At 38.5% G+C, this 64,259-nt stretch overlaps 1 protein-coding gene across 1 annotated transcript; it reads left to right on the top strand.

Annotated features, from left to right (window-relative positions):
* Positions 1 to 15,865: 15,865 nt before the first annotated feature.
* On the top strand, positions 15,866 to 56,838 carry LOC108594974 (serine/threonine-protein kinase Genghis Khan; the record flags this gene model as incomplete). Its single annotated transcript, XM_033294779.1, has 6 exons — positions 15,866 to 16,000; positions 16,063 to 16,339; positions 24,010 to 24,438; positions 38,414 to 38,620; positions 45,399 to 45,584; positions 56,745 to 56,838. Coding segments are annotated over exons 2-6 (1,148 nt in total), but the record flags the coding sequence as incomplete, so codon positions are not given.
* Between the last annotated feature and the right edge of the window lie 7,421 nt (positions 56,839 to 64,259).

Raw genomic sequence — 64,259 nt, 5'->3', positions numbered from 1 at the left:
CACTCCCTTCCAGATTGCTTCAATCCATATATCGCCTTCTTGAGCAGCAACACCTCGTCCGCTTGATTGGCATGCTCATACCCTTGCGGTTGCCTCATATACACAGTATCCTTTAGATCACTTTTAAGGTACGCAGTACATTCATCCATTTGTTATAGTTATAGACCCACTTGCAGCCAATTGCTCGTTGATTTCTTGGTAAATCTACAAGCTCCCAGGTTTGATTCGTAATCAAAGCCTCGTACTCCTTCTGCATCGCATCCTGCCACTGTGCAGCCTGTGACCCATGCGTTGCCTCTGCAAAAGTTGTTGGAATGGTTACATCGCTAGTAACCATGGCACTGAGTACATTGTACTGCTTCCTCGGGCGACCGGGTCTGCCCGTTCTCATCAATTTGGGTCTGCCAGGCCCAATCCGTGTTGATTGCTCTGCCTCTGTCCCGACCTCTTCTGCACTTGCATAAGAATCATTTCCACTACTTTTGCCTGTAGGACTGGACTCAGATGATGCACTGTCGTCACTGAAATCATCATCGCTTCCTCCGTCATTAACACTCTCAGGTGTGTGAACTTCATTTGCCAGTTCAAATGAAACCGCATCGCCACTTGCCTGCTCCAAACAGCTTGACTCGTCAAACAAGACATCTCGTCTGTCTATGATCTGCTTGGATACAACATCGTAGAGGCGATAGCCTTTTGCCTGTATCGAATATCCGACCATACGATACTCTTTGCCTTTGGGCTGGAACTTGCCCTTGCGGTGACCTTTGTCCAATGCAACTGCAACTGAACCAAAAACTTTTAAATGGCTTATCGATGGCTTTTTACCAGTCCAGGCTTCCATGGGAGTCATCTTGATCATCGCCTTCGTATGTGCACGGTTTCGCAAATACACTGCTGTATTTACCGCCTCTGCCCATAGTGACTGGCCTAATTTTGACTGCGGCAACAAACATCGTGCCATCTCCACCAACGTACGATTAGAACGTTCCGCCACTCCATTTTGTTGCGGAGTGTATGCCATTGTTAACTGCCGCGCAATTCCATTTGCCTTCAGAAAGCCATCAAATGTCTTATTTACATATTCGCGCCCGTTGTCGCTGCGAATAGATTTGATCTTTCTTGCTGTTTGACGCTCCACCAGATTTTTAAATTCCACGAACTTGCGAAAGACCTCGTCCTTGCCCTTCAGGAAATACACAAAAATTCGCCTGGACTTGTCATCAATAAATGTCAAGAAATATCTGGAACCACCAAGCGACTTTGTATCAAACGGCCCGCATACATCAGTGTGAACTAGCTCCAGCAGTTCATGCGCACGATTTTCTGATGAGCTTGGGAATGTATGTACGTGAACCTTGCTTATCATGCACGTCTTGTATGATACTTTCTGTAACATGTCCAAGTCGTCCATACCACGTACCATTCCTCTCCTTGCCATTTCCTGCAGATTGTCATAATTCAGATGCCCGTACCTGCTATGCCACAGTGCACCATCTGATTTAACAGCCGCATAACACCTGTTGTTACGCCCTTCAAACTTATACAAGCTGCCCACTCTATTCGCTTCCAGTATGCACTCGCCACTTTGCACAATTCTAGCGATCTTTGGGCCAAAGTGTACCACACACTTGTTTGCAGTTGCTCGACTCACTGACATAAAGTTGCCTGCCAACTTTGGTACATACAACACATCGTGCAATACCACTGTGCACAAATCTGATTCTAGCATTACCTCGCCAATTGCTTCTGCTTGCAAGTTACCGGCGTCCGCTAGTCCAATCATTTCTTTATGTGGCCTAAGTTTCGTAAACATTTCCTTGTTGCAACACATATGACTTGTTGCTCCACTGTCCAAACACCAGCTTGTTCGCTTAAAACTGCCATCCAATGCGTTCAGTAAGCTGTAATGTTTCTGGCCACTCTGCAATGTGCCTTTATTAATTTCACACCCTAGTGAAATTCCGCCGCGGCAATTCGCTCTTATATGCCCTTCTTCGCCGCACTTAAAGCAGATGATACTAGTTTGCTTTTTCTTTCCAGCGAACTTTGCTTTGCTATTTTGCTTTTGCTTAACTGTAAAAGCCTGTTCAAGACCGACCGCACTTTTTGCGTTCTCTTTCCTCTCGCCTTCTTCTTTCAGTTTTATGCATAGAATTTCGAACGGCGGCAGACTGTCGCGCGTCTCAATGGCGACAACGAAATTCTCATATTCTTCTGGAAGGCTCGATAGCAAAATAATGACCTTGAGTTCGTCAACTACTGCTATACCAACTAATGCTAGCTGATCCATGATTTCGCTAAGCATATTTAAATGTATTGCCATACTCTGCCCTTCCGTCATACGTAAATTGAGCAGCTTCTTAAACAGCGAGACTTTCCGCATCGGCCCGCTTGGCTTATGCACTTCTCGCAATTTATTCCAGGCCTCCTGAGCCGTTGTGCAATTCTTTATATATGCCAACTGCGTTGTTTTAACACTCAATGTGATCGTTGCCAATGCCTTACGATCCAACGCATTCCAGTTGACACCCTCGCTGACGTTTTCCTGCAGTAAAACTCCGGACGCAACATCCCAAAGATCCGCATGCACCAACACGCTTCGCATCTGTATGCTCCAAGAATCATAATTCTTGTCCTCAAGCTTGTCTATTTGGTACAGTGCACTCATCTTTATGTTCGACACTTTTAACTGCCCTCAGCCCTTACAAGTTCGTAACTTGTAAGTAATGCACACAATAAACTTTAACCGACCAGACCACGCGCTGGGCCCATAACCTGTTGGCTGAGTAGATACCCCCGCGTCAGAGGAATGTCTGCTCAAGCTTTGTATAGAAAAAGGAAAACGCACCGATCTATACTAAACGACAGTTTATTCACGACTGACTGTGACTGTTAATCTACAGTGTACACTTAACAACAGATGCCGAAAATATGAGAACGCTCGGATAAATAACTTCGGGGCTATTCACATTTTAATCTCCTATATTGTTGGCGGTTGCGCTTGCTAACGCGCCGCGTGAGTTACCTGTTTTGTGGGCCTGCTGCACCAAACCTTAAAGCACTCTTGTGTGTTGTAAAAAGTTGTATAAGCTACTTCCAGTTTCATTTGTGAGTACGGAAGTGTGATACTCTCTTATTCTAATCGTAACTGATCTGTATTTGTTTGAGCACTGGTATGTATAACCTATTAGTATTATACATATTTATGTTTTTTAATGCTATCTTATCTATTGTTGAGGTTTTTGTCGGCAGCGTATCTTTAATTTACTATTCCTAACGCCGAATTTTTAAGGCTGACCATTATCTTAAATCTACCTGCAGGGTGCAGCTTATTAAATAGGCATATTGCCTAGCAGCATATGAGAATGTTTTACAATCCTTACATTTCCCAAGTTCTATACAATATTCTGTAAAACTTTAAATAGTATGTAATAGAATAGTAAGCTTTATTGAAAGCTTTCTATTACTGTAAATGTTATTGTTATTGCTTCGCATTGAGGATGAGACTTCATGTGCTAAGTAATTATTGTGTAACTATTTGAAATATAAAAAAGTGGACGCATTAAAGTTGGGCACAACCAACTTTTAAATACACTTTGACTAGAGCTTCGAAGCAAACACACGATGCACTCACAAACAGCCAACGCGTCACAGCTCGATTTCGTTGTAGCGTCGGTAGCTCCGCCGCCGCCTGCGTCTGCAGCAACGTGGGTATGGCGCGCAGCACGTCACCCCCTGTGTATATTTGAAAATCAAAATGTAAATAATCGAATCGTTATAAAAATTTTTGAAAAATTTTCAACAAGTCGGTCGAAAACATGACTAGACAATTTTGTGATTTATTTCAGATTTTAAATATTTTTTTACAACCTTATATATCTTTTTTCGATTTGCGGGGAAGGCGGGATAATAAATAAAAAATAAATAAAAAGCGAGTGCCTGGTTATAGGAGCACATACATACCAAATTTGTTGTTCATAGGCCTTAATTGCTGACAACACGCACTCATACAACGACTAGACGACGGACGACAACGGACATGCTATATCACTCAAGCTCGTCGAGCTGATCAAAATAATATATACTTAATTGGTCGCTCACGCCTCCTCCCCGTACAATACATGCACAACTTCACAAATTAATCCCTTTTTCCCATTTTTTACAAAAATGTCAAAGTGTATAAAAATACAATATTTAAGTTTTATGTCAGTATATCATGTTTAAGCTTGAACTATGTGACTAACTTAAAATGTGCTCATTGTAATTTCTACACTTTCATATAACTTTGTTGATACATAACATTTTATACGCTCTGTAAATATAATATTTCGCACTTTATCTTTTATTTTTAGTACCTGGTTATGGATTATTACTGCGGTGGAGATCTACTAACATTATTGAGCAAATTTGAAGATAAGCTTCCAGAAGATATGGCTAAGTTTTATATTACTGAAATGATTTTGGCTATAAACAGTGTTCATCAATTGAAATATGTGCATAGAGATATAAAGCCTGATAATATTTTACTGGATAAAAGAGGACACGTTCGACTTGCAGATTTTGGTTCGTGTTTGCGTTTAGATAAAGACGGCACTGTTCAATCAAATGTTGCTGTTGGCACCCCAGATTACATATCACCGGAAATTTTGAGGGCAATGGAGGATGGAAAAGGGCGTTATGGAACTGAATGTGATTGGTGGTCTCTTGGTGTCTGTATGTATGAGATGCTATACGGAGAGACACCATTTTATGCTGAAAGCTTAGTCGAAACATACGGAAAAATAATGAATCATCAAAATTGCTTTAATTTGCCTTCGCAAGATACGCAACACTGCAAGCTATCGGATCCGTCAAGAGACTTACTACGTAAACTTATTTGTATACCGGAAAACCGACTTGGTCAAAAAGGGCTGTCAGATTTTATGGAACACCCGTGGTTTAATGGAATTGACTGGAAAAATATAAGATCTGGTCTTGCACCCTATATTCCAGAGGTATCAAGTCCAACAGATACATCCAATTTTGATGTTGATGATAACGATGTTCGACTAACAGACTCAATGCCTCCATCATCAAATCCAGCGTTTTCTGGATTCCATTTACCCTTTATCGGTTTTACATTTTCCCAAAACAGTTTTTCTGCGTATTCCAAAAAGAGAATATTTGAAACAACTGAAACTTCTGATTTAAATAAAGGTGGCAATAAATTTTTATTTGACTTGTCTAAAAATACAGATAATAGTAGTGAGCAGCTAAACAAGCAATTAAAATTGTTAAATGATCAATTGATTGCATCTCAAAATGAACATACTGAGTTGTTGCTGAAATATTCGGAGGTTATCGAACGCTTGAAAAGTAACGAATCTGAACTTAAAGATACCGTATCTCAACGCAATACAGCAATGATGGAATATTCAGAAGTAACAGAAAAACTAACTGAGCTACGAAACCAAAAACAGAAGCTTTCAAGGCAAGTCAGAGATAAAGAAGAGGAGCTTGAGGCAGCAATGCAAAAAAATGATAACTTAAGAAATGAATTGCGGAAGTCTGATAAAAACAGGCGAGAACTTGAACTTCACATTGAAGATGCTGTTAACGAAGCCACTAAAGAGAAAAAAATACGAGAATACTCTGAAGAATGCTACAAAAAATTGCAAATAGACATCAGAAAATCTGCCACAGTTGTCGAGTCATCATCTTCAATAAATATTCCTTGTGTAAATGCTTACGACATAGAACGGCTGGAGCTTCAATACGCGGAAAAGTTGAGCCATCAACAGGCACATCTTAACTTGGAATTGGAAGCCTTGAGGGATCAACTTGCTATTTTGGAAAATTCTAACACAATACTTTCCAAAGATCTGCAGAAAGCAAATGAAAAATTAAGGTGTACCGAAATAGATTCTGTTTCCGGTTGCTCTGAAACTTTTTTTGAATTACAAAAACGATTTGAAATTGAAAAATCAGCTTGGGTTGATGAAAAGCAAAAGCTTATTTCAGAAATAGGCAATTTGTCCACAAATTTAAAAGCCTTAAAAGCGGAAGAGATAGAATCTATAAACGAACTACAAACAAAGCGAGAAGCTATAAATCATTGGGAGCTTCAAATGGCAGAAATAATTCAATGGGTATCCGACGAAAGAGATGCTCGGAGTTATTTGCAAGCCTTAGCTACTAAAATGACTGAAGAAATCGAATATCTTAAACATGTTGGTACCTACAATAACAATGCTGTAGATCATAAAAATTGGAGAAATAGACGTTCACAAAAGCTTGATAAAATGGAGTTGCTTAATTTGCAAAGTGCCTTGCAGAGAGAAATTCAAGCCAAAGCGTTAATTGCTGAAGAGCTCAGCCAAACAAGATCTGAACTTATATCAACTCAAAAAGAAGCAAGTGAATATAAAAAGCGATGTGATTCTGTTTTATATGACATAAAGCAAAAAGAAAACGAACTTCGGGACTTACAAAAGGGTGCCCTGAATTATTCTGACTCATTTTTAAATAAATCTGCCAATTCTAACGATTTTTTCAAAGATATTCCTATTAATACAGATATGATTGTCTCTACCGAGTCATCAGTATCAAATTTATTTCAATCATCTAATACGGGAATACTGTTTAACTATGACTCTAAATATGCAAATAAATCTGAAAAAGATTTTGTAAACACACAGGAATCATCAGCTAACGAAGAAGTAATATCTGATTTATGCTTTGATGAATCAAAAAATATAGTCAGTGGAAATACATCCATCCATCAGTTCTTGGTGCGAACTTTTAGTAGTCCAACAAAATGCAATCATTGTACTTCTTTAATGGTTGGCCTAACAAGACAAGGTGTGGTTTGCGAAATTTGTGGATTTGCATGCCATACCATTTGCTGTCAGAGGGTGCCTACAATTTGCCCTGTTCCTATGGATCAAACAAAAAGACCTTTGGGTATTGACCCGACAAGAGGAATTGGAACCGCTTATGAAGGCTACGTCAAGGTTCCGAAGTTTGGTATTATAAAACGTGGTTGGATTCGACAATTTGTTGTTGTTTGCGACTTTAAATTATTTTTGTACGATATATCTCCTGATCGGAGTGCACTACCCAGCGTAAGCGTTTCACAGGTTTTGGATATGAGGGATCCCGAATTTTCTGTCGGATGTGTTCGAGAGAGTGATGTAATTCATGCTGCCAAGAAAGATGTTCCCTGCATATTTAAGGTTAGAGATTTGCATATAAATTATTTTTTCCCTCTGTTGATGTCTTGCGAATTTGATGCGTCTTGCTATAGAGTGTTTCCGTCCTCCAATCCAATAAGCTCCAGTGATACCTCAAGTTGTCGGCACCTGCTAGCTTCAGAGCTTCAGAGCTCAAACAATAAATAAATTATTAGTGCCGGAATATAAATATTTATTAGGCGACTTATTGATCGATTGCTTTATGGAGAACTGATTTGACAAAGTACAAATATTTTACTTAAGCTAATCCAAAACTCGCATCACGCCCCAATGTCATGGTCGGCAAGCCGACTCAGCATAATTATAGGCGATAACGGAAAGCTTTTGAAACATAACAATTACCACCGCTGACTATTGCAACTATAGAGCTCTGAAACAAAGCATTCAGTTTACCATTGGAGAACACTAGATTTTTGATTAGCTTCTTTATTAATTTATTATGCTAAAAGTTGATTTTGCTAATATATAAACAATTCGGTAACTCCAAAATTCTGGAAACGCCAAGCCGTTCATCAAAAACTTTGTAAGCTGATTTAAATATGGCAGCGCAAAATAGAATTTTGGTCAAATCGCGAAGTGATTTCTGTGGCATTATATTATTATATTATTTATTATTATATTTAGTCTGTAAGATATTATTTGAGTTAATCCGTTTTCGTTTATTCATAAAATCAAATAAACCTAAGTACAATGAATTCTTATATGTACCGTTGACACGGCAAACGGATCATGTTGCGAATGGGATGTCTCTGTAACAATGTTTCGCAACGGCATGTGCACTATGGCCGTGAGATCACCGTGGGCCACTGATGCACTTGGCCGGATACGATAACTCTTCCTTTGTTAAGTTAGAGGTCGTCCCCGGACTTCATAAGCTTATCAATAGCGGTCCAGAGGGAAGTTGATTTTGCTTTTACCCAGCCGTATTGTAGTCTTTAAAGGGTTAATCCGATGATTGCTATTAGGATTGTAGTTGCTCTGAATATCGCGGTGTTTTGTTGAGCTTTAATTTTCCTGTTGTTAATGTATTTTTTTTTTTTTTTTAAACTTTGCTGTTTTTATTGAATCTTCTCTTAAATAGAGACTTACAATAAGTATACAAATCTTATAACTAAACATTATCTAACAGTTTCTTTAAACTGTTTTAGGGTTGCACGTTCCTAGATTCTATCGCTGGTTGGTAGGTCGTTACGACGCAGACGGGAGCGCCTGCCTTGTTAGCCCTCGCGCGAGGGGATTAGGATGCGAAGAAAGCTTGCTGTAGTATTTTACCTTGTGTTCAGCTATTACATCTCTGACTGGTTGAATATTTAGGTCTTTCTGTACGTTTTCGTTTCGAGCGTACCACGGTGCCCCGGTGATAGTTCTAAGGATTTTTGACTGGACTCTCTGGACAATATCAATATTGCTACTGCTGGCGTTCCCCCATAGTTGGGAGCCATAGGTCCAGATGGGTTTAAGTACGGAATTTAGAGCAGACCGTTATATTCAAGGGCTGAGAGAGGACCGAACGTTGATAAGCCAGTGGAGGCTATTGGCTACGCCATGTGAGTCTTCTGTCGAGGTGTACTCCAGGATACGTCACTTCCATTGCTTGTCTGAGTGCGGCATTGATTAGTATGTTCAGGCAATTTTGTTTAGGGTAAACTTAACATGCTTGCATTTTGGTTCGTTTACTTTTTTTCGCCAGTCCGAAAGCCATTTCTCCACTTCGACCATATGAAGAGCTAATTGAGGTGATGCATGCATAGGGCATCTGGAGCGGTTGAGAATATCTTTATCGTCAGCAATGGTGGATGTTATTAGACGTCAACTTTTTGGAATATCTGCTGTGTAAAGGAAATATAACGTTGGTCTAAGTACGCTGTCATGCGGATCGACAGGTCCAATCGTGTTGTCGTCACATATAGCAGAATTACATCTCACTGTAAATTTCGTGTCGTCTTGATAAAACTTGTGTTTATTATTAGGAACTCTATTTAATGGTTGGGATACATCTAAAAATTTTGCAGTGCAATATTCTCGATTTTCGAATGCGCTTCTTATATCAGATGTTATGCAATTGATCTGATCCATAGTGCCGTTTTTTTCACGAAACCCAAATTGATGTAATTTGATTTTGTTATGGATTCTTAGATATGGATTTACCCTAGTCAGCAAGCATTTTTCAAAGAGTTTTGACAGGCATGATAGTAGGCTTATGGGTCTGTATCACGATATATTTGTGACTTTATTGCAGACAGATCTTGACCACTTTGTCAATTGGTGTAAATACAACTTATTAAAACTTAACTGTTCTAAATGTAGAGTAATGTCCTTCCATAGACACTCGCCTCACATTTATTTTTATTTATTTATTTATTTAATGTCAACTAAGAGCAGTCGACAGCAAAAGAAAAAATTACATTATAGTATTTATATACAAAATATGTAAAATTAAATTTAAAGGTAATTTATAATTATATCTTTATTTTTAAATATTTGGAGTGTTAAACAGACCCAACATTTGTTGCAAGGATTGGGGAAAACCCAGAAAAACCCAATCAGATCTGGATTAAAGTTAATTGTTAATATTTAAGTAAGTTAAGATGCACCGCTTAGTAATAAACTCTGAGGTCTCTGTGTTGATAACAGAATAAAGTTTATTATAATAATCAGCACAGAGAACTCGAAGAGGCTCATGCAGTAAATAGTTAGTTGTGCAAAAGTTAAGAGTTAAGGGAACAAAATTTCGAGTATACCTAACAGGAACCGAGAAATTAAGTTGACCCAACAAATATGAAGAATCAATTTCCCCTTTAATTAATTTAATCATGAACATGACACCGAGCATGATTCGTCGATTAGTTAAAGATGGAAGATTAATTAAAAGTAGTCTACTAGAGTAAGATGGTAGATCAACACCTGGAACCCAGTTAAAGGCCACGTAAAGCAAATAATACAATTTTTTTTGAACAGATTCAATACTAATCTGGTGGTTCGAGTATTGTGGAGACCAAATACAAGATCCATATTCCAGAATCGGTCGAACAAGAGATATATAAAGTAGTTTAGTTGTGTATAGGGTCTTAAATTCTTTAAAAGCTCATCGTTTGATAAAGCCGAGAACTTGAATTGGCTTACTGACAGTTAAGGAAATAACACTGTTTGTCACTTCAGCTTACTATCCCAGGAGAAATACCAAGTCATTAACCTCTGATAATCTGTTGAGAGGCAATTGATCCATGTAGTAGTTGACGATGTGAGGCGAGTGTCTATGGAATGACATAACTTTACATTTAGAGCAATTAAGTTTTAATAAATTATTTTTGCACCAATTAAAAAAGCAATCAAGATCAGTCTGCAATAAAGTACTGCATGACATGTCTCTAAATGATAGACACAGCTTCACATCATTAGCATACATCAAAATATTGGAATGCAAAATGACTGAGGGAAGATCGTTAATAAATAGGTTAAAGAGCAAAGGATCAAGATGACTACCTTGAGGGACACCAGACGTTACGAATACTGGCTTGGAAACAGCCAACTTGAAAATCACTCTCTGAGTTCTGTTAGTTAAGTAATTGGAAATCCATTTCAAAAAATTGTTTGGAAGTCCAATCAAGCTTAATTTATTAACTAGAAGACAGTGATTAACAGAGTCAAATGCTTTACTAAATTCAGTATAAATAACATCAGTCTGCATTTTGTTGTGAAAACCTTTGATTACCATTGACGAAAACTCAAGTAGATTGGTGTAGACTTATGTTTCACAAAACCATGTTGGTAAGGTGAAACAATTGAGCTACTGAAATGCATTAATTGAGAAGTAAGAATTTTTTCAAAAAGTTTAGGCGTAGCAGTCAATTTTGATATACCCCTATAGTTATTTAAATAACTTCTAGGGCCATTTTTATGTAACGGAATAATAAAAGATTCCTTCCAGATTGGAGGCAAATAGGAACATTTAACGGACAAGGCAAATAATCTATGTAAAAGTAAATATAGTGAACCAGCGCAATATTTAAGTAACGCAACCTGGTACACCATCTGGTCCTGGAGAGAACGTAGGTTTCATTACATTTAGTTCAAGCAATATTGAGTCTTCGTTAATCACAGGCTCCGCAACAAAATTAGATTTGTTGATGTTATAAGGGTAGTGTGTCTGAAAAGTTGTTAGTGACTGAATAGGTTGTTTGAAAAAAGTCTGCAAATAGATCGGGTTGATGCCTGATCATTATTTGCAGTAGTATTTTCATAAGAAACATAGTTAGGTATGAAGACGATTTACGTTTAGAATTTACAATAAGAAAACTGGTTTAAATCCGAGAAGACTGAAGCGACAACGAATAAATCATTGTGTAAAGTGAGAATTACAAGTTAAAATTAGATTTTAGCAGTAAATAGCGCAGAAAAATCAATACTATTCCTGTACGTTTGTATCTTTTAAAATAACGCGATTATATATTTTTTAAGCCCGCTAACTCTCTAGTAAACCATAAGCTTTTAGAACCTACCAGTTTGTCTACTGAGGAACGGATAGTTCAATAAAAGCCTATTAAGGCGTTATAATAAAAGAGACATAAGCAATTTCTAAGTTATTGCTGGCAAAAAAGTTAGACCAGTCATGATTTATAATAAGATTATTTAATTTATTAAAGTCGGCCTTTCTAAAACACGAGGCTTAGGCGCTGCTGTAGGCTGCACGGTTTGCTCAAGAGCCGGTAGCTCTATAAGTAATTCTAAAGTGGGGTGAAATACATCTTCGGGAAGCACAATCGGATCTATTCTGCTAACTGCGCTAGCTGAATGATCCGATACAAATATAAGATCAAGAAATCGGTTGTTACAATTAGGAACATTATTTATTTCATAAAGTGAAAGATCCAGTAAATTATTTATAAACTGTTGAGCTTAGTAGGAACTACCAATTCATCCATAGTGAATCCAACGAGATTCTTAAATTAAGTCTCCTAATACAGCATAAATATCCTTTCAGATAGCTTAGGAGGATATTAATTGTATTTAGATAGGTGTTCATTATAAATTGTAACATCCGATTTGATATATGCAAATTTGTTTGGGCGGAATTCCATTGACCCTCAGCTTCGGGTAATTTGGTAGTGTAAATGCATTTGTGGAAGGATTTCGCTGAAACAAATCTTCAAGGTATTCTGCAAAGCTTCGGGATCTGTTTTCATCACTGCGGGCCCAGCCGCCTACTGGGTTTCACTTCAACTCTATAGTTGGATGAGCTCTCCACCGTGAGTGCTTCGTAGAAGAAAATGACAGTGGCTGTATGTAGCGACGTTGGTTCTGGTCTGCTTCTTGTTTGGTAAGTTGGTGGGAGGCGTCTTTTATGGCGTATGGCGACCTGTGAGATTGCCATTCTCGTTGTAGGCGTTACTTTTCGTGAACAGATTGCTCGATTTTCAGAAATATCTTCTTTTATGCATAAGGCGAGCTGTGGTGACAAAAGCGGACTCCATGTGTGACAAGACTTTCAATGTCATATTCAGCGTTGAGTACAGGATTTAGCTCAATGTGTGAGCTTAAATTTTCCCTGCAGCAGATCTCGGCAACACCGCACCCGCATTTCAAATGACAATGTTACTAACATGTTGGCATCCACACACACACAACCAAAATTGAAGCTGATGCCAGCCTACGCTTATTGCGTGGGTAGCCGATGGACAGCCTACAATTTTTGTGTGGATGTTTATGAGATAACCCAAAAAAAAAGGCGGGGGAAACGGGTCTAATGCTGGCTGCGCTTCATTTTTCTTAAGAGAGTTGTTTTCTGGTTCGAGTTCAACCTTGAAGATCGGTTGAGGCTTCATATCTTTGTTGAAGAATTTGAAGACTGTTTCAGCATTAATTCCTTTGACTAGTAACGCCTTTGTTATTTCTGCAGATGTTACATCTGATTCGTAAGCCCATTTTTCCTTTCCTTTTCTTTCGTATAAGTTCTATAATATTGTTCACAAAGGAACGGAGTTTTACTCGTATATATCTCGGAGGGGGCTTTGGCTTTCCTTTAACGTCTTCTTTAGGCGGTATATCAGCACAGTTGTTTGCTAGAATCTTAAACCAATTTGTGTTCTTCAGCTTTTCGCTTGAAGCTGTGCTGGAATTGCTACGGGTCATTTTTTGCTTTAGGCATTAAAGGGCTTAATTTGAATGTAACGATCCATTCCAGTCTGCACGAGCGGCCAGCACTTACGTTGCTTGCTTTTTGTTGCGAGTGCTGCTAACAATGGGCTGAAGCGGGCAACCGATCCCGTTGCGGTCGTTGTTGTAGTTACGTTGCGTGGTTAGAGAGACTTTTGTGCTGGTCAACGTAGCTGAGAGCATGTCTCTCAGGCCATTCCACGCTTGCTTATGCTTGTTTGATTTTTGCTCGTTGCACCCGCGTTCTGCGACGGTACCGCTGGAGAGCAATAACAAGCTTGCTCACTTGTTATATTTTCGATATTCGGGTTTGCATACTGCATCAGCAGTATTTCGGTTGGCTCGGTTACAAAAGCGAAGTGCGTCTTGTTTCATTTTAAAGAGAGCCAGCGCTCGTCTTGCACACGCTGTCTTTGCTTACGAATGTCGCATTAACTCAACTTCGTAAGTCCGGTTTAGTTTATTTATTTATTTTTTGTATATGTAAATTTTAATTATTCAATTAGTTAATATTGAATTAGTTAAATTCTTGTGCGATTTCATCGCATTAAGTGTCTTTTCGTATTATTCACAAATTATTACGTCTCTCCCTGCACGTCTCTGGACTTCAGTACTATAAATTTTTTCCCGAGTTCTGCATGCGACGACGCATAATAAACGTATAATATGAAGGCGGTTTTGAACTTGTCACTCCAAATAAATTCCTCCACTGCTGTGGTGGCACTGTCCTGTAATCAGGGTCCAGCAGCGTAAAGATTTTTTCCTCCCAGCTATGTACTTGAGGAAAACTCTTATCAGGTTCAGATCAAATTTGGTCTCGAGGGCAGCTTGAGGAGTAGAGTATCCCCTAACACTCAAGCAGAAAAGTCTTTTCAGCTTTTGGAGGTTTTTCTTCAATCTTTCCTGCCAGTTTTTTGGAACGTACCCTGTTACGAGACATTCCCTGAAGATTTCTAACATCCATAGTACGAGATATTCGTATTCCGTTCTTGGCTTGACTGGTCGTCGAGTGAACCGGCTCTGCTGATTTGTAGATATGGATCGACCTGATAGCCCAGATTATCTTTTGTTTGGTTATTACTCCGACTATTAGGCCCTGCTATCCATGTTCAACTCACTCCCATGTTCCCCACTCAAGGTGACTATGGTAGTCCCATCCTCATTATCAGGATCTTGGCAATTAGAAAATAAGTGTTTCAGAGTACTAGGACTGATCCGTTTAGGTCATTAGGAACAGGCAGGATCTTACACCAGTAACCGCCGAAGATTGACGCTTCATGATTCTCTGAGAAAGCCCTTTTTATACACTCTAAGATTTTTATAATGGAAAAAGGGTATTATGAAGTTGTGCAAAAGTATGAAACAGACGTACTGAGTCCGTATAGATATACCCGTCTGTCTGTATGAGCGCTGTTTCTCAGGAACTCAGCTATAGCAGCCAAATCTTGTATGTAGGTGCTCCTATACCCGAATTAAATCGCTTTTTTACTATTTTTTTTTATACACTTTGGCATTTTTGTAAAATAAGGAAAAAAGGGTATCATGAAGTTGTGCAAAGTATGTCCAGGAGAGGAGGCGTGAGACCCCTAACTCAATATATATCTATATTCATCTTCTTGATCAGCAGGGCAAACTGGTCATGTAGCCATGTCCGTCTGCAGTCCGTCTTCGTATTAGATGCGTGATTCTACAGCTGAAGAGACCGCACCAAAATTTGTATGTAGTTGCTGCTAAATCCAGAAACTACGCTTTTTTTTTTTGTTTTTAAGTTCTCCCTCCCCCACAAATCGAAAAAACGATATAAGGCAGTGCAAAAATTTAAAAATCTGAAAAAATCACAAAAAATCCTATCATGTTTTCGACCCGATGTGCAACGATCGATAAATAATTAGAAATATTATTTCCATTTTCCATTAGAGCGGGTGCACGTAGCTGACGCATACAAACGTCGCTGCCAACGCAGCGGCGGCGCCGTTGCTGACGATACAGCGACCACCTGTGACGCGTCCGCTGTTTTGTGTGTTATTCAAATATGTTAGCTTTATTGTATAAATGCTATGTACTAGAACTGTGTTCATAAGTGCATCCGTATGTTTGCTGCGATGCCCTAGTCAAAGTGTATCTAAATGTTGGTTGCGCCCAACTTTAATTTGTCCACTTGTTTTTATTCCGCTTGACACCATCAAACCCTAGTTGTCCATTTGGTACATAGTTCAGGCAATCGTTTACGGGATGCGCCAATTATCATTAGAAAATTTCCTTTGTGGTTCAATAATGATGTTTGGATGACAACAATGATGTAGCTTAGGAGCTCAGCCTTTACGCTTAGGCTGGTCAAGCTTCCCTCGGGGTACATCCGTTTCCTCTTAAATTCCTTTGCGCAGTTATCTGACCTATGTATTTTATTGACGACGGTAGAAGTCGTCGCTTTTTTCCTGTGCGTGGCTTTGTTTCAGCCGCTTTTTCGGTTTCTGGCACTTTTGTCTGCCAAGCTAGAACATGGCTTACTGCCCAAGTGGTATTGAATCACCAGTTTGCACGGTACAATACAGTACAATACAGCACTGTCGGCAGCCTAGTAGAGGATCATCAAAGGATTATCGTCTGACCTGGTGATAATTCTTAAGTCTATTAATTTAATGAAGATTAAATAATTCATTTCTGTTTGTTTTAGATTAAAACTGCCCTAATCGAAGGTGGAATCTCATTGAATACATTAATGTTGGCTGAAAATGAATCTGAAAAGTCAAAATGGGTTATTGCATTAGGTGAACTTCACCGAATATTAAAACGAAATAATCTTCCAAATACCGCTATATACAAAGTAAATGAAATATTGGACAACACATTGACATTAATACGAAATTCCCTATGCTGTGTTATTACATACCCGAACCAAATTTTATTGGGATCTGAAGATGGTCTGTTTTACTTAAATTTAGATCAATATGGTAAGTTTTCATTTATATACTATAAGTAGCTGTAAAAACTTTATTGACTAAGATAAATATAATAAATTTAAATTCTTAAATGGAGTTTTCCAAAATGTTAATCAAAATAAACTGTTTAAGTCAAACTCAGAAGTAATAAAGTACTTACCTAATATTCATTTTAATTCTCGTGAGAACCGAATAAACGCTCAATGCGAAATAGGTGGACTTCAAACCAAAGCATAATGAATGAAATTGAATATTACGACTTAGTTTTTGTTCGATTTAAAATACATATTAGTCAATGCGGTTCCCAACTAACAGAGTACTCAGTTGCAACCCTCGATCGCGACACTCAATTGCTCACTGCTTCGCCATTCGAATATGGGAGCTTTGAACTGAGCTTTTTCTTGAATCTTCTCTTAAATTGAGACTTACAATGAGTATACAAATCTTATAACTAAACATTATCTGACAGTTTCATTAAACTGTTTTAGGATTGCACGTTCCTAGATTCTATCGCTGTTGTAGGTCGTACGACGCAACGGGAGCGCTGCACTTGTTAGCCCATCGCGCAGGTTAGGATGCGAGAAAGCTCTGTAGTAGCTTTAACTTGTGTTCAGCTATTAATCCTCTGACTGGTTTTTAGTCGTTCTGTAACAGTTGTCGTTTCGAGCGTACACGGTGCCCGGTTATCAGTTCTAAGGATTTTTGATCAGGGACTCTTTGCCTGAGACAATATCAATTGCTATGCTAGCTCCCCCTATTTGGACCATAGGTCCAGATGGGCTTAAGTACGGCATTGTAGAGCAGGACCATGCTTCCAACATGCTTCCATTTTGGTTCGTTTACTTTTTTTCGCCAGTCCAAACCATTCTCACTGCGACCCATGAAGAGCTAATTGAGGGTTGATGCATGCATAGGCTTCTGAGCGTGAGATATCTGATGGCAGAATGGGCTATGTTATTAGACGCCACTTTTTGAATATCTCTGTGTAAGGAAATATAAGTTGGTCTAAGTACCTGTCATGCGATCCACAGGCTCAATCGTCGTTGTCGTACATATACGATTACTCTCATGTAATGTCGTGTCGTCTTATAAAGCTTGTTTATTTTAGGCAACTCTTTTCTGGTTGGAATCATCTAAACATTTTGCCGCTGCAGTATTCTGATTTCGATGCGCTTTCTTCACGATGTTTAGTGCATTGATCTGAGTCCATAGTCCGTTTTTTTTCACGAACCCAATTATGTATTTGTTTTTATGGTTCTTAGATATGATTCCTATCAGCAGCATTTTTCAAAGATTTTGACAGCTTATAGTGGCTTATGGTCGCCATACATGGATTTGTGTGATCTTTGTGTTATGGTTGCATTTGCTTACTTGCTTTTCCATTCGTCTGAGTAACCAAGTTGTTGATGCATTGAGAGGGCGCCGTGGTGCAATGCACAATTTCCATAATATTTTTGGCGTTATTTGGTTCGATCCTGTGATTTTCGTGTGCAACAATTTTTCTGATGTTGGCGATTCGTTTGGCGAATTATTGGCTCTTGCTGAGCGAGATATGTTAATGTTGTATTTTGGAATGAGTTAGTGCAGGATTGCGCTGAAAACACATTTTCACGGTTCCTGCAATTTTTGCGCTCTGTCTTCCGCACCGCGCACCAGCCGCTAGTTTCTCTAGGTCACAGTTTTGTTGGTGAGCATGAGTTGGATGAGCTTTCGCACAGTAGTTTTCTTAGAGAGGATGATTAGTTGCTGAGTACGAGTTGATCTTGGTTCTTGTTGTTTTAACGCTTGGTAAGCTTCGTGCCGTCTTAACTACTTCATTATGGGACCTGGAGAGCTTTCGTCTAGCGGTCGCTTTCTGAACGAGTTGCTCGATTTGCTGATTGTGCCTTTTGAGTGTAAGGCACTTGTGCGTTTTAGGAGTTCAATCGGGCTGCAGGTACAATTATCTAGTGTTTTGATAGCTGTTCGTATCATCTTTTAAAGTTCATACAGACTTAGCTAATGTAGCTATAGATTTTCTATACATCCATTGTTTTGTTGAGCAATCTAGCGTGTCATCAGGTTAGCTGGATGAGGGTAATTTATTAGGACGGTGATGTCAGATGAAGATCGAGAGCTTCGCCACTGATCAAGTTCGAGTATATTTTTGGTAATTGCTAATAGTCTATTAGTAGCAGTTATTTGGGTTGTGGCCAAGTAGTTGGTCTACCGGGGAAACTGGTCGGTTGTTGTGGCTTTTGTATAATTGCATTATAGAGCTGCTTTCTTTGAGTCACAAGGCGAGATCCCAGTTGTTGTGGCTTTCATTGTAGTCTCCTGGCTACTAGGAAATGTTTCTAGTGAGGTCGAGAACTGCATGACTCCTTAATTTATGGAAGCGAGAGGGAATATACTGCGGCAGAGTAAGTTGTTTACACTATCCAGTTTTATTCTTATTGTTTGGTTTGGAATAATTGTTCTAGTCCTTGTAACGGTGATGGCTTCGATGACGTTTGTGTCGATACCAGTCCCCGTGTTCCTTGCCATCGGGTGTTTGTTGCCTGAGTGTAGCCTCTTAATACTTGAAGATTAGTATTTGTGGTCAGGATGTGTTTCTGACAATACATGACGTCAAATTTGTTTCGAGAGGAATGAGATAACTCAAGTTTGTTGCGTAACGCCATTAGCTATCACCGTGGATATCGTAAATAGCCATTGATTTTGGACTTGAGTGCCTGAACTAAATTTCGTCAAGAGATTTCTGTGTCGAATTAAACTGTTGCAAGTTGTCAGCTGAGACATTCCACAATGCTTTGTTGTAGCGCTAGAGGACAGTGCCCAAGATATTTTGTATGGGGTTCCATGAGGCTGTAATGGTTTAGCAATATTCTTTCAAGTTAGATGCTTGTGGGTGCAATGTATTTGGCTCCAATCCCTCCAATTCTGATTTTAAAGCGCCTGCAAAATGTCACATTTTTCCTTGTTGAGATCTGGAGTCAAGCGACATGTGTGCGACGAAAGAAGACGTCGGGTTGAATGTAGTTGTGCTAATTTCAGAGCGCGGCGTGGTTATCGGCTGTGGATTCGACTTTAACTTCTTATATATTGGGCAACACGCCGACAAACGATCTGTAGTTAGCTGTATAGGTAGCTATGTGATTACACCGCGTTTCGACCTTTTGTTACTATGTCTCTTTGCTGGTACGGCAGGTGCGGAGTCGTGACGCTGTCCACAAATTACGCACAACGGGCGGAGTGTGCAGTATGACGTGGTGCCATATTCTACATTAATAAATGTACAGGCCGTTGCATTTATGTGTTCTTCTACAGTATTCTACGATGCAGTAGAAATTGAAATTTGTATATAACTTCGTTTTTTTTAAGAGTATTGTTGTCTCTCAGCTTACCTTCGAGAGCGTTGGGCTTCTTTTCGCTTTTAGATGTGAGGACTGTTTAGCGTTACGCCTTGTATCATATATGCTGAGTTATTTCTGCAGTTCATCTGATTATATGCCCCGTAAGGCCTTGACGCTTTGATATACGTGTAAAAAATTGATTCGTTCTTTAGATGCGTGGCATAATACGCTGAGTCTTTTTCTACATTCGGTTTGACTTTGTTTCCGAATATTGACTCCGTAAAAGAAATTTAGTGAATTGTCTTGCAATGGCTCTATATTTTCTACAAGGCGATGGAAACTTTTCTCCAGTATTATATACGAGTGCTTTGGCTTCTTTATACGCCTTCCGCGAAGATCATCTGAGTGATCGGCTAGATGTGATCATTTTTTCCCAACGCTTGAAGCTGCTTGATTGTGCGCGGTCAAGTTCCTTTGCAGTTTAGGTTACTTCGTTTAATTGCAGTAGCTTTAAGCGGCCTTCCGTCTGCCAACGCGCGGAGGCATCGCTTGCGTTTAGATCGAGAGTTGTTTGCTGAGTTTTGTTTCCGATTTTGAGTCATACGGGCTTTTCTTCCGCCGATGCCACATAGCAGCCGGTTGCCAACATGGCTTGAGCGGGCGGCCGTACCGTGCGTCGTGTTGTACTGGCTGTGTCAAAATTGTCTGGCTGTCCGTAGGTGAGAGCCATGTTTGAGCTTTTGCTGTTCATTTTCTGAATCATCGGGTTGCTCCTGACGACCAGTAGACTGGGAGCAAGACACAGCTTGGATCACTTGTTAAATGCAAGTAGGCTCGAATTATTATGGTAACATTGACCGTAGAACACGAGTACGATCAGCAGTATTTTGAGTTGGCTCGGCCACGAAAGAGAAGAACGCGTTGTTTCGCTGAAGCGAAAGCCGGCGTTCGTCTTGTTCGCGCTGTCTTGATGTTTTTGAAATTATTATATGTTTTGGAAATTGATCGATAATTATGATTTTGGTATTCCCGGCTGAAATTCAAAAATTTGCTCATGTGAAGTACGTTAGATATTTTTTTATAGAATTTTGGTGAAAATTTTAATTTTCTAGCTCTAGTGGGTTCAGCTGTGCAGGGATCACCCGTCAGTATAATTATCATTATCATCCGTCAGGACAAACTCGTTTAGGAGTTCGTTAAGATACAAGATTAGCTAACGCTGAATAGAGTAAAGTTTCTATTATGCCCCTGCTCCCTGTTAATTAATTGACACATCTTCATGATTAACTTTTAAAACGATATTAGATTGTTTAAAAATTTGCGACTGTGTATAGTCCGACTTTTTAGTTCAAATGTAAATGTAAATAATGATAAATATATTCTCATTTTTTTCTCAAATAAAACACGCATCTGTTTAAAATGTGCACCGGTGGGCATATTTCCAAACTTCTCTAAGTTTGCTTTTTTAATTATATTATTAATGGGGAGTCTATACTGACCAGTTAAGGTCATACCATAACTGATATGAATGGTAGACTGTTCGTCTGATAAAATTTTTTTGAGCACTCTGGGAAGCCATAAATATGCTCAAATTTATATTGTGTCTTTTATGGAGGCGTTTTATTTATGGTATACATAGAGTGGGAGATGGGCACGGGTCTCTGTTTTTGGCCCGAGGGCCGCATTTAACGGCAAAGTACTGTGTGGATGGTCCTAGTGTTGGGTGAACCCGATATGGTGTACCTCGCGTTACACGGTCAAACTCATAGTTCATAATTAAAAATAAAAATATAATTAATATTTAGAGTTTATTTAATTCCCCTACCTGTTACGAGTAGCTGAGCTGTGGATAAGGCCCTACAATATATTAAAAAATAACTTTTTTTGTAAGTTTTTATATAAAATCTGTCTCTTCAGGGAAAATCATTGAATGGGATAACGTAACCTAGGGAATATATTTTATATTTGAAGATTTTTGACACATTACATCAAGAGAAATAGGGGTAGTGATTGCAATGCTTTAGCCTGGGTCTTTAAATTGCAAGTCGTGGGTCTCCTTGTTGGCGTGGCAATGCTGGCAGGTTCATGAATTGCCCTTTTCAGGTACTCAATCAGATCGTCACCATCCTCGCTCCAGCTGAGCTCCAGGTTGGGTTTGGGGTGTGGGGTCCCTCCAGATGGGATCGGCTGACGTTGGTGTGCTTTGTGAACATTCTTTTTCTTGTTGATTTGGTGGCTGTTGGGACGTTGATAAGGATCTGGACCCCGCTATGGTCGGAGGAAAGTTTAAGACAGCTTCGCGCTTGAGCCCTCCTAGGATCGATGTTCTTTGATAGGGCGAATTCGAGTACATCAGACAGCTTTTTTAAATCAGTAGGGCAGTCCAATCTGTTTTCACACGCACACTTACATATATAGGTTTCTGCCTTTGGGATTGTTAAGCCTTGAGCCCTTGCATTGAAGTCCCCGCCAATTAGGAACCTATACTTAAGACGATCCAGCATATGTTGAAATAGATCGGCTGTGACTGCATTGCATGGAGTAATATTCGCGGCTGCCAGTACCAGGTCTCTTGTTGGGCTACATAGTTTAATGCTTACGCATTGTCCCCAGCTCTCTAGCAGTGGAGCAAGCTCGGATACACTTCGGGCTCTTCCGTTAGAATGGTTAGCATGGACGAGCTCGTATACGTTGATTTTAAAGTAGCCTTGCTGAAGTGGGTTTCGGAGACACGAATAACATCGACATGGTGTGTTTTCAAGTATAGCTCAACTTCGGCCCTAATCTTATTCAAGCCGTTGGGATTACAGAGGGTTATGCAAAGATTTCTTTGCATACCTTGTTGATAATCTGGGTGAGGGAGGTAAGGAGATTTGTGAGCAGCGAGAATTGAGTCATCATCTGCTTTATCATGGCTTCCATTCTGATAAACAAGTAGACTTTGTATGACGTTGCATGGTCACCTACGCAGTGGGTACACTTTACAGAATATTCCGGGCCTTTGTACACTCGTATGTGCTGTGGATTGATCCGCATTTAACGCCGGAGTGAGGAAGTTGGCAGTAGCGTTGGGTGTGGTCAAAGCCTTGGAAGCGGTAGGATTGTAAGAAGTCCGTGGCGGGCCCATAGTGATTAGTGCAGAAGCAAAATCAGTCGCTCAGCACTATCACTATTGACCGCCAGAACTTCTTAAATCCTACCGCTTCCAAGGCTTTGACCACACCCAAGGGCAAGATAAGAGCAACATAGATATGCTCGTTGTTTTGCTGACGGCATTCTTGATGTCTCGTACGACGGGGCCTTGCTGTTTCAGTGCATCGATTATTTCGCCATAGAATGTGAGGATCACTTAATCTTCCTTGGATTAGTACGTCTGGTACCTAGCGTAATGGAGTTCCGAGTGTGCTTGAAATATGTCGCAGCATACCCCTCACTTTGCCATCGCGCCCTGATTTTATATCAGATTTTTTTTCCAAGTCGATCGCTCTGGAAATGTCATCAATCAGGTAGCTCACATTCTCTGGCAGAAGAATTTGTGGTGGCTTGAAAATCGTGATGTCGATTACGTTGTCATTTTGAATGTTCATTTTATAGTCTACGGGAGGAGTAAGGGGGGCTGAAAACATAACTTATTATCACTATTAATTTTTATATATATGGACATTATCAATCATTAATTATTTATCATTATTATTATTTAATTTCTTGAGAAAATTCATAAAAAAACAAGTAGATAAATTAAGGTTGGGCGCCACCAACTTTCAGGTACACTTTGACTAGGGCATCGCAGCAAACACATGCATGCACTTAAAACACATACACACAAAATAGCAAACGCGTCAGCAGCGACGCCGCCACTGCGTCGGCAGCGACGTTTGTATGGCGCGTCTTTACGTACACCCCGCTGTCTATATTAAAAATTTAAATGTAAATAATTCCTAAAATATTTATCCGATCGAAATTTTCACAATCGGTCGAAAACATGACTAGGCAATTTTGTGGTGTACTGCCTTATATATCGTTTTTTCGATTTGCGGGGGAGGGGGGAGGACAGACGGACGGACGGACATAGCTATATCGACTCAGTTCGTCGAGCTGATCAAGAATATATATTCTTTGTGGGGTCTGCCACGCCTCCTTCTCCCTGTTACATTTCCACAACTTCATGATACCCTTTTTCCATTTTTGACAAAAATGTCACAGTCCTTTATCTGAAGCGATTGGGTTGAATTGACGTAACGTAATTAATAAGATTTTGAAATTTTTGAACAATCTTACCTTGATTTAATGTTTATTAATAAGTAATAATTTAATGATTATTATAAAACAATATTTCATATTTTCCAGAAATCGCTCGTATAGGAGAAACGAAAAAAATTCTTCAGCTATGGTATATAGAGGAAGAGCAGATTATTGTTATTCTTTGTGGAAAACAGCGCCATTTAAGGCTTTTACCAATAAGAGCTTTGGAAGCAAGTGATGTTGAATGGATTAAAGTTGTTGAATCAAAAAATTGTATATCTTCATGCACTGGAATAATACGCCGCTACCCACATATTGTGTATTCATTTATAATTGCTATAAAAAGACCCAATAATCACACTCAAATAATTGTTTATGAAATTAATAGAACACGTACAAGACACCAAAAAACATGTGAATTTACTATTGGATATTTAGCACAACATCTTCAAATACTATCGGACATGCGGTTAGTTGTTGCACATCAAAGTGGATTCACAGCTTACTTTCTACGAGGAGAAGCAACAGCGATGTGTAAGTTATAATTTATTTTTTAATGAAGTATACTCAAGCAGATAAGCAAACCAACACCGAAAAAGGCTAACGTGACCACCTTGTCATTCTGTCACCCAGTAATTTTCTAAATTTTAAAAATACGCATGAATGAATTAATATGCTCAAATGAAATAGTTTTTTTTTTATTAGATTTGATCCAGGTAATAATATTAAGTTTTAAATATGTTAGTATTATATTACCTTTTTTGATGCAAAAGCAGCTTAATGCCAAATACTTATTATTGATAATAAATTATATAATATGTATGTATACAATACGCACGTATTGTATGCGCTGACCTCTGGTGTGACCATTATTCGATAAAATGTTGTGCCTTTAAAATATACAGCAAATCATATACAATATAATTTTAGATGACACAGTGCCCTGTTCGATATGATTTAAAAATCTACATCCCTTGGGTCATATATTTGTCAATGTTCAGCAATATATAACTTATAATAAATTAAAAGTAGTATTGTTTGAGAAAAAATCCTAACCCTCTAAGACTACTTTTCAAAATAATAGAGGTTTTTTATTTGTTTACAATATTTAGAAAAACTATTTTTGTTGGCCGTGCAGCATAAGGGAAGTTGGCATTTTGTGCAAATACATTGCGTTTGAAAAGTTTTGCAGTGCTTGCACCATCTTTTTCCATTTTCTCGACCAAACCATTCCAGAAAATGGTAAACCTGTTCAAGCCGCAAAAATTATTTTGGATGCGTAGACTTTCATCCTAGCTTGAGTTGTAGCTGTAAAGTTCGGTGAGAGAGGTGAGACTCCATTGTCCGCTCTGCCTGAGAGGATGATGGCTGTATTGTCCGCCCTGACTCAGAAGATGGTGACTGGATTGCCCGTCCTTGTGAAGATCGATTGTAAGCACTCAGTGGGGACCACGAAAGTTTTTGCTTTGAAATGCAACCAGACCTGCAGTCAATTCGCGAAAATCCGGTAGTTCAAGCAATTTGTCCTTGGTCGCTTTCTCCTTTTCAATACGCCTGTATAGAATATAAGCGTTTGCTGCTCCCATATCGATAAAGTGGTAAAATATTCGATTCGCGGCATCCCGAGTTTTAGCTCTGATATGATAGCGGTCCAAAAGTCCATCCATGAGATCTACGCCACACATGTGAGCGTTATATTCTCTTATGATTTGTGGACAATCGACATCGATATGTCGCATCGATTTTCTGTCCTAGCGTGCACCCTTTCGTGTTCCTTCATGCGCATTTGTCCTTGCACATGGTTTAACACCAACATAAGTCGACAACAAGCGAACGGCCTTGTTGTCTTTCCACAGAACATTACTTATTTCGACTCCATATGAAGTGCCTACGTACTCAATCGAAAATGGCGCTATCGTCCGGCAACTTGCAGTTTGGGATACGATTTACACGCACTGTGCCAAGGCTATAAATACCTTTCGCACGCACATAGACCATCAAAGGCAGCGACGTATAAAAGTTATCAAAGTAAATGATATGGTGATTGAAACTTAGTACCGTTTTTGTTAAACGTACAACAATATTGGCCGAAGCACCCAGATCTGGGTGACCAGGCAAGATCTTGTTATCTCCTGCACCGGTGTAGATCTCAAGGCAGTAGGCATAGCCACCGGAGTCGCACAAGACAAATAGCTTGATACCCCATTTGTCTTGCTTATTAGGCATATACTGGCGCAAGTGGTGCTTCATTTTGGTACTGCACATTTGTTCATCAACACAAAGGCGGTCTTGCTTTGGCAATGAGTCAAATCTTTGGTCGATAATTTTTCGCGTACGGAACAGTGGGTCATAGCCTGGCTCACCTTTTTTGATCCGCTTGCTCTCATCACGCAGTGAGAAATACTGCTTAATTGCCTCGAATATGCTTCGACTCAGGCTGGTTTGTATAGGTCTAAACGCGTTTTTTCCCCAGTAGTTCTTCAGATTCCGGTAGCGATAAATGGATATACATCAAAATTCCGATGTAATGGTGGATATCATCATTGTTAATTTTGAACTTATTTGTAATATTATCGGTTAAAGCTGTGTGCATGGTTTCCTCGTCGATCGTATTCATGATTTCTGAATTGAAAAAGTAGCAAAATAGCTGTAATGGAGTTTTGAGGTCCATTGTTTCAGCTGGCAGCGAAGAATCTCCTCGAAAGGCTGCGTTGTGCACATGCAACTGCATACATTGCTGACGCCACATAATCTTACTCGGCTCCTTTGTTATTGATTCAATACCTATACATAAATTATTTAGTCACTTGTATAACATATCGGAATTATGTTTGCTTACCAAAACCATTGAAGACGGCGAAGATATGCATGCTGCATCTTCAATAATTGGTAATGGCAATCGTGGCCACGGTTTTCTGGGAAGATTCAGATTCCTGTACTATATTTTGTTCATTTTCAACATTAATGTCTATAAATGAAATAGTATAAGCATACTCTAATGCAGTGTTCAGAGCTTCTACCACATTAAAATTGTCGTCTTCTACGTCACTTGATATTGTTGACACTTCCTCGTCCGATTGGACTGACTCAAACAATTCCAGAAACTGTTCACCAGTCAAGTCGGAGAACTTATAACGAGCCGGCTCAGTTTGTCTTGCTGATCAAGAATATATACTTTATGGGGTCTGCCACGCCCCCTTCTCCCTGTTATATACATTTGCACAACTTCATGACACCCCTTTTCCATTTTTTACAAAAATGTCAAAGTGTATAAAAATTGGAAAATGGTATCTTAAAGTTGAGAAAATGTATGTAGGATGATTTCATTGATTTGACATCCCTCGTTTACTCTGAAAGCTCTGTTGCTACTAAATAAACACACGTGTAACTTCGCATACAAAGAATAATAATGTTTATTGGAAATAATAATAACTCAAAACGACTTTTACTTGGCGCGTCAGCAGCCGCACTTCGGGATTGAATTATAATATAATATAGCGCGTGTGTGTGTATATTGTTTTATATTTTTGCGTTAAGTATTGTAGGCGTAAATCGATTTCTGGGGGCAGTAGGATAGAAAAACCATAAAGTGCACTGGTTCGGAAAAAGAAGTATCTAAAAAATAATTTGGGTTGTTCTGAGCGCGCACACACAAAATGCGAGAAATAATCTCGCTTCTTACTCCAGTGCTTACGTATATGCATGTAATATAATGTAAAGATGTGCACATGCATATATGTGATATTTTGCTATTGAATATTAAGTTATTTATTATCAATAATTACTATCTGTTGTTAAAGTACTTTTGAAATAAATACGGCGATATAATATGAAACAAGTGGACAGGTTAAAGTTGGGCGCCACCAACATTTAAATACACTTTAACTAGGGTATCGCAACAAACACACACGCCATGCACTACACAACACGATTACACACAAAACAGCTAACGCGTCACAGCTGTTTTCGCGTGTAGCGTCAGCAGCGCGGCGCCGCATGCGGTCGTTATGACGCAGCAGCACGTGCACCCCGCTGTCTAGTATTTATATTGAATGTGAATAATTCCTAAGTTATTTTTCCGATCCGTTTTGAAATTTGCACAATCGGTCGAAACATGATGACTAGTGGGCCTTTTAGTGATTTATTCAGATTTTTCTACTGCTTAATTTAGTTTTTTTGATTGCGGTGTGAGGGGAGGAATAAAAAAAATAAAATTAAAAGAAAATATTTTGCATTTATAGGAGCACCTATATACCAAATTTGGTTTGCTCTAGCTCTTATAGTTGCTGAAACACACTCACACATTCAGACGGACAGACGGACATGCTATATCGAATCAGCGTTCGTTCAGCTGATCAAGATAATATATTTACTGGGGTTTCTGCCCCTCTTCTATCCCTGATTACATACATTGTGAGCAACTTCATTAATACCTTTTTCCATTTTTTACACAAATGTCAAAGTGTATAAAAAATGCAAGCCCAGGTCATGGAATGTAATGCTGCAAACTTTTATTATTATATTATTTTTTATTTTTTATTATATTATTATTATATTATTTATTATTAGTGGTCAATCATTATTAATATAAAGAGATTGCTTTGGCAGGTAAAAAAACCATATAGTATATAATAAATAATAAATAAAATAAATTAATAAAATTGCGCTGACCTGTAGCTGCATTTTGGAAATATTGAATATTCATTGAGTGTGTGAAGTTGTGAAATATTTTTTGTGCAAAATGGGAAGACATTTAAATAAAAAAGTGCACCAATTCTACAAATTTAATTTGGCAGAGAACAAATCAGTTTGTAGTGTTTGCGGTATTAAATTGTCCGGCAATCATTCGAGAAACTTAAGACGGCATTTAACAACTAAACATATGATAGCATTTTGTTATATGGAACCGAAATGGAACTTGTTAACAAAAATATTTGAAAATAAATTTAAATTGTTCTATTAAACAAATTATATTATTTCTTTTTCACAACAACAAAAGTAAATGTCAAGACCGTTTGCGTTGAGTTTTTCGGTCAATCGGTCTTTTGCTGATTCTCATTGTGCAACCGTTTCTCGTTCCGCTCTTTACGCACTGCTCATTGAAAGAGCGACATACAAAGAGCTAAACGAAAAGCGCTCAACAGAAAACATAAATGAAGACAGGAAGAGTCTCTTGCTCAGAGCGAGAGCGAGAGAGTATGAACGGTCGACAGTTATTTGCGAGTTATGATCCCAAGCTATAATTGTACTAGAATTGCTTGGCTGACATCAGCCACGATTTCGGTTGTGTGGGGGGTGCCACCATGTAAGTAAAATTGTCATTTTTAGGGTAGGTGCACTCTTGTCGTATATAGACATTATATATACTTTATATGCACTCCTTATCCCTTATCCATCTCTTTATCCTTTTTACATACTTTTGTAAACCTTTATGATACCCTTTTTCATTTTTGATAAAATTGCGAGAAAAAAAAATAGTTGCTTGCATTTTCTGCAGTCAGGCCCACTTTCTTTGCATGCGACACGGACATTTCAAGGGAAGATGTGAGATGCTTGAAGTGCCTTGATGGCCGCCTGACTCTCTACAATGATATTCGTTTCCTGTGTCGAAAGTGTTTAATCTAAAACTATTATTATTATCAAAATATTTGGGTAGACCGAGCTAATTGTAAAATCGAGGACGTTGGAAGAGGTTGAAGGTGTGCATTGACAACCATGCCATCTCTTTTTTCCATGCCATGAGCCTCGCTTTTTTTGTATCTCTAGACTCAATTACCGAAGTTCATTCGTCGGTGCTGGATGGTCATTCGCTAAGTAGGCTAAGAAGAGCAGTAGCGGCTCATCGTTGTTGCCCTCAAACGCCACGACTGTTAGGTCGTTAGTGCTCTAATTAGACATAAGATAAGCATAGATAGCTTTCCTGGCTAAGATGGCTACTTACCGGTGTCAGGTAGAACATATTGTAGTTAGTGAAGTTAAGCCCAGAAACATTGTTGCCCAACGCTATTCAAGGCTCCAGGACTAAGGGCACATAGGCAGGTCTAGACTCTACATTTGACTCTGATGCCGAACTGCAGATTCTCGACCTCATTTGGATGATCACATGCTGCCCTCTGCTTGCTGGCTTAGCGATATCAAGACTTTCCAGTCAGCTGTGGGCACATCCGTATTCTGCCATTTTAGGAGCATTTTTGTCTGCTCCATCGCCATGACTGTAGGGAAGAGTACCTTCGCCTTGAGCATTGACGGAATCATTGCTCTATCCATTTCCTCTAGCTTGGTAATTTCATCCTCACCACCTACTTCAGAGTGAAGTTATCCTTGCTGCTCATACACCAGCCAGCCCATCAAATGAGGGTGGCGTGGCATGCTCTTCCTCTATTGTAGACAGCAGAGCGTCTGGGAGGCTCGTCTCGACATTCTACCACTGCTCAGGTGGCATTTTGCTTTCCGGGTCACTCTTATCGTTGAGGGCAACGAATAGCATTCGCTTGCCTGACTCACTAATGGGTGTCTTCTTGGGCTTTGGCTTCTTTTACCTCAGCGAATTGGCGTTTATTCGATCGTTCTTTCCGCAGGTTGCACGTTGCTCCAAGGCAATGCGGTTCATTTGGGGGTTTTTGCCAGCTTTGTCTTATTAAGAGGCACAACATATTTTAATGTCATTCCAGCACTAACAAATGAAATATGTGGAAAAGTATAGCTTGCAGAACATTAGATACACTTTAAAACTACGGACAATGTAAATACATTAGACTTTATAACTTCATAGTACTTTAATCAATCAAATATTAACGATGAACTATATTACGCTTTAGACAATAAAATTTAAGAAAACGATGACATTACAGTTTCTGAAATAAACGCAATTCGCTTCGGAAATAGGTCATATGTACTAAACTAGAAGACTCCGCCCCTACTACGCCCCTACTCCGCTCGCCAGTTTTTTCGAAAGCCGTGGAAAACTCAATTTTCTTTTCAATAAAATGACGAACGGGCGAGAAATAAACATTTTCCATGTTGAGGCAGCTAACTATTTTCGTCAAAAAGTTTAAACTAAAAAAGCTAAAATGTTATCAGAAAATTTAAAAAATAATCAAAAAATATATATGATAATAGATAGTAATAGTAATAGACTAATATCGAAGTTCTTAAAAAATTTGAAAGTTTTCGAAAAATGTAAAAATTATTAAATTATCCACAAGTTAACAGGAGTTAGCGAATAAGCTAAAAATTATCGGAAATTCTATAATTGTGTGTCTAAGCTTGGGAAATATTCCAAACATAATCTATGAAGTTTGGCGCAAAAAACTTTTGTATACACTTTGAATAGACCAGTTTCACGGCGAATTCAAATTAGGCAAAACATACAAAATATCGTTAATATTAAAACTTAAACGAGACTGTACATATTCAAATTATATTTTATTTACTGATTTAATGTCAACTATGAACAGTCGACGATAAAAGAAAAAGATTACAAAAAATATTTAAAATTAAATTTAAAAGTTTAAAATTATGTTTTTGTTTTTAAATTTGATAAGCTTATAAATTGGGAGTGTTAAGCAGACCAAACATTCCTTGCAAGGATTGGGGAAGACAAAATCAGGTCTAGGATAGTGTTTAATTAATAGTTAAAAAAGTTAAAATAAATCTTTTTGTGATACAAACAGATGCAGTGATCATGCAGTGAATAATTAATTGTACCAAACGTTTAGTGATAAAGGAACAAAATTTCGAGTGTACCTAGCAGGAACTGATAAATTAAGGTGACTCAACAAGTATGAGGAGTAAATTTCGCCTAACTAAGTTAATCATAAACATCAATCATAAATATCTAAGTCATTTACTTTTGCAAATCTGTTGAGAGGTTACTGGTCAATGTGGTAGTTGACTATGTGAGGCGAGTGTCTATGGAAAGACATTACTTTAGATTTAGAACAGTTAAGACTTAATAAGTTGTATTTACACCAATTGTCAAAGAGGTCAAGATCTGTCTGCAATAAAGAACTACCTGGCATGTCTTTAAACGATAGGCATAGCTTCACGCCATCAGCATTAGAACGTTTGAATTCACAATGACTGAGGGCAGAGCATTGATAAATAGATAAAAAAGCAACGGTCCAAGGTGACTACCCTGAGGAACTCCAGACGTCACAGACACTGGCTTGGAAACCGCTGACTTGAAAACTACCTTTTGAATTCTGTTAGTTAGGTAATTAGATACCCACTTCAAAAAATTCTTTGGAAATCCAATAATATTTAATTTATTTATTAAAATAACGATGATTAACGGAATCGAATGCTTTACTAAAATCAGTATAAATAACATCAGTCTGCATTTTGTTTTGAAAAGCTTTAACCACCCTTGAAGAAAACTCAAGTAAGTTGGTGGTGGTAGACTTTTGTTTAACAAAACCGTGCTGATAAGGTGATATATTTGAACTACAGAAAGGCATAAGTTGAGATGTAACAATTTTTTCAAAGAGTTTAGGTGTAGCAGACAAATTTGAAATTCCTCTATAATAATTTCAATAAATTTAGTTCTCGCAATATCGATTCATCGGTAATCACAGGCTCTGGAATAAAATAAGATTTTTGTACGCTTATAGTACGGTGTAATGAGTCAGAATAAGTTGTTTGAAAAAAGTTTGCAAATTAGATCGCTGATGCTTGATCATTATTGACATTGTATTATCAAATGTATTGAATTATGTTAAAAAGAAGATTTAGTTGGAATATACAAATAATAGAATTGTTAAAATACAGCAAAACTGAAGCCGAAACGAACAAAATAATCGTGTAAGATTGCCAGTTAGTAAGTTAAATATAGGGACTTCGCGCTTTATATTCTATACACTTTGAACAATGAGAAAAGGTATTATAATTTTGCTCAAAATGATGAACAGGGAGGAAGGAGTGTGCACACCCCATAAAATATATATTCTTGATCAGCTCGACGAGCTGAGTATCGACTCAGTCATGTCCGTCTGTCCGTCGTCTGTTATGGTGCTGTGTTTCCAGCAACTATAGGAGCTAGAGCAACCAAATTTAGTTGCTTCTATATTCAGGACAGTACGCTTTTATTTTTATATTTTTTATTTCCTCCCCCCTCCCCGCCAAATCGAAAAAAACGATATATAAGCAAGTACAAAAATATTTAAAATACAGAAATAATGGAACAAAATTGCCTAGTTTTGTTTTCGACCGATTGTAAAAATTTTCAGACACGGATAAATAACTTAGAATATTTACATTTCAATTTTCAATATAGACAGCGGGGTGCACGTGCTGACGGCGCCATTCAAACGACGCTGCCGACGCAGTAAGAACAGTCATGATTTAAAATAAGGTTATTTAATTTATTACAGTCGGCTTTTCTAAAGCACAGGGGCTTAAATGCTACTGTACTGTGAACAGTTTGCTCTAGAGCCGTTAGTTCTATAAGTAGTTCCAAAGTTGGGTGAAAGGCATATTCGGGGAGAACAATCGGACTAATTCTGCTAACATTGCTAACTGAAGGATCTGATACAAATATTAGATCAAGAAAATGGTTGTTGCAATTACGTACGTTATTTATTTCATTAAGTGAAAGATCAAGTATGCTATTTACAACTCATGATAGCTATACGTAACACTAAGTTATCAGCCATTAATGTACTATGAATTAACGTGTCATTATGATTGGAAAATCCGCTTAGGGTGAATATAACGAAGCATGTATAATATAATGAAATTTGACAAACAGTCACTGTAACTGCAAAAAACCAATATTAGATAAGCAACAAATTAATTCCGATAAAAGATCGGCTTCAACGGCAATAAATACACCCATCACCACGTGACAGACGGTCACATCTATAAGTGGTATATTTATTGTGGAAAATTGAAACTAAAATTTCAGGCTTCTGCTAATCAAGGTTTCAGAGAAGCAGAGCAATTGTTAATCAAAAGAAATACATCAGTATATATGTTAGCTAATTATATACTTAATACCTCAACATTTTGATTATGCTAAAACAAACGAAGTAATTAGTTTTTTGCATCATTAGTAGGTTTTGTAGGTTTAGCTGTAGAAAAATTTAAATTTGGCAGCGATACACTGGTCTGCTTTTATTTTTATACACTTTGACATTTTTGTAAAAAATGACAAAATGGTATTCTGAAGTTGTGCAAATTTATGTAACAGGGAGAAGGAGTCTTGGCAGACCCTAATAAAGTATACTATTCGTGATCAGCAAGATAAACTGAGTATCGATCTCAGCATGTCCGTCTGTCCGCGCGCTCTGTATGAGCGTGTTTTCAGCAACTATAGGAGCTAGAGCACAAATTTAGTTGTCCTATATTCAGGACAGTTACGCTTTTATTCTTATATTTTATTTAATGTCAACTTTGGACAGTCGACAATTAAAGAAAAAGGTTACAAAAAATATAAAAAATCTAACAAAAACAACTTGAACTACTGTTAGCTTAAGCTGGAGCGCAATGTTTTTTCTGGACAATTATTCACGATTCAGATTTTCAATTAGTACAGCGGGATACACGTGCTACGAGCCATTACAAACGTCCTGCCGACGCAGCGGCGGCCGTCGCTCTATCGACTACAAGCCTAAAACGATGCTGTATGTGTGTTATGTTGGTGAGTGATGCGTGTTGTTGCTGCGACTACACTAGTCAAAGTGTATTTAAATGTTGGGTGCGCCAACTTCTTATACCTCGTCCACTTTTTAAACATAAAGTCTTTAACAATCAAGTCTTTTGGCCAGAAAGACAGATAACAACAAAATGAGTTTGACAATTCTGCACGTTTAATCTTAAAATGAAAATATTTTCTAGAATATTTAAACATAAAATTTTTCCTACAGTTATATAAGGCTAGGAACCATTTGCTTGAATGTAAGCATTACATCTTCAACCAATAAATCCGGGTTAGGCCTAGAGATAAAAACTGTTCTTTATAGAACAGCTAATAATGGCTTAGGAGCTGCGGGCGTGTATGCGATACTATCAGTGCTCATCTAACAATCTTTTCTACATATGTGTTACGGATAGCACTTTATGTTTAGATCGTTAGTTTTGTCTAGGTGTAACAGCCGTCACAACTGCAGTTAATTCGTCTAAAGCTTTAAGAGCTTTAAACTGAGTCTCCACATATTAACTCATCATTGAGTTTATTAAGCTCTTTCGCAGAGCATAGAAATTAAGTTTAGTCTGTCGCCGAGGCCGACATGCCTAGGTTTATAGGCATGTCGGCCTCGGCTTCACGGCAAGATTCGCATGACCATTTAAAGCCGGTCTTATTAACAATCGAATCTTTAACCTTAATTGTGAAACCTTCGCCCTTGATATGTATAAATTTATCGCACAGCCAGCATCCGATGCACTCAGTATTTGCATCGCTTTTAGGGCTGAAATTACTTAGAAATGGTCAGCTGGATTACCCTCAGCATTACAGGTGATTCCAGCTCTGATGTGACTGCTATGAGTGTCAGGTCAGCATTTCTTTCCTCCTCCTCCTCATGCTTCGACTCAGTAATTGAAGATGCAATGTCGTGCATGTAAAGTTTATCGATGGCATCGATCGTTAAACCTAGATTTCGCTCCACCTCCTCTTATTCTAGTGTATTCGTGTTATTATCGTCCTGGTAACATTGTTTAAGGCGCAGAAATAAACTGCTGACTCCCCAAGCCGAATCGTTGATTAAACAGATTCACGGTCTCCTTGCTTATTTGGATTATCACATGCTGTCTGTCCTCCGCTCTAGCTTAGAAACACGCAGGACTTTCCAGTCAGCAGTAGAAACGTCTGGATTCTGCCACTTCAAGAGCTATATCGCCTGCTTCGTCAGCCTAGCGCTAGCGAAGAGTACATTCGCCTTCATACCTTCTTCTACCTCCAGCTTGACACCTTCCTATGGGACTGGCACCTTCGCTACCGATTCAGAGACCCACTTCAGAGTGTGTTCAATGCAGCTAAGCATTTTAGATCCTCTGAGCCATATCGCCCGATCGAATGATGTGGGCGCAGATCTTCCTTGCTGCGCACTTAACATGTATAAATGTATCGCACAGCCAGCATCCGATGCACTCAGCAGTTGCATCGCTTTGGCATTTGCAATTTTTAAAGCAGCCGCTTGCTAATTTAGTTTGTTCGCTAACATGATAACAAAAAGAATGTGCTTTGCAAAAGGGTAAATAAATAACAAAAATTTTAACAGTTAATGCAACGAATGAGAGCAGCTACACGAAGAGAGTACGTTAGCATAAGAGCGTTATTATTTTAATGTAGTGAGCCGCAATTACAAAATGGAACACACAAAACAACCACATATGCTTGCAATTAGCAAGACTGTTCTAAACAGAAAACCACAAAATACAGAGAGAGTAAGCGAATTGAGAAACTTTGACTTAGAGACGCTCAAACCCAATTAATAACATCCCTGACAAAAAATTGTATATTATTTGTAAATTGAAACAATCAACAATAAAATACTTTTACCAATCTTAATGTGCACACTTTCACCGCGAATATCACTATTAATATGCTAGTTTGAGCAAACTAAAACACACAGATCAATTAAATATATCAGAGATGACAAAAAACACATCCGTTCACAGCAAAAGCTATGTACGAAGTATTAACAGCTAATAAATTTAAAACTTATACAAAAGGTTGTTAATATTCAAACTTATTACGTCATTTGTTCCTCAACATCCCGCCGACGCTGAAAAACGGTTTTAGAATTTTGTAGTGGTCATTTCTCCAGTTGTTGTTCTCAATTTTACGGCTCGCACCAAGCCACTAGGCCCATAATGTGTTTCTATGGTTCGTGCCAGAATCTATGTTGCTGGCGGAGTGTGCGAATCCTTTATTCATACAAGATCACCAGCTACCAGGATTGGCAACATGGTGCCAAAAGCAGACCCCTATTTGCCACTCCAGTGTGGTGCATGCTGCCTGAATCTGTAATATGGTTTCGTTGTACAGCTGTGATTGAAGTATCTGTTTCATCTCGTTTAATGTCGTTTAGCACCCACAAATTATCGCTAAACATTTTTGCGCATTTGCCACTTCGTGATATGAAGCGGCGCAGCGCTGCCAAGAAAGTATTCGTGATGATATCTGTATTCCAAATGAATCTGTATGCCCTTACGTGCTTTGCATCCCTTATTCACCTTGAGTCGCATTGTGCTAGCATAGTCGCAGTCAGTATTTTCTAACGGGAACGCATGACAGCTCGAGTTGTTGGTAGATTGGCCATAAACTGATGTGTGGTATGCTGCCGTTTTCTAAAACATTTCAAACAGTCATGAGTTATTTTACAAATGAGATTTCGTGCATTTAGGATCCAGTAACGTTGACGAACGATGGCAAATAATGTTGAAACTCTTGGGTGCGCAATTTTAAATTGACTTCAATGAACGCTGATTTAACAAACAATTGCAACATGTTTAAGGCAAGGCATGCGAGCTTCACTGATCTCTTCAAAGATCAAAAACAGGATCATGATGAGCAAATGAGTTTCAACCAGGTGGATATGCGAACGGCTAGTTCATCTATTGGCGATGAATTGGCATTTGTTTGAGCCAACGCTATCAGGGCAACTGATTTTACTTCTTCTTGAACACGATCATCTAAAATCAAGCTAGAAATTTGAGTGTTATGCTGCTCTACCAAATCCGGATCGAAGTCGAGTAGGTCTGAGGTCAGCATTTCTCTGGATGCACAATCGCATTGGCATTGGCGACGAAGGTTTTTAGCTTAGATGGGGTATGAGAAAGCCTAGCCACTACAATGCATTCGCTCGCATGCATTCAAACAGCTGACTTTGAAGGACTGCCAAAGTTTCAGGGATGCATCAAAACAATTCAAATCTTTTGATTCATATTAGTCAAAGTATATACTATTAAAATTTTATTATTAAAATAGGTTTACTTTTTATGAAAAATTTGAATTTTCGTCGAGAAATCGGCTCGCTGGGCCAATGTGCAATGGTGGAATCGCACCATGCTTGTACAGTTATATCTATAAGTGTTGATGAGCAGATTTAATCGTTGCAACAAGCCGGCTGAGTAGAAAAGCTCAACACAGCTTCAAAAGAAGCAAAGATTGTTGCTTTAGCGGTGCAATACGAGTCTTTTCGGCGATGATAATAAATTGGGCTACACTGTTCCGGCAATCTTGTGTGGAGGTGGACACCACAAACGAGCGGTTGGCAGTATGAAGCTGTTAACAATCATTGGCCTTAAGTTTTTTATTTATCGTATGTTCGCAAGGATAGTACCCTTCGCATCTGCCAAATGCATTTAATTGCTCAACAAAATTATCTGAACATTACCCAATCATATCCAACTAAGGTAGATTAATAGCTCAAGCGTTGAAACTTTAACTTCTGATACTACAAGCTATAAATTGATGAATATTGACGAGTCTCTGACTAAAATGAAAATTGAAAATCATATCGAATAGTAGAGCTTATAAAAATAATAATATTTCATATCTTTACAGCATTGGTTCACCCCGAAAATCAGCTATGTGCATTTCTCAACTACTCGGGAGTCGACGCAGTCCGAGTAATTGAAATTTTAAGCCCCAGCGGTGGAACCTTTGGAGAATACTTATTAGTATTTCAGACACTAGCCATTTATGTGGACTTACATGGACGCAAGTCTCGCGATAGAGAAATAATGTACCCAGCCTTTCCCACTTATATAAGTAAGTATTAATTTTGTTTAACCATTGTATTTTAATATTTCAAATTATCTTTCGTAACTGGTACGAAGCAGCGCTTTTGAATATTTGGATAGTTGTACTGATTTCAAGATGCCTCCATATGGTTTGTTGTCTTTTTTATATGTATGTATAAAAAAGAGTTTGTCATGGCTTATGGGTGATCGCTGTACATTAGAGCCAGCAAGCTTAAAATTTCACCAAAAGTCTATCAAAAATATTTACGGTGCTTCTCCGGAGAGAATTTTGGAGTTTCCACCTTGAAAAACTTGATTTTCTTTCAATACAAATTACGTTCGCGATAAAAATCGGAAATTTGTACTAAAAATCTATGAAAAATATTTAATGTTGAGATTTGGAAAATCATTTTTTTTCTCAATAAAAAAAGTTTTACAAACGGCAAGAACTAAAAGTCTATGAAAAATAATTAATGCATTCGGCATGTTAATTTGATCATTAATTAATTGTTGTTTAATTTAAATTAAATTCTTAGTGTAGTTATTTTCAACTTGGTAGCCCCTTTTGATGTATAACATTTGCTTTAACTTTGAACGCTTCTCCATAGGCACAGTCTATATAATACATATATGTATATATAATATGCTGTTTAAGCAAACTTTACTAATTTAATTTTTTGCAGCTTATTGAACAAGATAGCCAGAGCTATCTATCTACCGACATCAATGATTAGTATTTTTAATATTTTTAAACAAAGCAAATAATTTCGATTCGCTTTTCACAAGCAAAATAACAAACAAGAACTCGTTAAAGTTGGGTGCAACCTACTTTTTCATACACTTTAACTGGTGTATCGCAAACACGCAAGCACTTACAAGCACACGCGTCAGTAGAACGAGTTATATTTCCATTGCTTATTCAGCGACGCAAAAAAGTTATGCAATAGTAAATGTTATGTTTTTAGGATTTTTATTAGTAGCAGGCCAACGAAGCAAAGGGATTAAAAGTATATGTATGACGATATTTAATTTAGCTTAAATGTTTATTATATGCGGTGAAATATCATTATTAATAAAGTCAGATTTATGCAAAAGACTTTTTCTGCGTCACGATAACTGCCCGCCTATCATTCTCAACGGAATCACCTTTCTTAGCCCATAGTAAAATATCTTGATATGACTCTTGACAGGCGGTTCACATTCTGCGTTAAAGAAAACAAGCCGATTAACGAACAAGAAGTTCAGAGCACCTACAACAACGCATCAATACAAAGAGCATGGCTTGGCCAATGATGAGGTATGACTATTGATGACTATTGGCCTTCTGCATAACAGCTATGCCTTAAGGAGGCTGAAGAGACTTTACCCCCTTGACTTGACATCCGTATATACATATACACACAAGCTCCACTGATTGGAGAAATGAGATGAGGCAGCTACATGCATCCACTGTGGTGGGCTTCATGTCGCCCGCCCATATCACGACAATGCAACAATGCACAGAGCATTGGGCATCATAAATACCAGTACCAGATACGTTACAATAACAACTTAATAATGTGATGCAGATTTTATATATACATACTAACTATATATACTACTTCGATCAATTCGCGAACATTCGGCACGCTCTCTAACTACGTTACTGCATTAAATGATTAAGATATCACATCGTTATGTGGACCCGAACACTACCACCAACGACGAAAATTTCGTCGAACACAACATGTTTGTTTAACAAATTCGACTGTGGATGGCCTGAATAACATCTGAATTTTCGATATTATAAATATTGTTTTGATAACTTTCGGAATTTTCGATACAATTTTTCGATAAATATTTTTCATAGTTTTATTTGAAAAATTTTAGATTTTTATCTTTCGCCGTTCGTGAATTACAAATTTTTTACAGTTTTCTGTTGATATGTTCAGCTGCAATCGTCGTCGCATGCAGACGTGAATTTATATAGCTCCGAAAAAAAAATATATAAACCCCACAAGTTTAGAGTGCAGTGAGTATAACTAGTGTAAAACGCGAAAAGACGCTAAGTGCGATGAAAACGCACTTAAATATTTAATTTACTGATTATTAATTAATTGATATAAATTGTAATAAATAAAATTTATCAAAAAACTAAAAGGATGAATCATAACGACATTCGTAAGCGAAAGACAGCGCGAGCAAGACGAACGCCGGCTTTCGCTTCAGCGAAACAACGCGTGGCTTCCGTGGCCGAGCCAACTCAAAATACTGCTGAATGCAGTACTTTTCGAACGGTCAATTACCCCTGACCTAAAATTCGAACACTTGCACTTAACAAGTGATCGAGCTCGTTCTCATGCTCTCCAGCTCTACCGTCTCAGAGCACCGAGTGCCTTGAGCAAACATCGAACAAGCAAAAGTTGGCATGCAATGGGCCGAGAGACATGCTCTACCTACGGTGACTAGCACAACTGTCTCTCTGACTACAGCAACAGTAACTACAACAACGACTATGACAACGGTATCGGCCACCCGCTCAAGCATCGTTGGCAACACTCGCTCCCTATGTGTCATCGGCGGCAAGAAAAGCCCCGTATGAATCAACAATCAAAACAAAAGCAACCAAAACCAACTCCTCGACTAACAACGCAAGCGATGCCCCGCTCGTGCAGACTGGAATGGATCGCTACATTCAAATTAAACGGAAGTTAAGCCCCCTAATGCCAAGAGCGAAAATGACCCGCAGCAATGTGAAAGCAGCTTCAAGCGAAAAACTTAACACCACCAATAGATCTCAAATTCTAGCAGACAACTCAGATGATCTGCAGCCCGAAGAAGGCGTTAAAAAGAAGCCAAAACCACCTCCGATATACCTTTGAGAGAAAAGTTCCAATGCCCTTGTGAGCAAAATTATTGAGTTCATTGGACAAGACGTCAGAAGAAAGCTTTAGAATATTATCCAAGCATCTAAGCGACACTAAACTGAATTTTTACACGTACAATTAAAAAGCAATAAGGGCTTACAAGTGGTCTTAAAGGGCATAGAATCAGATGTAACACCTGCAGAAATAACTCAAGCCCTACACGATAAAGGACTTTAACGCTAAAACAGTCTTCAACATCTTAAACAAGGATAAAAAGCCCCAACCGCTCTTCAAGGTAGAGCTGGAGAGAGACAACAATACTCTTAAAACGAACGTAAAACGAAGTGCACCCTATATACAAACTTCAGTTTCTACTGCATCGTAGAATCACTGTAGAATAACCACATAAACGCAACGGCCCTGTACAATGTATGAATTGTCAAGAATATGGCCACACACGGTCATACTGCACACTCCGCCCGGTGTGCGTTTGTGGACAGCTTCACGACTCCGCACACTGCCTAGCAAGCAAAGACGACTCTAGTACCAAAAGGTGCAGAAACTGCGGTGGTAATCACATAGCTAACTACACAGCTAACTACAGAGGTTGCCCAATATATAAGAAGTTCAAAAGTCGAATCCACAGCGAGTAACCACGCCGCGCTCCGCAAATTACACCATCTAAATCACACCCAGACGTCTTCTTCTCGACAGCAGCCAGATCGTCGTTTGACTCCGGATCCTCAACAAGGAAATATGTAACATTTGCAGGCGCTTTAAAATCAGGATTGGAGCCCACTACGCTAATACATTCCACCCAAACCTAATCGAGATAAATGTGGCAAACCTTACCAAGCCTTGGAACACAACAAATAACCTTGAGGCACAATAGTATCTCTAGCCTGCAACAAGCCATTATGGAGTGCATGTCCTTCATGCGGACAACTAAGTGCAAGATTTAATGCGTAATCAGAATCTCTTGATTACAAATGTTAGTATCACACCAGTCCAAATAATCAATGGCTCCTCTACGTATATCCACGTGGAATGCTAATGGCGTTTCACAGCATAAACTTGAGTTATCTCAATTCCTGCTCGACAAACACATTGACGTCATGCTATTGTCAGAAACACATCTGACCAACAAATATAACTTTAATTTAAGAGGCTACACATTCTATGCAACAAACCATTCCGATGGCAAGGCACACGGTGGGACTGGTATCCTATCAGAACCGTACAAGCATTCACGTTACAAGGGGCTCGCAGAAAATTATTTAACAAGCCACAACAATTAAGAATAAAACTGGTAGCAAAGGTAAAACAACTTCTCTAGCCGCCAGTATATTGCCTCCATCGTTTTCCACCATAACTGAAGGTAGAGTTCATGCATTTTCTTCGACTCACTATGAGACCATTTCATAGCAGCAGGAGACTACAATGCAAAGCACACACACTGGGATCTCGCCTTGTGACTCCAAAAGGAAAGCAGCTCTATAATGCAATTATAAAAGCCAGCAACAAACTCGACCACTTTCCCCCGGTAGACCAACACACTGGCCAACAGACCCAAATAACTTCCTGACTTAATAGACTTCGCAATTACCAAAAATATACCTCGAAACTTAATCAGTGCCGAAAGTCTCTCAGATCTCTCATCTGACCACTCACCCGTCCTAATTAATTTACTCATTCATCCAGTAACTGATGATCAACCGCTTAGATTGACTTCACCCAAAACCAAATGGATCTGATATAGGAAATATATAAGCTCACACATTACGCTAAATCCTGTTCTCAACGTTAAAGATGATATCGACAGCCTTATCAAAACACTAGAGTCCAATTTTGTCACAGCAGCCCGCATTGCAACTCCTCAAAACGCACAAGCGCCTTTCACTCAAAAGAAGACAAATCAGCAAATCGAGCAACTCGTTCTAGAAAAGCGACGCCTTAGACGAGAATGGCAGTCTCACAGGTCGCCATATCCACGTCAAAGGCTTAAAGACGCCACCCGCAAGCTTACCGTTAAAGCAACAAGAAGCAAATAGTCAACATGGCTACATCCAGCAACTATCATCCTCTTCTATGCCCACGAACAGAAACTGTGATGCCTATAAGAAACCAATAGGCGGCTGGGCTCGCAGTGATGAAGACAGAGCCAAACATTTGCAGGAAATGTGTTTCAGCAAATCCTGCCACAAATCATTCACGTAATACCACAATAACAAGTATCTCAGCTTCACAAGAGCATGGAATTCGCCCAACGAAATCGCACACATTATGAAAAATCAGTTGAACCCGAAAAAATCACCAGGCTCCCATACTGTGCAGTTTGCACCCTCGCGCAACTCTTCAATGCCATCACCAAGCTTGGTTACTTCCCAGAGAGATGGAAAAAATCAATAATAATAATGATATCAAAGCCAGGCAAAGATCACAGAAATCCATCGTCCTACAGACCCAGAAGCCTACTATCTTGCCTATCAAAACTCTTTGAAAAATGCTTGCGGACTCTGATAAATCCATACCTAAGAATCCATATTAAAATCCCATCACATTAATTTGGGTTTCGTGAAAAACACGGTATTATCGAGCAGGTCAATCGAAGAAGCGTATTCGAAAACCGAGAATATTGCACTGCACGCTCAAGCTCTTAAAATGGCAGAGTCCCGATGTGCCAACTGCCGATTGGAAGGTCCTGCATGTATCCAAACCAAAGAGTGAGGGACAGCAGATGATCATCCAGATCAGCAAGGAGGCAGAGAACATTCTGTACCCAAGGTTTGGGGAGATGGCGTAGGGTGTAGGTATCGTGTACCTCCGCGTAAAGAAACGTCACCCAAATTACGACAATACAGCTATTTCTCAGCCGTTCGAGGTGTCCTATGCAACAGCAGCGCAACTGGCGCTTCATATGGTCGAAGTGGAGAAGTGGCTCTCTGACTGGCGAATTAAAGTAAACGAACAAAAAAGCAAATATTTACGTTTACCCTAAACAGGCAAAATTGTCAACCGCTCAACTAAACAATTCCACACTCCCGTAAGCAAACGAAGTTGACGTATCTTGGAGTACACCTCGACAGAAGATTCACATGCGTAAGCACATCGAAGCCAAGAGAACGCAACTAACACGCCAAATAGCCTCCACTGGCTTATCAACGCTCGGTCCTCTCTCAGCCTTGAATATAAGGTCCTGCTCTACAATGCCTAAGTACGGCCCATCTGGACCTATGGCACCCAACTATGGGGGAACGCTAGCAGTAGCAATATTGATATTGTCCAGGGAGTCCAGTCAAAAATCCTTAGAACTATCACCGGGGCACCGTGGTACGCTCGAAACAAAAACATACAGAAAGACCTAAATATTCAACCAGTCAGAGATGTAATAGCTGAACACAAGGTAAACTACTACAGCAAGCTTTCTTCGCATCCTAATCACCACGCGCGAGGGATAACAAGGCTGTGCAGCCGCTCCCGTCGTAACGACCTACCAACCAGCGATAGAATCTAGGAACGTGCAATCTTAAAACAGTTTAAAGAAACTGTTTGATAATGTTTAGTTATAAGATTTGTATACTTATTTTTAGTGTCAATTTAAGAGAAGATTCAATAAAAACAGCAAATTTAAAAAAAAAAAAAAATCTTCAGCTGTCTTGCTCTTATGGGCTCTGGTTGATGATCCTTTACCCGTCATTCACGTCCAAACTTTTTTATATATAGAAAAAATTTCCGACTTGAGTTGTCTTCATTGAGTTGTTAAGCTTAAACCAAGTTTTTATATGCAAAGCTCGTAGAGACAACTGACAATATTTTATTCAAATTTCAAAGTGTAAAAAACTTACATGAAGCAGTTGGTTGACAACATTGTTGCTGCAATATTTCAATATTCACCTATTACCATTGTTACTTTCTTCTTATTATATATTTATTTTTTTCTTTTACTGTACAATCTTATAGCATATTCTGATGGACATTTATTGGTATTTTCGGAAACTCATTTGGATATTTTTAATACACAAACCTCTGAATGGGTTCAATCTATTGGAATAAAACAATCGCTTCCGCTAAACAATATAGGCAACGTAGTTTTAACATCTATTAATGATACGCCCGTAATTGTTTACTTGGCTAATATTCACACAAGTAAGTATTGATAAATCTGTCAACATTGGTTAAAAACTTATGTAACTTATGTAAAGTAAGCAAGTGGACACACACTTTGACTAGGGCATCGCAGAACACACGCTCACGCACTCACACACATAAAAGCTAACGCGTTACAGCACGTTCTTGCTGTAGCGACGCTTGAATAGCGCGTCAGCAAGTGCACTCCGCTGTCTATATTCAAAATTGAAATCTAAATAATTCTTAGCTATTTATCCGATCGTTCTGATTTTTTTCTTCTTTTTTAACTTTGCTGTTTTTATTCAATCTTTTCTTAAATTGAAACCAACAAAAACTTTACAAATCTTATACCTAAACATTATCTAACAGGTCTTTTGGACTGTTTTAGGATTGCACGCTCATAGATTCTATCGGTTGGTTGGTAGGTGCGACAAAGAAAAGAGCGGCTGCACATCATTGTAAGCCCTTGAGCTAGAGGATTAGGGCGCGATGAAAGCTCGCTGTAGTATTATTCCTTGTGTTCAGCTATTACATCTCTGACTGGCTGGATATTCAGGTCTTTCTGTATGTCTTCATTTCGAACGTACCACGATGCCTTGGTAGTAGTTCTAAGGATCTTCGACTGAGCTCTCTGAGCAACATCAATATTGCTACTGCTGGCATTCCCCCATAACTGGAAGCCATAGTTCAAGATGGGCTTAAGTTCTTAATTGAAGCGCAGCCTTATATTCAAGACTGAGAGAAGACCGAGCGTTGATAACCCAGTGGAGGCTATTGGCTTTTAGTTTTAATTGTGCTCTCTTGGCTTCGATGTGCTTACGCCATGTGAGTCTTCTGTCGAGGTGTACTCCAAGATACGTCACTTCGTTTGCTTGTAGGGGTGCGGCATTGTCTTTTTTTTTTGTTTAGGGTAAACGTAACATGCTTACATTTTGGTTCGTTTACTTTTATTCGCCATTCAAGTACGCTGCCTTGCGGAACTACAGGTCCAATCGTGAAGTCGTCACACATAATACTCGTAGAATTGCCTCTCACTGTAAATTTCCTGTCGTATAGTTAAAACTCTAATAATTTGTGTGTATATTAGAAAGCGTTGGTCTGATCTTTTGCGTTAGATCTGCTAGCCAAACTCTATCGAATGGTTGGTATACATCTAAAAATATTAGTGATTTTTTCGGACTCAAATGATTTTTGATGCTATATGCAATTTCGTTTGGTCGGAATTCCATTGTCACTTGTCAAAGCTGAGAGTCATTTGTTAGTGTTGGTAGTGTAAATGCATTTGTGGCAGGATTTGGCTGAAACACATTTTCAAGCTGTTCTGCAAAGCTTCGGGGTCTGTCTTCATCACTGCGGGTCCAGCCGCTTACTGCGTTTCTTATAGGCATCACGGTTTCTGTTGGTGAGTCTATGCTAACTCCAACTCTATTGTTGGATGAGTTCTCCACAGTGAGTGCTTCGTAGAAGAATATGACATTGGCTGTATGTAGCGACGTTGGGTGCGCTTGTGCAGTTTGAGGAGTTGAAATGCGAGCTGCGGTGACAAACGTGGAGTTCAGTGTATTGACAAGGTTGTTGATGTCATCTTTATCGTAGAGTACAGCATTTAGTTCAACGTGTCAGCATATATATTTCCTATAACAGATCCATTTGGTTTTATGTGAGGTCAATCTAAACGGTTGATCTTCACTTACACTTATCAAGTTTCTTGGTATATTTGTGGTAATTGCGAACTCAATTAAATGGACCAATTTTTTGGGTCTGTTGGCCAGTATGTTGGTCTACCACGGGTCAATTTTATTGCTGACTTTTATAAATGCGAGTCAAAGAACTGCATGAACCCTGCTTCTATTATAGTGAATCGAGATAGACTACAGATAGATTATGTTGGTTACCACTATCCAGTTTTATTCTTATTGTCGTGGACTGATGCGATATAAAGAGGTTTCGATTACGAATTAGATCTTGCATAGTTGTCGGCATAAAAGACATGAACTCTATAATAATATGACGTAGTTTAGAGAACATTGCCCCAAGGTTGTTTTGTTGCTACTGGAGTATAGTCTGATTATGATTTGATATTTTCATCTCTGAGTGAGGTGCTTTAGTTGCGATGTATTTTAGGGCTCCAATCCCAATTTTAACGCGCTTTAAAACGTCGCATTTTTCCTTGTTGAGAATTCGGAGACAAGAGCCGATCCGTATACTGTCGAAAAGAAGACGTCTGGGAGTGATTTTGATGGTGTAAGCCTTAAGTTTGTAGAGCGCGGTGTGGTCACTAACAGGTGGATTCGACTTTTCAAGCCCTTATATATTGGGCAGCCTCTTTAATTAGCTGTGTGAGTACCACCGCAATTGCTGCACCTTTTAGTGCTAGAATCGTTTTTGCTTGCTTAGCAGTGTGCGGGGCCATGGAGCTGTCCACAAACTACACACACCGGCCGGAGTGTGCAGTATAGCCGTGTATGGTCATATTCACTTGACAATTCATACATTGTACAGATTATGTGGTTCTTCTACAGTAATTCTACGATGCAGTAGAAACTGTAGTTTTGTAGATAGGGTGCACTTAATTTTTCGAATGAGAATTTTTGTCTGGTTCCATGCTTAAGATGTTAAAGACTGCTTTAGCATTAGCTCCTTTGTCTTCTAGCGCCTTAGTTATTTCTGCAGGTTTTACATCTGATTATATCTTTAGTACCACTTATAAACTGCTAGAATTTTAAACCTATTAGTTTTGTTAAGCTTTTCGCTTGAAGCAGTGCTGGAATTAATGGGTAATTTTTTGCTTTCGTTGTACGTACGTTGTTTGCTTTTTATTGTTCCGGCGACGCAGCGGTCGTAGAATTGGCTTTGGTTGCTTTTGTTTTGAACGCTGATTCATAGGCAGTTTTTTTTGCCGCCGATGTTGTTGACACATAGGGAGCGAGTGTTGCTTACGATGGGCTCGAGCGGGCGAGCGATACCTTTGCGGCAGTTGTGGTAGTTGCTGTTCCGGTAGTTAGAGAGACTGTTGTGCTGAGTATAGTTTTAAGTATACATAAAAAAAGCGTTATAATTTAAAATTTATCTGATATATATATTAATATTTTACAACGTCGCACGTAGAAGTTGGCTGCGACAAACTTTAATGCGTTTACGTACTAGTTTTTACAGATCTCTATTTGCATGAAACGCATTAATTTTTACATTTAGTATTACAAATCTCTATTTGTAATAAACGCATTAAAGTTTGTCGCAGCCAACTTCCAACTTGCAAGTACATACACAATTTGTTTTCTCTAAGTTCATATTATGGGGTCTGCCATGTCTCCTTCTGTTATAACTTTCCAATACCCTTTCCCACTTGTTTATATTTATTTATTTACAAGCTTAATTATTATACAAACTAATATAATAACTAAAAGTGATGAGTTTAGTATGTTATTATATTCTAAAAACTTAATTAATGATTTAACGTTATTATGGGTAGGTACCATGAGAAGCGAGGTGGGTTGGATGTGGCTAAAATGCTGGATCCTCGAGTTGCTAAGTTGTGGGCAGGTATCCAAAATGTGTTGCGTTGATAGTTCTCCTCCGTATTTCGTGCGACTGGGTCTGGGTTTTCCTTTTAGCAGGTGCTCCTACGTAATTATTCTATTCCGACATTTCCTCTCTCTTCAGTATATGCTACGCGATAAGTCGTCTCTGACAAGGGCAAGGAGATTGTCCTGCCAGTTTCGCTACTGCATTTGCCAGCTCGTTACCTATTATGCCTATGTGCCCTGGGGCTCAATGAAGTTTTATTTTATTTGCGTGCTTAATGCATTGGTGTCGGATTTCGTATATGAAGTTGTTTTTGTTAAATGTGTTGTTGACGGCATTTAAAGTTGAGAGGCTGACGCTGCAAATTATGAATTTGCCTTTAAGTTCTAGTGCATGTATGATTGCTTTTAGTACCGCTACAGCTTCGGCGGAAACAATTGAGAAGTACGCTGGTAGCACGCCAGCTGAGACAACTGTTTCCGATGGGCTTACGACTGCGAAACTGGTAGATTCATTGGTTTTGGATCCATTAGTGTATAGCCAGTTCCAGTTAGGAAATTTTTCGGAAAATTTTTCAGCAGCTAGCAATTGCAAGAATATTTTTTTGTGTGTAACCGATTTTTTTGACAAATGTAGAGACGTGTTAACTGTGTGGCCCTGTAGTCGCCAAGGAGGCGTTGAGCTGGTTTTGTTCCTCCAACTGGATCCAGTTGAAGTTTAATGAAGAAGTTGGAGCATCTGCGAATAGTTGGCATAACTTTAAATCTTTCGCGCTGTTTAACCGTGGTGTTAAAGTTCTTTAGCAGGATTGGGTTGGTCGAGCAGAGGATTTTCGGGATGAGTTTAAAAGTCAGCTGCGCAGCTCTCGTCTGTACTTCAGGCAGGCCCGCTTCAGCTAAGAGGCATTTCGTTGGAGTTGTGGGGAAGGCGCCAATGCTTCGCCGTACTGCTGCGTGGTATGCGGGGGTGAACAATTTGATGTTGGAAGGCGCGCACTAACCATAGATTGCGAGTCTATAGTCGATTTTGGCCAGCATTAGGGCTCTTGTAACATTGACTAGTTATGTTGGATGGACGAGGGACCGCATCGACTCAAAAAACTTAATGATATTAAGGCGTTTGTTAAGGCTATCTCAAATACAGTGCTGCTTAAACGTAAGTCTACTGTCGAGTGTGAGGCCGAGAAGCTTAGGGCTAGATGTATATTCTATTATTTACAGTTAAAGTAGGATATGTACAGTGTTGTTGTTTACAAATATGGAACAGTTTGCATTTATTTAAAGCTAGGGTAGCTCCTGAGAGCTGGCCCCATTCGATAATTTCTTTAAGTATTTGTTTGAAAGTAGTTATAAGTAGATTAGTATCTCTGCAGTTGCTGAAGATGATGGCATCGTCAGCGTAAACTGAGGGTTGTATTTTTTTGTGTTTAAGTATTATATTATTTACCAGCCTCTGAAGCACCAACAAAATAACCTTGAGGCACTGTTTTCTAGCCAACAACAAAGTATTATGGAGCTCATGTCCTTCATGCGGACAACTATACAAGATTTAATGCGTGATCAGAATCTCTTGATACAAATGTTAGTTTCACATCAGTCCAAATAATCAATGGCTTCTCTACGTATATACACGTGGAATGCTAATGGCGTTTCACAGCTTAAACTTGAGTTATCTCAATTCCTGCTCGACAAACACATTGACGTCATGCTATTTTCAGAAACACATCTGACGAACAAATATAACTTCAATTTAAGAGGCTTCACATTCTATGCAACAAACCAATCCGATGGCAAGGCACACGGTGGGACTGGTATCCTGATCAGAAACCGTCTCAAGCATCACCGTTACAAGGCGCTCGCAGAAAATTATTTACAAGCACAACAATAAGAATAAAACTGGATAGTTGTAAACAACTTACTCTAGCCGCAGTATATTGCACGCAGGAGCTACACTGCAATGCAAAGCACACTGGGGATCTCGCCTTGTGACTCCAAAAAGAAAGCAGCTCTATAATGCAATTATAAAAGCCAGCAACAACTCGACCACGTTTCCCCCGGGAGACCAATATACTGGCCAACAGAACCCAAATAAACTGCCTGACTTAATAGACTTCGCAATTACCAAAAATCACCCGTCCTAATTAATTTACTCAGTCATCCAGTAAGTAATGACCAACCGCTTAGATTGACCTCACACAAAACCAAATGGATCTGCTATAGGCAATAATATAAGCTCACACATTACGCTAAATCCTGTACTCAACGTTAAAGATGATATCGACAGCCTTATCAAAACACTAGAGTCCAATTTTGTCACCGCAGCCCGCATTGCAACTCCTCAAAACGCACAAGCGCCTTTCACTCAAAAGAAGACAAATCAGCAAATCGAGCAACCAGTTCTAGAAAAGCGACGCCTACGACGAGAATGGCAGTCTTACAGGTCGCCATATGCAAATCAAGGACTTAAAGACGCCACCCGCAAGCTTACCGTTAAAGCAACAAGAAGCAAATAGTCAACATGGCTACATCCAGCAACTATCATCCTCTTCTATGCCCACGAACAGAAACTGTGATGCCTATAAGAAACCAACTAGGCGGCAGGGCCCGCAGTGATGAAGACAGAGCCAAAACATTTGCAGGAAATGTGTTTCAGCCAAATCCTGCCACAAATTCATATTCACAATACCAAAATTAACAAGTGACTCTCAGCTTAAACAAGAGACAATGGAATTTCGCCCAAACGAAATCACACATTATGAAAAATCAGTTGAACCCGAAAAAATCACCAGGCTCCCATACTGTGCAGTTTGCACCCTCGCGCAACTCTTCAATGCCATCACCAAGCTTGGTTACTTCCCAGAGAGATGGAAAAAATCAATAATAATAATGATATCAAAGCCAGGCAAAGATCACAGAAATCCATCGTCCTACAGACCCAGAAGCCTACTATCATTGCCTATTCAAAACTCATTTGAAAAATGCTTGCGACCTCTGATAATCCAGTACCTAAGAATCATATTAAAATCCATCACGCCGAACTCCCTCTAGGATTAATGTTGGTTTCGTGAAAAACACGGCCCTATCGAGCAGGTCAATCGCATAACATCGAAATAAGAAGCGCATTCGAAAACCAAGAATATTGCACTGCATTATTCTTAGATGTATCCCAAGCATTCGATAGAGTCTGGCTAGAAGGACTAACGCATAAGATCAGAGCAACGCATCCTAATAATACAGTGAGATGCAATTCTGCTATGTCTGACGACTATGTGATCAGAGCTGGATCCCACCAAGGCAGCGTACGTTTGGCCCACACTATATATCTTTACACAGCCAATATTCCAACAATAGACGACTAACAACTATCCACCTTTGGCTGACGATACAGCTAATTCTCAGCCGTTCGAGGTGCACTAATGCAAGCACAGCGCAATCTGGCTCTATCATTATGGTCGAAGTGGAAGTAAATGCTCTCTGACGGGCGTAATAAAAGTAACGTACAAAAAGCAAACACTGTTACGTTTACCCTAACAGGCAAAATGGTCCACAGCTCAACAACTAAAAACAATTCCGCACTCCCGTAAGCAAACGAAGTGACGTATCTTGGAGTACACCCCGACAGAAGACTCACATGGCGTAGGCACATCGAAGCCAAGAGAACGCAACTAAAACTTAAAGTCAATAGCCTCCACTTGCTTATCAACGCTCGGTCCTCTCTCAGCCTCGGTCCTGCTCTACAATTCCGTACCTAAGCCCATCTGGACCTATGGCTCCCAACTTTGGGGGAACGCCTGCAGTAGCAATATTGATATTGTCCAGTGTTAGGTCTTGCAAGACCAATAATTGGAGCTCCTCAGCTATGAACAGCTGATCTAGGCTTAGTATTGTATTTTTAGCTTTGCACAGCGGTGAAGAAAGCTTGCGCGCTCTCTTCTTTGCGCTTGCACATTAATAAGCTGTTCTTTGTGCGTGCATTCGGCACTGCACTAATAAAAACTCGCGCTCTCTTGGTGCGTGCACACTAACTTCTTTTGTTTTAGCACTTGCCTTCTGCACAGCTGCACTCTCGCTTTCTTTCCATCTTATTTTGTCATTCTCGCACTATCAATTATATTATATTTAATGCCTGTTGCTAAGGGCATTTGATACAGTCGCAAATAATTCTTCGTAGAGCAAAGGCTAATCGAGGCCTATTGCTTTTGAATATATCAAGTCGTTGTCGAGGGCACAGACTAATTCGAGTCTGTCCGCCATCAACTTTGTCTAATTCGAGACAATAGTTAATAATTTAACACAGCCCAATTCGGGGCTGTTAGTTAATTATATTCGTCAGCATAATCGAATGTGTCTCAAGACTACTTGAGTCTTGCAATACATATAAGTACATTCAAATATCGCTTTAAGTATTTGCCTCGTCGCGCCAAATACTTAGTATAGATAAACTGTACTTTCTATAACCTCAAATCTTTAAAGTGTTTTTAATTTTAGTAAAGAATAAACAAAATAAGCTAATAAACAAAGCTTATTAGCTCAACAAGTCCAGAGCATCCAGTCAAAATCCTTAGCTATCACCGGGCACTGGTACGTTCGATAACGAAAACATACAGAAGACCTAAATATTCCAGCCAGTCAGAGATGTAATAGCTGAACACAGGTCAAATACTACAGCAAGCTTTCTTCGCACCCTAATCCCCTCGGTCTAACAAGGCTGTACAGCCGCTCCCGTCTGCGTCGTAACGACCTACCAACCAGCGATAGAATCTAGGAACGTGCAATCCTAAAACAGTTTAAAGAAACTGTTGATAATGTTTAGTTATAAGATTTGTATACTTATTGTTAGTCTCAATTTAAGAGAAAATTCAGCAAAGTTTAAAAAAAAAAAGTTTTTTATTATTGAGCGATTGAAAAGCAATCGTGAACAAAAGCACGGAGAGTGGGGACCCTTGTGAAATGCCGTTCTGTAATTTATAAAAATTTGTTAGGTTGTTATTAACTCTAACGCGGATGGATCGCTTGGTCATAAAGGCCATCACGAGGTTGAATATCTTAGGACCTATCCCCCATCGGGAAGTTTGTTGCCCTTTCGATATCAGTAGCCAGAATGGTTACATGATTTCTATTTGACGCATCAGACGCATAGTGTGCAAAAGGGAGTCAATGGTGCTATGCTGTTGTTTGAATGCAGTTTGATTGGGGCTGATAAGTTTATTTTTTGACATAAACCACATGATCCTTCTGGCAAGGATTTTTTCCTTTTTGCTCAAGCAGGATAGTAGAGATATTGGCCGGAATGAAGATAGTTCGTGTGTAGGCTTGTTTGTCTTAAGTATTGGGATTATTATATTTGTCCTCCAAGTATGCGGATAGCTGCCTATATCTAACATCTTGGTGTACATTTCTAATAGTTTTTGTTTACCATCCATTGGTAAGTTTCGAAGCATAGAAGAAGAACCAGATGCATTCGTGCCCAGGGGTTTTCCCATTGGCATGCTATAGGGCTGATTCGAGCTCAATCGATGTGATCTCTGATTCAAGGACCTTGGCGTCTGCGGATATGTTGTCACGCAGATATGGCTGGGTGAGAAGTTTTTCTTTATTCGTTTTGTAAACATATGCATTGCCAATGTCAACCGAATTATGCAGCTCAATATTGTTGTCCCTAATGTATTTAATAGGACCAGGGAAAAAATCAACTAATTTGTTGATGCCGGCTCATATTTTTTTGGTTGTTGTGAGTGGGTTAATGCTTGAATTGAATTTGCCAAAAGAATCTCGCTTAGCTCACATAGCTTCTCGTTTAAACAAGGCTTTCGCTTTTTTGTATGCAACTAAATTAGTGCAGCTTTGGGAGGATTTATAGTTGTGCCAAAGGTCCTGCTTTTGTTTTCTCAGGGCTTGGAGACTTGGGCTAAACCAAACAGGGTTTTTTGTTTGTTTTTTTGGTTTGGTTTGAGGAACGGCAACGTTAGCGGCTGTTTTTATTGATTTTGCGATCCTGGCAGTAAAAAGGCTTAAATCGTTTGTCGAAGGAAACTGAAAAAGCTTTTTACATTCCAATTGGTAAATAATCCAGTTCGCATGGTCGGACTCCACGCGTTGAAGTCCTAAACATAAACTATAGGTTTATGAGCAGACTCAACAATATTTGTTAAATCGGTACCTAATAGTCTTTGGTTTGGCGAAATATAAGAGTTAACGATTATTATATTGGGATGGGCTAAAGGCTCGATACCTATGGAGCAGGTGGGTGAGTTAAGGCTGATAGTTTTGTGTGGGATGTTTCGCCGTATAAGTATAAGGATTAAAAAGGATTATTAAAGAAATAACCAATGAATGGCTTGGGAGTAGCGACTTAAGTGGTGTTTGATTTTAGATTAGTCTCTGTAGGCACTTAATATCCGGATTGGCTTGTTTAATTAATAGTAATAGTTCAATGTAATTGTTGAAGTATCCGTTTGTTGTTTGTAGTTGTTTCTTTGGTTGGATAAGTAAATGTTTTGCTTTGTAGGTTTGTGTTGCTGTTTTTGTTGATTTTTATTGCTGTTGTTGTTATGTCCGGTGTTCGCTACAGCAGCATATGAAAAAGGGCTGGATTGTTTTGATGTTGTTGCGTTGAACAGTAATTTGCCCTCGCGCACTGTGCATTTTTTTGTTGTTTTGATTTTTAGTATTTACATTTGCTGCTGATATTTTGTGCAAGGCCGTGAGGAGGAGGGGTGTTCTTCTGAGCAGTTCACGCATTTGGATCAAAAGTGACCAGAATCACTCCAGATGGTCTGGTGCCGTTGTCCGTGTTTTTGGTAAACTTCAAAATGTCTGTCGCACACTTTTTGGGAGCGCAGTTCTTCAATGATTTTCTCGTTGAGGATATCGGCGAGATATGGAGCGTAAATAGTGCCTTTTACCTGGTTTAGCGTATCATGCATTTTACATGAGATGTCGCAAATGCCCGGTAATGTAGGTGAGCTGCTTGTTATATATTTTTCGATATAAGGCGCAGTACGTTATAAACAGCAATGCAGAAGAAGTCGGCTATTTTTTTCTCGTTGTTTTTGAATGAAATCAGAATTTATGTGGGGTTTTCGAGCGTCGTTGGAAGCTCTAGGAAAGTCATATTGACTTTAAGATCCTGTCTTTTTTTCTTCACTGGAGGGCTATCAGCGAACAATGCAAACAGATTACCCCTCAGATTGGAGGGCCGAAAGGCCCATAGTGCAATGCACAGGGCTTAGTTCGAGAGCTACGGTTGCAAAACTGCACTACACGAAAGAAAGAAAGTAGACAAACAAATGCCGAATGACCGCTCGAGTCGCAAAAGAAAATCACTGATTAGGCTCTGCTGATACGAAAACTGACGTCTGCTCGCACAGAGTGCTAGGCGATGACTGCCACTTGTTTATAAAAATTCCAATGTTTACATAATTATTAAAGTGGTCTCTTATGCTGTTTTTAAAAGCGCATATCAGCACTGAAAAAAAAGAGCAAGACTAAACAACTGAGCAATACTAAGAAAAATGAGTTGACTCACCTCGAGAAAATAATACACTAAGATTGAATAAATGTCTTTGTTGTTGAGCAGAAAACAGTATATATTTTATTGCTTTGTCATCAAAAAAATGCTATATACTACTGACCAATAAATATTTTCTTACAGAGGGACTATTACAGCATCGCGACATTGACCGAAAGGGAGCCAATAATATAAGGCGAAGATTCTCTATAAGAGAAATAAATAAAACTGTAAAAAGGTAATTAGTCAGTCGAATCTTGATTAACAAATTTAAAAGACTTTGTTAATAATTAAAAAACTATAATATAATTTAATAACTAATTTAAGTGATTTTATGCCATGATTTTATTACAATTAAAATAAAGTAAATAACGTTTTATCCTGAATAAGACAAGCCGGAGTGCCACAGCTACGAATGATTAAATTTTTTCTTTCATTTTCACCAATCGCATAGACTTGAATTACTCAAAAGCTTGTTTAGCTATTATATTATTATATTTTTTTAAGTTTGCCATAGCAAAACAATAGATTTTGTAATTTGTTTCTCATTTAATGTATTTAATGAGATTTATTTATTTTTTATAGCTAGCTATATATATATCATATATATCATTTTTATTTTCCTTGTAGTCTGTCTAGTTTTTTTTAAATTGCTTTATTTATACCTCCAGACGTAATCTATTTTTTTGGTGCATTTTTGCACGCTAGCACACTTTCTAAGTCAATCATTAATAACAAATACAGTACAGTATTTAATTCGAATTAATTTTTCCGAAATCGTTGTTGATATTGGCTCTAAATCTTATATCACTAAGCATACAGAGTTGTATGCTTACTGCTTATATGTATTGTGAGTTTGATGGGGAACCATGCAATTTATCAAAAACTCACAAATAGATTTTATATTGTGATCCCGATGAGACTTTGACATGGATCCCTATACACTATTTATCGGAATGTCTGCTTTTACTTGACGTTACATGAATGATGAAATTCAGTCATTATGTCTTTTAAATTTTTTTATATTTTCTGCCATAGAAACTCAGCGAGAACTTTTTTATTTTTCCAATACCAAGTAGAAATGGCGAGATCGACTCCCACGGGGGTGTCACAAAAATCTCTCTCTAAAACAAAACTGTATGTGACACAGAACTTGCGAAACGCACTAAACGATATTGGCAATAAACAGTTAATACTAATTCATATGTTACAATAAAATGTCCTTAAATGAATTTCTTATTTCGTAATGTTTTTAAATATAATTTTGTGTTCTTATTTTTATATTTTTATTGTAAGATATTTAAATATTATGCCAGCCAAAAGCAATTATATTATTCTATTATCAGCAGTTTCAACTTGAGTTATTTGCTTGTAAATAGAAATACAATATACAAGTTTTTCATATCGGTAGATGCTTTTCTAATCAAACTTATGGCGAACACATTAGAAGTTAAAAATTGGGGCGCAAAGTTATTATAATTAAATACACATTGAACTCGTCCCTAATGGAGCTGTAATTAAGTCAATGTTTCTTATTCATGCGACAGAAAATCGCACATTTAATAGTAAAGATGTAGAGTCCGATTCAATTAAAATTGTGTGGAGACTGGGTGACTTCCCCTGAATCGAGATGATTTTGAAGTCTAACAGCGAATGGCAAGCTGTTGTAGATTTTTCTTAGAGATTTTGTATATAATATTGAAATGTTTTTATACATTTGATATCCTTTCTTAAATAATACTGCTTTTAATGTATTACAAGCAGTATATTGCTGAATATTGACAAAAATCTGCCCCAAGGGATGTAGATTTTTAAATCATATGGAACATGGCTCTGTGTTACCTAATATCATATAGTATATGATTTGGAGTAGATTTGAGGTTGGTTTGGAATTCTGTATCACCCTCATTTCTCCAATGACAGGGTCAACTGAGTACTGTAGAAGTGTTTTTTCATATTGTTTTCAAAAGTATGTTCCTATTATATATAAAACTCCCAGATTGATTCCGGCCAAAATAAAAAGACATTCAAGCAACACCGTCAAGCCACACGTCATATACGTATGGGTGATATTAGAATCAACACTCATATGGAGATCTTATGTAGACGACAAACTAAAAAATTCCACTCTACACATGACAATAATTGTTAGGTACCACATGCGGCCTATCACATCGACTTTTGCATTGGAGCTGCATTTCAGTAGTTAAGCCAAGACTGCTCTATGGCATAGATAGTCTGGTAGATAACGTTTCTTAAGGTAATTGAAAAAATACGAAGACACTAGACCGGGGACGCTAAGATCAAATCAAACGAAAGCGTTTGGAACCATTACTGGTGTCCTACCCAAATCCAAGCCTGCTTAACATCGCGAAGAGCATCGCAACACCTAGTGGCAGTGGGCAATATCAAATTACAGTCTTTTGGATACAGCTCAATCAGTAAGGATTTTCAAAATAAAACAAATTACATGACTCCCTAAGAGAACTTCAAAAATTTTCCTACCATGTTTAGACAAGATAACTTGTGCAAGGTCTGGGCCAATGCGTAACGTATACACAGACGGCTCTAACATGGAATCAGGTATCGGAGCCTCTCTTATAAGCTACCTGGCTACTGGGGAATATTCTAAGTGGAGATTTAGCTATAAAAAAGGACGTAGGAGCGACTTAATAGCAGTCATTTTCGACAGAGAGATCAATAAATTTTCTTGTACACAGTCAGACATCATCCTAAAGGAGCAAATCGCCTTGAGAACGTGCAATAAAATTTCTCAACATGTATTTGATACTCTCGACAGCGGCCAAACAAAGTTCAGGTTCGCTGCTGAGGTTTGCAAGAGGCAGCAACATGTTACAATAACTAATAAACACCTGCAAAAGGACAAAAAGTGGATCTCCTTAAGGCTATCTACCGGCTCAACTTAACCTATATATAAAAATAGTATTGTAGAATATTTCTGCGAAAGTTATCTCAAATGTGAAAAAGATAACACACATTGTTTACATTAATTGGTTTTACTACCTCGCTTAGAAAATCAATTAATCAGTACAATTACAGGGTATCACAGCTTAGAAAATTTTTAAAAAAAACTTTATTTTGTTTTTGGATATTCTCTTTTTTATGTGAGTACAAGAATAATTATTTAAATCGTAGATTCTTTTAATTTTTTTTGTTTTTTTTTATACTTTGCTGATTTATATTGAATCTTATCTTAAATTGAGACTAACAATAAGTTTAGAAATCTTATAACTAAATATTATCTAACAGTTCATTCGGACAGTTTTAAGATTGCACGTTCCTAGATTCTATCACTGGGTTGGTTGGTCCTCACGGAGACGGAAGCAACTGCACAAGTCTGCGCTATTACATCTCGGACTGGTTGCATATTCAGATATTTCTGTATGTCTTCATTTCGAACGTACCACGGTGTCCTGGTAGTAGTTCTTAGGATCTTCGACTGAGCTCTCTGCACAACATCAATATTGCTACTGGTGGCATTCCCCCATAACTGGAAGCCATAGTTAAAGATGGGCTTAAGTACGGAATTGTAGAGCAGGACTTTATATTCATGACCAAGAGAGCACCGAGCATTTATAAACGAATGGAGGCTATTTTTTATAAAGGGCATTGGTTCAAGTACGCTGACTCCTCTTTCTATGGTGTAGTACAACAGAATTACATCTCACTGCAGATTTCTTGTCGTATAGAAAGACTCTAATAGCTTGTGTATATTATTAGGAAGGGTTGCTCTGATCTTATGTGTTAGACCTTTGAACCCAATTATATCGAATGCTTGAGGTACATCTATAAATATTGCAATGCAATATTCTCGATTTTTGAATGCGCTTATTATTTCAGATTTTATGCGATTGACCTAAATTGCTAAATTGTTCCGTGTTTTTCACGAAACCCAAATTAATGTGATGGGATTTTGTAATAGATTCTTAGATATAAATTTATCTGATTCAGTACGCATTTTTTAAAGAGTTTTGATAGCCATGATAGGATCTCTCATTTTTGGCGGTATTTTTTGGATTCCAATAAATTTTGATGATATGTGCGATTTCGTTTGGGCCAAATTCCATTTGCTCTTGTTGAAGTTGAGAGTCATATGTTAAAGCCGGTAGTTTAAATACATTTGTAGCAGGATTTGATAGAAACATATTTTCAAGGTGTTATGCAAACGTTCTGGCACTGGGTTTCTTATAGACATCACGGTTTATATTGGGGAACATAGAGTTAGATGAGCTATCCACATTTGTATTTGTATTTACTTCTTTTTGCTTAAATGCTTTGGTGAGTTTCCGAGAGGCGACTTTTAACCTTTGTCGTGTGAGATGGCCATTCTCGTCGTAGGCGACGCTTTCGAGAACGAGCAGCTCGATTTGCTGGTTTGTCTTCTTTTGAATGTAAGGCTCTTGTGCAGTTTGAGGATTTTAAATGCGAGCTGCGGTGACAAAGACCGACTCCAGTGTATTGACAAAGTTGTTGATATCAGTTTCGAATGTACCATGGGGATCCAGTAATTTACATTGTATTCGCTGAATTATTGTTGCTACTGGAGTTGCTTCATAGCTCTTAGTTGTATATCAAAATCGGTTTTATGATGCTGTTGAAAATTATAACCAATTCTACGCATAGGATCTCACCCCAGTTCGATAAGCGTGTTAAGGTGTTTGGTTTTAAGCTGCATGAATATTTTTCATAATTTTTATACACTTTGACATTTTTGTAAAAATGGAAAAGGGTATTATGAAGTGCTCAAATGTATTAGGGAGAAGGGAGGCGTGAGACCCATAAGTATATAATTCTTGATCGCTGACGGCTGAGTCGATATAGCATGTCGTTGTGTCCGTCCGTCCGTCACGATCTGTAATGAGTGGGTGTTTCAGCAACTATAGAGATAGGGCAACCAAATTTTGAGTATGTAGGTGGCGCCTATATCAGGGACACTCGCTTTATTTTTTTTTTTTTATTCCTCCCCTCCCGAAATCGAAAAAACAATATATAAGGCAGTACAAAATATTTTAAAATCTTAAATAAATCACAAAATGAGCTATTCATGTTTTCACGATTCAAAACAATCGGATAAATAAATTAGGAATTATTCACATTTCAATTTTATATTGACAGCGGCGGCTGCAGTGATGAGCGCCTACAAACGTCGTGCGACGCACGGCGGGTCGCTGCTGAGGGGACGCTTTTACAGCGAAAAAACACGAGTGGTTAACCAGGCGTTAAGGCTGTTTTTTTTGGTTGGTTAATGTAGTTGTGAGTGCATGCGTGTGTTTGCTGCGTTACCTAGTCAAGTGTATCTAAATGTTGGTGGCGCCCAACTTTAACCTGTCCACTTGTTTTATATATTTATTTTTCAGTGCCAGGTTGAGTAAGATGCCTGTCTAGGTGAACGCCTACATCGCTTCCTTCGAACTATTGTATTATTTACGAAAGTCTGCGGCTCTTCAAAGATGTAGTTATGCAATTTGACTGTGGCCTCAAATTCGCACGACTAAGGACTCTAGTATCAGCTGAAATAAGTTGGTGGGAATATCAAGCATAGTACAGAAATATAAGATTGAACTTAGTACACTTCCTTAGAGAACATCCTTGTTGCTATTAGAGATGGCATTTCACTGCAATTACAAAGATAATTCTAGAAAAGCTTGTGAGCGTTGTCAATGGAATGGCATACTTTGTTTATTAAACCGACCTGGCAGAGTCGGGCATACGTATGGGCCACGTTGAGAAATGCAATTCGTATTTCAGACTTATTCGATTGTACCGTTTTTGATTTTGAAACCAAACTAATGCGTTGAATATACATTGTGCATTTTGAACTGAAGATTTTGAAGATTTTTGATAGGAGAGAGAAAAAGCTTATGGATCTGTGATGTTGGCTACGTGTTGTCTGCATGTCGTAGGTTTCATTACAATAATGTAATGAAGGCATTAAAGAGTAGTCAGATGGAATTGATGACATAGTTTGTGAGTTTGATTGTAATTTTTTGAGTTAGAAGGTCGGATGAGGTGCTTTTTTAGATTAGTTTCTTGTTGTCATTGAACAAATCTCGAAGGTCAAACTGTTCTTACTTCTATTATGTGGGAAGAAACTACATGTGTTGGCTTTTTAAATATACCTCACCCGAACCACCTACTGGGTGACGTATATGCATTGCTGTATCAGTGCGGATCGTGAATGATAGAGCAGAGTGTATTTAGCCTGCTCGGTGAGAGTTGTTGTTTCCTTAGTAGTTGTAGTTGTAGTTGTAGTTGCTTTTAGCTCACGTTTCGCTTCGGGAGATCTGCAAGCTTGCCATTTGCGTGAAGTTGATAATCTCTCTAACTCTTATGCGTGTACAGCGATCACCAATCAGGACAAACTCTTTTATATATATAGGATATATTTTGAATACTTTAGTATTATATTTGCATTATTTTAAGCCTACTTAAATATTTCAAGGGTATTAACTAGAAATATCGCCCTGGATGCGCTAGTGACATTGCTTCACCCGGTTGCCGTCAATTTCGTAGAGGATTTTTCGTAGGATTTTTACAAGCCAAGCAACAATTGTAAATATAATATATAATATATCCGACGCAGATCGAGAATATTTTTGCGATTGGAATTCCCCCAATAAAGAAGTGGTTTAAAAACAAATCTACCCGATTGATTTTCTTTTATTTTATTATTTTGTTATACAATTTTTTTCACATGCGAATTGTGCTTATGTATAATGCATTTTGCTGCTTCTTATACACTTTGACATTTTGTAAACAAATGGAAAAGGGTATTATGAAGTTGTGGAAATGTATGTAGTAGGCTTGGCAGACCCCACAAAGTATATATATACTTGATCAGCAAGACAAACTGAGTCGATATAGCCATGTCTGTCTGTATGAGTGTATAAAAGCTAGAGCAACCAAACTTGGTATGTTTCGTTCTTTTTATTTCCTCCCCTTCCTTCGAAAATCGAAATAAAAAGATTACACCCACAATATTAATCAATTAAAAAAAATTTAAAAATCTGAAATAAGTCACAAATACGCCGATGATCACAAAATTGACCGATGTCAATTTGAGAATGATCGGATAAATAACTTAGGAATTATTCACATTTTAATTTTTAATATAGACAGCGTGGTGCGATTTTGCTATCACGTCATAAGAATGTCGCTGCCGATGCTACAGCGAAAACAAGCTGTGACGTGTTACCTGTTTTATGTGTAAGTGCATGCGTTTGTTCTAGTCAAAGTGTATAAAAAAGTTGGTGGCGCCCAACTTTAATTTTTCCACTTATTTTTGCTGGCTTTTGTTTTTCATTTTTCTATTCTATTCTATTTTCACATGAATAAGTGAATGTAACAAAAAAAAATTACCATTATAAAATACGTAAGAAATAATCAAAATAGACATACAATTCTGAAAAGGAAAATTTTATTTGTAAACTTAATTAAAAAATTTTGCAATTAAGGTTTATATTTTCGCAATCGTCGTCGCATGCAGACGTGTTTTTATGAACTCCGGAAAAAAATATAAACCCCACAGTTTAGAGTGCAGTGAGAGTGTATAATTAGTGTAAAACGCGAAAAGACGTGTGATGAAAACGCACTAAATATTAAATTTAGTTTACTGATTATTAATTAATTAATAATTAT

Source organism: Drosophila busckii, unplaced genomic scaffold, assembly GCF_011750605.1.
Source record: "Drosophila busckii strain San Diego stock center, stock number 13000-0081.31 unplaced genomic scaffold, ASM1175060v1 hic_scaffold_15, whole genome shotgun sequence".
Lineage (NCBI taxonomy): Eukaryota > Metazoa > Arthropoda > Insecta > Diptera > Drosophilidae > Drosophila > Drosophila busckii.
The sequence above is the reverse complement of the archived record's forward strand: the minus strand, read 5'-3'. Positions and strand labels throughout refer to the sequence as shown.